General features: G+C 35.7%; 1 long non-coding RNA gene and 1 other non-coding gene across 2 annotated transcripts; both read right to left on the bottom strand.

The window, feature by feature from the left end:
- Positions 1-14,048: 14,048 nt before the first annotated feature.
- Positions 14,049-14,155, bottom strand: LOC114493540. Its single transcript, XR_003684177.1, has one exon. It is a non-coding gene; the product is annotated as a U6 spliceosomal RNA (small nuclear RNA).
- Positions 14,156-24,578: 10,423 nt separating this feature from the next.
- On the bottom strand, positions 24,579-47,558 carry LOC118499847. The gene is made up of 2 exons (XR_004902398.1): positions 47,393-47,558; positions 24,579-24,840 (listed from the first exon to the last, which is right to left on the bottom strand). It is a non-coding gene; the product is annotated as an uncharacterized LOC118499847 (long non-coding RNA).
- Between the last annotated feature and the right edge of the window lie 24,531 nt (positions 47,559-72,089).

The raw sequence follows: 72,089 nt of genomic DNA, 5'->3' as shown, positions 1-72,089 counted from the left end.
AAATAAGCCAGAGAAAGACAAACACCATATGATTTCACTCACATGCGGAATCTAATGAACAAACTGAACTAAGAAGCAAAATAGAGGCAGACTCATAGATGGACCCCAGGATGACAGCTAAGGGGCAGGAGATTATGGGATGGATGGATGGAGCAAAAAGGAGAAAGGACTCACGGACATGCACAATAGTGTGGTGGTTGTGTGGAGGGAATATAAGGGGGATAAATGATAATGGAAAATGCAATAAAAATAAATTTTGCCCTGGCTGGCATAGCTCAGTGGATTGAGCGCAGGCTGGGAACCAAAATGTCCCAGGTTCGATTCCCAGCCAGGGTACATTCCTGGGTTGCAGGCCATAACCCCCAGCAACCGCACATTGATGCTTCTCTCTCTCTCTCCCTCCCTCCCTCCCTTCCCTCCCCCCAAAATAAATAAATAAATTAATTTAAAAAAAACCAACTTCTTTAAAAAAATAAAAATTAAATTAAAAAATAAAATAAATAAATTTTGAGATAAAAATAAAGTACAAGATGAACTGAAATTTTTGGCAATTAATTATAAAAATAAAAGATTAGGCTAAGGGAAACAGTCAAACATGACTGTTAGGTATAAAAATAAAATGTCTTTAATAGGTTATAAAGATGGACTTCTGTTTCTGAATATGTCCAGGTTGCAGACTAGAAATTCCAAATTATTCTGACTATGAGATATTCACATTGATATAAAGAATGAAAAAGTAACCATTTAGATAAACAGGGCATCTAAACAGGGCACCTGCCTAGGTGGCATTTTCCTTTATGATGTCAGAAAGACACACTAACACCAGACAGTATCTGAGAAATGCCAGGGAGTTTGTTTACAGTAAACTAGGTGCTGGGTCTTCAAGTTCCTGGCAGAAGAAAACAGTCCCCACAGATGAACTCACTTCATGGAGATCTCACGATAAACACATGTAATGATGTTTACAACAACACAGCACAATACAGGAGGCACATCTCCTCCCTGAGCTGGGCTCTCAATCATGCATATGTCCACTTGGAGCAAACTGAAATGAGTCAGACAGACAGTAGCTCTAAAGGAGGTGAACTCACAGAGGCAGGGAGTGTAGAATGGTGGGAGCCAGGGGCTGGGGGACATGGGGACCTGGTGGTCAAGCTTTCAGTTAAAAGATGAACACATTCTGGGGACCCGATGATGCACAGCATGGGGACTGCAGTTAACAGTGCCGTGTCCTTGGAAGTTGCTGAAAGAGCAGATCTTTAACATTCTCACCAAAACAAAATGGTCATCATGTGAGGTAAAGGAAGTGTAATTATTCTTATCGTGGTAAACATTTTGCAATATGTACATGTATCATGCGATCACACTGTACCCTATAAACTCACAATGGTACACATCAATCATATCTCAAATTGGGGTGTGGGGGGGAAGCAAATTCCAAAAGTAGATTCTTGCCACTATAATGGGACTGCTCTGGGGAGTTGTCTCAGAGGCAAATGGCCTGCCCGGGCCTGTGCCTGGGAATCTGTGTCAGTGCTTCCACTGATGGGCTAAGTCCTGTCTACATTGATATTCAGAGAAGCCGATGCCGTACCCTCTCTTCTTCACTCAGAATTAGCATCAGTACCAAGCTCTGGGGGCCTCCAGTCACTAGCAGAATGTAGGGGAGGCTTTTCCTTTAAATATTCCTACATGACTTACTCCTCATTGGCCTAATCCTGTGACCTGGGTTCCACACCCTGTAATACAGCTTTCTTTTAAGTATCCTAGAGTTGGATACATAGAAGGGTATCTTCCTTTGCTATAAAGGAGAACTTTGATCAGAAATCACACTCTAAAGTTCCAGTAACCATGCTATCTTTTCAAGTAACGTTAAACAAAAACAAATTATCTGATGTTGATCAGTTATATATTGCAAACATTCTAGACAATGTATACAGTTATTACTTGGGAGTCATTAAGAGAGATTCTACTATAGTGACTCATTTTTTCTTATCATACTCATGATACCACATAATATTGTCTTGTTTTGAAATATTCCAGTCACAAAAGAGAGGTGTTGAAGTGTCCTGCTATAACAGTGTGTCAAAGTTTTCTTCACCTCTAACAGTGTTTGCCTCGTGCATGCCAGTGCTCTGTTTTTGGCTGCATGCCTGCTTGGAAATGCCCTGCCTTCTTGAAGAATTGACTCCTTCATGATGATATAAAGTCCTACTTTGTCCCTCATAAAACTTTTTGTTCTAAAGTCTACTTTTCTGAAATTGGTATACATGCTTCGGCCTTTTTACTAGTGTTAGTATTGATATCTTTCTTCATTCTTTAAGCTGCAAATTTTTTATATTTTGTTTCTTTTTTACCATCATAAAAGAATATTTTAGAATAGCTTTGTGTTGACTTAAAAAATAACAAATATTTATCTAAAAATTACTTGTAAACTTTAGAGAAATATAAAGAAAATAAAATCACCAACAAGTTCCATTGAAATAACCAGTAGATATTTTGTGGGGGTTTTGTTGTTTGAGAATGTTTTATTAATTAAATTTAACTCTTTTGGGGGTTTAATTGATATAATGATAGTTTTAGGTGTACAACATAATGGTTCAATATTTGTTTTACATTGTAAAATTATCACAATAAGTCTAGTAATATCTGGCAACTTACCTAGTTACACATTTTTTTCTTATGATGCCAAATTTCATATATGTAATACAGTATTGTGAACTGTACTTACCATGCTATGAATTCATGATTTTTTTTTATTTTTTAACTAAAAGTTTGGAACTTTTGACCCTCTTCAGTAATTTTGCCCAAATCTCTCCCTGCCACTTCTGGAAACCACCAATCTGTTCTACATGTTCAAGAACTTGGGAGACTTTTTTTTCTTTTTTTCTGAAATTCTACATATAAGTAACATTATAATGTTTGTCTTTTTGTCTGACTTATTTCGATTAGTATTATGTCCTCAAGGATGATCTATGTTGTCACAAATGGTAAAATTTCATTTTTTTTATAACTGAATAACATTTTATTTTATATATATACCACATTTTCTTTATCCATTCCTCTGTCCATGAACAATTACATTATTTCCTTATCTTGATTACTGTACATAAGGCTGCAATGATCGTGAAGTGCATATGTCTTTTAGAGTTAGTGTTTCATTTTCTTCCGATGAATACCCAGAAGTGAAGTTGCTGGGTCATATGGTACTTCCATATTTAATTTTTTATGGAACGCCTGTACTGTTTTCCATAGCGGCTTCAACAATTGACATTTCCACCAGCAGTGGGTGAGGGTTCTGTTTTCTCCAGGTCTTGCTAGTGCTGGTTATTTCTTGACTTTTTGATAATAGTCATGCTAACAAATGTGGTGTGGTGTCTCAGGGTATTTTTGATTTGCATTTCCTTGACAAGTGATGTTAAGCACGTTTTCCTGTACCTTTCATGTACCTATATTGTATTTGAAAAAAATGTGTCCCCAGGTTCTGTATCCATTTTTTAATCAGATTGATTTTTTCCTACTGAGTTGTATGAATTCTTTACATATTTTAGATATTAACTTTGTATCAGATATGATTTATACATATTTTTCCCAATCAATAGGTTGCCTTTTCATGTTCTTGATAATTTTTTAGTTGTGCAGAAACTTTTAATTCAATGTAGTTCTATTTGTTAAGTTTTGCTTTTGCTGCTTTTGGTATCAGGTAAAAAAATATATCTTCACCAAGACCTGTGTCAAGGAGCTTACCATCTATGTTTTCTTCAAGGGATTTTATGCTTCCTAGTCTTACATTTAAGTCTTTAATCCACTTTGACTTGACTTTTGTGTATGCTGCAAGATAGTGATTCAATTTTATTCTTTTCCATTTGGCTGTTCAATTTTCTGAACACCATTTATTCAAGGGACTGTTCTTTTCCTATTGTATATTCTTGGCTTCTTTGATATAAATTAATAGACCATATAGGTGTGGGTTTATTTCTGAGTTCTCCATTCTGTTCAATTGATCTGTGTGTGTTTTTCAATATATTTTATTATGCTATTAGAGTCATCCCATTTTTTTTCTCCCTTTTATTCCCCTCTGCCCTGTATGCCCCTCCCACCAGTATCCCCCCACTCTTAATTCATGTCCATGGGTCATATATATATAAGTTCTTTGGCTTCTCCATTTCTTACACTATTCTTAACTTCCTCCTGTCTATTTTGTACCTACCATTTATACTTCTTATTCCCTGTACCTTTTCCCCCATTATCCCCCCTCCCCCTCCCTGCTGATAATCCTCCATGTGATCTCCATTTCTGTGATTCTGTTCCTATTCTAGTTATTTGCTTGGTTTGTTTTTGTTTTTGTTTTTTGTTTTTAGGTTCAGTTGATAGTTGTGAGTTTGTTGTCATTTTACTGTTCATAGTTATGATCATCTTCTTTTTCTTAGATAGGTCCCTTTAACATTTCTTTATAATTAGGGCTTGATGATGATGAACTCCTTTAACCTAACTTTATCTTGGAAGCAGTTTATCTGCCTTTCCATTCTAAATGAAAGGTTTGCTGGATAGAGTAATCTTGGATGTAGGTACTTGCCTTTCATGACTTTTAATACTTCTTTCTAGCCCCTTCTTGCCTGCAAGAAGGTTTCTTTTGAGAAATCAGCTGATAGTCTTATGGGAATTCCTTTGTAGGTAACTTTCTCCTTGTCTTGATGCTTTTAAGATTCTCTCCTTATCTTTAATCTTGGGTAATGTAATTATGATGTGCCTTAGTTTGTGCTTTCTTGGGTCCAATTTTTTTGGGACTCTCTGAGCTTCCTGGACTTCCTGGAAGTCTATTTTCTTTGCCAGAATGGGGAAGTTCTCCTTCATTAGGTTTTCAAATAAGTTTTCCATTTCTTGCTCTTCTTCTTCTTCTGAAACCCCTATGATTTGGATGTTAAAACACTGAAAGTTGTCCCAGAGGTTCCTAAACCTCTCCTTATTTTTTTGAATTCTTGTTTCTTCATTCTGTTCTGGTTGAGTATTTACTTCTCCCTTCTGCTCCAAATCATTGATTTGAGTCCTAGTTTCCTTCCTTTCACTGTTGGTTCTCTGTATATTTTTTTTTATTTCACTTTTCATAGCCTTCACTTCTTCCTCTACTTTGCAACCATACTCAACCACTTCTGTGATTATCCTGAATACCAGTGTTTTAAGCTCTGCATCTGATAGGTTGGCTATCTCTTCATCACTTAGTTCTAATTATGGAGCTTTGATCTTGTTTTTTTTTTTTATTTGGGCCATATTTTTTTGCCCCAATATACCTGTTACATGCTAAGGGGAAGAGCCTCAGGTATTTGTCAGGCCAGGGCAACCCAGGTCACTGCATTGTGATGCTGTATGTTGGGGAGGGGCAGCTAATGCTGCTTGCTTAGCTATCAGCTGGCTTTCAGTCACTTCCCCCACTTCCCACAAAGAACTTGAGTCCTTATGGTTCTGATTCCAGGGTGTGTGAGCTTGTATACATTCTAAGACCCTGTGGGTTGATCTCTATATGTTTTTATGCCAGTACAATACTGTTTATCATAGCCTTGTAGTATAGTTTGAAATCAAGGAGTGTGATGCTTCCAGCTTTGTTTTTCTTTCTCAATATTTCTTTGGTTATTTGGGGTATTTTGTGATTCCTTACAATTTTAACATTATTTTTTTTGAAAAATAGTCATTATATTTCTGAAAAATGTCTATGGAATTTTGATAGGAACTACATCAACTCTGAGACTGTTTTGAGTTATATGAACATTTTCACAATATAACTTGTTTCATTCCAAGGACATAGAATATCTTTCCAATTTTGTGTGCTTTTCAATTAAATTTCTTAAGTTTTTCATTTCCAAGTCATTCAACTCCTTGATTAAATTCTTAAGTATTTAATTTTTTGATGCATATATTTAGTTTTTGTTGACAGAATAGAGTTGAGCCTTGTCTTGTTTCCACCTCAACTCTCTCTGCTTTTAATTGGTATGATTATCATTTTTTAAATGTGATCAACAAAATAAATGTAGATTTCATAACTTCATGCGTAGTAGGCATAGGTAACTCCCCACTTCTCTACTACTCTATGACTAAATCTCTCTCTTACATTTAAAGATGATCCCTAATGTAGGACTTTGAGTCTATTGAAGGTGACATTAAAGGAGATGAAAATATTACTGTTTGACTTTTCTGGGCTTTTTCCAAGTGTAATGAAAATCTAATGAAAGGACTAAAAGAATTCTCAAGACACATTAAATTTGTTTGATTTTTTCTTTAGCAAGATCCTAAAACAAAGGCATTTCTGTTTAATATATAGACCAAAATAAAGGTATTTTTGTCAAATTAAACACACATAAATCTCTTTGCTCTTCCAGCTGACAAGAAGTAGAAGAAACAAGGCCCTGGTAGCAATGAGCACACCCAGTGCCCAGATCTTGGCTTCTAATACCGATCTCTAATCAAAGGACCCTGGTGTCCTTAGAGAAATAGCTGACCCTAGGACTGGGAAAAGGAGTGCACAGGATGAGCATGGAATATCTTCTAATACCAGAAATAAAGGAAATGCTTATAAACAAAAAAACAGTGAGAGTATGCCAAAGGGACACAGGAGCCACCTGAAAAATCTCTCACTGTTCAATACTGAAATAATTAGAGCAACAGAAGTAACATATTATTAAGTTAGTAACATGTTATTACCCAAAGGGTAAGATAGATGTGCATGAGTCCATGCTGACATCAATTAATGAATATATAAATAGCACAAATAGACTATGCAGAATTCTAAATAATTAATGTAGATTAAGGAGGTGAAATATAATGTTCTATTCCTTAAGTGTGGGTGGTACTTACTGACTTCCTTTTAAAAACTAGAGTAGTGAAAGGTAGAAGAAGAAAAGAATAACTTTACAGTGCAGAACTCTGACAAACACCACCTCAGCCAGTTGATCAAGCTCAACACCAACAGTGGTAAGTCATGTTGACAGTATGTACCCTTGATATGTTGTGATAAAAATGTTACTTTATCTCTGTGGTTCTTCTTCCCAAAAGTCTTTAATCCAGTATAATCATGAAAGAGACATCAGAAAAACTCCATGAGTCTACTGGATACATGAGCAGCCCTTCTCAAAACTGACAGTGTCACCAAAAAACCAGAAAAGTGAGGAATCCAAAACCAGTCTGAGGGGGCATGGCAACTACGTAAACATGACATGGTGTCCTTGGGATCCTGGATTAAAAAAAAAAGAACATTAGGTAAAAACTTAGTTAATAGAAATAAACTATGGATATAAAGTAATAATGTATCAAAAGTCAATCCCTACTTGTTACATTATGGTATATTTGCCACATGTTTTCAATAACAGGAAACTGGATATGTGGAGTGCATGAGACCTTTCTGTAGTATTTTCAATTTTTTTGTAAATGTAAAACTTTTAATATTGCAACTTGATTTAAAAATATAGTCCATATATGTTCATGGCAGACAAGGACACAGGTCTGTATAAACAAACCTTAGACCACATAGCGTGAAGTATTCTGTACCATACAGTGAAAGCTTCAACTGGGCACACTGGGATCATTCATTACCCATCACCAGAGGGAAACATGCTTTGTCTCATGCTGACTCTTAGAGAAGAACAGAAAGAGGTCAGAGTGGAAGCTTTCCCTGGCTGAGAAAGGGGCTGGACAGTAAACTGAAGGCAGCAGTAATGGACCCTCCAAGGTATTTCTTATGCTGTACTTCAAATCTCGAAGAAATGTTGAATGGCTTCAAAGGATGCAAACCTAACACATGGGAACACAGCAGAAGAGGAATATCAGCACTACATTCAGAGCAGGAGGGGTCTGCAGAATGACCCCCTCCTGATGTCAGTAAAGTCTAGTCAATTTCTTTTATAATTACTCCCCCACTAATGTCAATATACTAATGGGATCACTACCATTACCCTTCTCTTTCATCTGTTCTCATGCCCTATGAAGTGTAGGGTAAGAGGTGTTTGTTTGCTATAAGAAACTCTTTGCAAATTAAAAGGATTCTGACTATGAGACAACATTACCAGAATGTAGGCTGCTGTGGTTGGCTTTTGTCAACTTGTAGTCAGTTGGAAGAGAAGAAATCTTGTCACCAAGGCGCTGAGAAACCTGCCATTTCAGATCACTGCTTTTGTGGCAGGATGATGAAAATAAAGGGTCAAGTTTTCCAAAGTCAAAGCCATTTGACATTCTCTTCTGTCAAGCTGCTGGATAGCATGCTATGTGCCACATTTCATAGACAAGAGACTCCAATCCAATGACAAATATGTGAACGTAGTGGACTCTGTGTCTTGGCTTTGCTGACTCCATCCATGCCCAGTGGAGGCCATGGTGTGAAGTGATGGACCACTTTAGGTGGTGTTTAAACTTGGGAGATTATGAACATATCTAGTTTCTAGATGTATCTTTTTAAGATGAGAAAATGTTTGTTTTAACTCACTGTATTCAAAAAATTTAATTTTATGCTTTAAGCCAGAATCTCACTTAAAACAAATTATTTCCATTTACACGTATCTTCAAAATCATACAAGAGAATTTAAGATTATATTTCAGCATTAGTATTGACTGGTTCTGCAAGTGAGTTTGCACGCTCCTTGCAAACTGGAATGCAGAAAGGAGCAGGGAGGATTGGCTGTCATTTCAGATTCCTTTCTGCATGAAAATGCTTATTAAAGCAGCAAGTCAGATCTTGCAAAGTCAGAGATGTGCCGTTCCTTTCCTTGGGAAAAATAATGTGCTTCCACTGCTACATAAGTACAAATCTGACAGCTGCCAGGAAAGGGCAGAAAAACCACATGCTGACAAGATTTTCACTCGCTGAGTGTTACGATGAAGATCTGAGCAGAGTGAGCATGTTACTGACGAGAGTTGATCAGCTGTAGAATCAAATACTGGTCAGACAGCATGATGTAGCTCAGTGCGTGACCCATATTTTAAATACTATGGTTGATCTTACGTGCTAATTGGGGATGATGGGAAGGTGAATGTGCCTTCTGAAAGAAGGAATGAACATATTTGCATTCACTTTTTCCTCTGCAGTAAAACACAAATTTTCCAGGGATACTAGACAGAAATTGTTTTGTTCATTTTCAATCTTGTTCTCCTATTTTGTGTGGATTTTAATACTATTATTATTACATATTAAGTATACTGTTTCTTGAATAGTGATAATTTACAGGACCTTTTTACCCTTTGGAAATATTCTCTCATATATCTCCAAGAAGGGTATTTTCAATGATTTTAAGATATATGATTTTATATTATAGAATTATAAGCAATACAACTGTTACTGAAACTTGTAACACTTATGAGAAATATCTCATATTTTCTACCATCCCTATGAATTATAATGGTGTGATATTCTATTTTCTCAAAAGGTATTTAGAAAATTCTAAATTACTAAAATCTTATTTTAGTAACTATCTTGCAAATATGAATTTATTACACATGAGGGGTAATTTTACACATTTTAAAATTCTCATTCCCCACCCATTGCCCTCTAGCAAACATCAGCTTGTTCTCTAATCAATGGTCTGTTTCTATTTTGTTTTACTTATTTGTTTTGTTTTTGTAGTTTTCACATACAAGTGAAGTCATATATTTTCCTTCTCTAACTTATTTCACTTAGAATAATACCCTCTAGGTCTATCCATGCTTTCACAAATGGCACAATTTCATTTCTTTGTATTTCTGTGTAACACTCCATTGCACACGTAGCACTTCTTTACTCTTCATCTGTTCACAAACACCTAGGTTGCTTCCTTATCTTGCTTATTACTAGTAATGATGCAATGAATGTAGGGTTGCATATATCTCTTGGAATTAGTGTTTTTGTTTTCTTTGAATAAATATCCAGAAGTAGAATTGCTGGATCATGTGGCAGTTGTATTTTTAATTTTTTGAGGACTAACCATAACATTTTCCATAGTGACTGCCCTGATTTACAATCCCACCTCAGTGTATGTAATAATGATAGTATTAAAATCTATACAAGGTAAACAAAAAAAAGATTGGAAATGAACAAAAAAATTGATTTAGTATCCTCACCAGAATTTCTTATTTGCTGATTTATTGAGGATAAATGTTCTGACAGGTATAGAGTGATTTTTCCTTGTGGTTTTGGTTTGGATTTTCTTTATGATAAGTAATGTTGAGCATTTTTTCACATATCTGTTGGCCATTTGCACCATTAGATGTTTGTATCATTACATGTTTATTCATATTCTCTCCCCACTTTGAGCTTCATTTCTTGTTCTTTTTCTACTTCCTTTAAGTATAAAGTGAGATTGCTTATTTTATATTTTCTTGTTTCTTTTTTTTGATGTAGGCCTGTGATGCTATAAATTTCCCTCTTAGGGACACTTTTGCTATATCACATAGATTTTGAATTATTGCATTTTCATTTTCTTTTGTTTCAAGGTATCTTTTTATTTATGCTTTGATCTTATTGATAACTCATTCATTGTTTAGTAACATGATATTTAGTTCCATGTCTTTTTGTGTTTCCCTATGTTTTTTTATGGTTGAGCTATAATTTCATAACATTATGGTCAGAGAAGATGCTTGATATGGTTTTAATGTTCCTAAATTTATTGAAATTTTTGTGTCCTGATGTGGTATATTTTAGAAAATGTTCAATGTACACTTGAAAAGAATGTATATCCTGCTGCTTTGGGGTGAAATGTTCTGAAGATATCCATTTGTTCTAGTGTGTCATTTATGGCTGCTGCTTCCTTGTTGATTTTCTGTCTGGAAAATCTATCCATTGAAGCCAACAGTGTGCTTAAAGTCCCCTAGCATGACTGTTACTGTTGTTTCCACCTTTATGTCTAATTTTTGCGTGATGTATTTAAGTGCTCCAATGTTGGATGCCTAAATGTTTACAAGGCTTATATCCTCTTGTCAGATTTATAACTTTATTGTTATGTAGTGTCCTTCTTTGTCTCTTATTACACCCTTTGTTTTATCATCTATTTTGTCAGATATAAGTATTACTACTATAGCTTTTTGAAAAAAATTTCCATTTGCATGAAATATCTGTTTTCATGCCTTCACTTTTAGTCTGTGTTTTTCTTTTTTTCTGAGGTGGGCCTTCCCTAGACATCATATATATTGGTCTTGTTTTATTATCCATTCAGATATGTCTTTTATTGGATTATTTAAGCCTTTTATATTTAAAGTGATTGGTGATAGGTATGTATTTATTACCATTTACTTTTTTAACTATGTTCCTCTGTTTTTCTTCTCTCTTTTCTTTTTTAAAATCAGATTCTTTAACATTTCTCTAACACTATTTCTGTGGTAACAAACTTCTTTATATTTCTCTTGTTTTGTAATCTCTTTATTTCTTTTTAAATTTTAAGTCATAGCCCTATTGAGTAAAGTAGTCCTTGCTTTTTCATCCTTCTGGCTTGAAATGTTTCTGCTGAGAAATCAGCTAACAGCCTTATGGGAGCTTCCTTATTTGTAACTATCTTTCTCTTGTTGTTTTTTAAGATTCTCTTTATCCTTAAACTTTGTTATTTTAATTATGATGTGTCTTGCTTGGTGTGAGCCTCTTTGGGATCAACTTGTTTGGTACCTCTTCACTTTCTGGGTGTATGTCATTTTCCTTCACTAGTTTAGGGGAGATTATTTTTGAAATAGATTCTCAATCTCTTCTTCATGTTCTTCTTTTTCTGGTACCCCTATGATCCAGATGTTGGTATGCTTCAAGTTGACCCAAGGATCCTTAAACTATCCTTATATTTTTCATTTTTTCTTTTTGATGCTCTACTACTGTATGTTCTACTACCTTGTCTTCAAAAAATCACTGATTTGATTTTCTGTTTCATACAATTTACTGTTTATTCCTTCTAGTGTATTCTTTATTTTAGATATTATATTCTTCATTTCTGACTAGTTCTTTTTAGTGGATTCTATGTCCTTTTTCATGTTGTTGTAGTTCTTACTAAGTTTCTTGTAATTCTAATTAAGTTTCTCGAGCATCTTTATAACTATTCTTTTGAACTCTATGTCTGATAAATTGTTTACCTCCATTTTATTTATCTGTTTTTCTTGAGATTTGTCCTATTCTTTCATTTGGGGCATTTTTCTTTGTCTCTCCATTTTGGTGACCTCTTTGTATATGTTTCTATGTATCAGGTCGATCTGCTCTGACTGCTGATCTTGGTAGAATGACCTTATGTAGTGGTTGTCTTGTGGGACATTGTGGTGTCAATTATTTGATCACCTGAGTTGGGTGCTCTAGAAATGTTCCTTGTGGTATATGTGGACCTTCCTGTTGTAATTGAATCTCTTTTTTAAATTTTATTTTAATCATTGTTCAAGTACAGTTTTCTCCCACTTACTCCCATTCCAGCCTACCCACCCAACCCTCCCCACTTTCTCCCCATTACCTCCACCCCTAGTTTCTGTCCATGTGTCCTCCAAATTTGTTCCTGTAAACCCTACCCATTCCCCCCTGAAATTCTCTCTTCTCTCCCCTCTGGTCACTGTCAGTCTGTCCCCTATTTCAGTGTCTTTGGTTATATTTTGCTTGTTTCTTTGTTTTGTTGTTTAGGCTCCTGTTAAAGGTGATATCATGTGGTATTTGTCTTTCACTGCCTGGCTTGTTTCGCTTAGCATAATGCTTTCCCCCTCCATCCATGTTGTTGCAAAGGGTAGGAACTCCTTCTTTCTTTCTGCTGTATAGAATTCCATTGTGTAAATGTACCATAGTTTTTTGATCCATTCATTTACTGATGGGCATCTAGGTTGCTTCCAGCACCTAGCTATTGTAAATTGTGCTGCTATGAACATTGGGATGCATAGGTTCTTTTGGATTGATGTTTCAGTGTTCTTAGGATATAGTCCCAGCAGTGGAATTGCAGGGTCAAAAGGCAGATCCATTTTTAGTTTTCTGAGGAAGTTCCATACTGCTTTCCATAGTGGTTGTAACCAGTCTGCAGTCCCACCAGCACTGCACTATGGTCCCCTTTTCTCCACAACCTCTCCAACACTTGTTGTTTGTTGCTTTGTTTATGGTGGCCATTCTGTCTGGTGTGAAGTGGTATCTCATTGTGGTTTTAATTTGCATCTCTCTGATAGCTAGCGATATTGAACATCGTTTCATGTGTCTTTGGATTTTCTGTATGTCCTCCTTGGAGAAGTGTCTGTTCAAGTCCTTTGCCCATTTTTTAATTGGGTTACTTGTCTTCTTAGAGTGGAGTCATGTTAAGTTCTTCATATATTTTGGAGATTAAACCCTTGTCTGAAGTATCATTGGCAAATATGTTTTCCCATACAGTTGGTTCTCTTTTTATTTTGATACTCTTTTCTTTAGCTGTGCAAAAGCTTTTTATTTTGATGAGGTCCCATTTGTTTATTCTTTCCTTTATGTCCCTTGCTCTAGGAGACATGTCAGTAAAAAAGTTTCTGTGTGAAATATCTGAGATTTTCCTGCCTATGTTCTCTTCTAGGACTTTAATGGTGTCACGGTTTATATTTAAGTCTTTTATCCACCTTGAATTTATTTTTGTATGAGGTGTAAGTTGGTGCTCAAGTTTCATTTTTTTGCACGTGGTTGTCCAGTTCTCCCAACACCATTTGTTGAAGAGGCTATTTTTATTCCATTTTATGTTGCTGCCTCCTTTGTCAAATATTAATTGACCGTAGAGACTTGGGTTTATTTCTGGGCTCTCTGTTCTCTTCCATTGGTCCATGTGCCTGTTTTTATGCCAGTACCAGGCTGTTTTGATTACAGTGGCCTTATAGTATAGTTTAGTGTCAGTTATTGTGATCCCTCCTACTTTACTCTCCTTTCTCAAAATTGCAGCAGCTATTTGGGGTCGCTTATTGTTCGATATAAATTGTTGAAGTGTTTGTTCTATGTCTGTGAAATAAGCCATTGGTACTTTAATAGGTATTGCATTGAATGTGTAAATTGCTTTTGGTAGTATGGACATTTTGATGATATTAATTCTTCCAATCCATGAACACGGTATATGTTTCTATTTGTTTGTGTCTTCCTTGATTTCTCTAAAAATATGGAATGCTTCACCAATTTGTGTATCATCCTTGCGCAGGGGCCATGCTAATCTTCTCTGTATCGTTCCAATTTTAGTATATGTGCTGCCGAAGTGAGCATATAATTGAATCTTGATTGCTATTGCCCATTTGTTTGTGGGGATCGACCCTCAGGCTGGCTGGCTGGATCAACCCCAACCAGTGTATGAGCTGCAGTATAGGTGCTGACAACACAAAGCTAAATTTGTCCCAGTAGGGTTTGATGCCTGCAGAGATCTCCCTTTGGATATGGTGTTTGTGAAACTAATTGGTTCCTGCTCTGATGTTTGAAGCTGGTTGCTGGGCATGTTGATTCTGGGGCCTCTTGAGAGGTCCTGGATTCTGGTCCGGGTCAATGTCAGATATTGCTTGTGACTCGCTCTGGATAATGTTTGGAGAAACAAAGTGATTCAGTTTATGTCTCCCTCTTCTGAGTCTGGTTGTGCATGGGAAGGATACAGCTGTACAACAAGGCTGGCTTTTACCAGCCCCAGCCCTGGGGGCAGATCAGCAAAAGTCCTAAGTATCCCTAAGATCCATCTTGGTCTGCTTCCACCTGCCAGCTAAATTTTAGATTCAATCACTGAAAGAGCATCTGGTGGTACTGTAGTTGCATACAATAGGTTCTTAGTTAGTCATCAAGTAGGGGAGAGAGGTGTTCATCAGATCTCTACAGGTTCAAACTTAGAGCCAGTGCTGTGTCTGAGGCCACTCAGCAAATATTCCAGAGTATACCAAGTCCACCTATCACCTGCTGAGTATTTGCACATGTTTGTGGTGGGACAGGATCTCAGGGAGTCATCAGGGTGAAACCAGAAGAGTTTTTATCAGGCCCAAACAGACCAAAATTTGGCCATCTGAAAGGAAGGCTCTGAACCAGCCCAGCATATGAGGGAGAATTTTCTCCATCCTAAAGCCACACAACTCAATCTATACCAGGCTCATCAGGGCAGATTGATGGGAGTCAGAAGAGGGAGAGATGTTAATCAGGCTTAGAGGAAATTTAGGGTGTGGCCCCCAACCTGTGCTATGTGGTCTATCCTGGATTCTGCCCAGACCTTGGCAGGGTGGAGCCACCAAGAGTTAAGAGGGTGAGGCCTCCAGGAACCCAGAGAGTAGAGCTATAGGACCTCCCAGGATGGGGGGTACCAGTCAGATTCATGGAAAAGTGGGGGGTATGGCCCCCAAGCCAAAAACACACATCAGTCACTGCCACCCCAAGTCTGCCCAGACCTCCACAACCCTGCCCAGGCAGTTGACACCTCAGAAGAGAAGCTCCACAGTGTAGGTGGATAGGGAGTCTAAAGGTGAATGCCCTATAGAGGGGAGTGCTCTGCTCTCCCCAAGAAAGATGGTGCTTGCAGTGAAGTAGAGTAACTCAGCACAGAGGTCCTGGTAGCTGTCCCCTCTTGTCTCTCCTCACTTGATTCTAGTCTTCTCTGACCCCCCTCCTTAAGAGCCCAGGGTAAGTGGCTGCAAAGATTTTGTGTGTTGGTTGAGTGTGTGCTGGGCTGGGGAGCCTGGCTTGGGGTGGAGACCCCACACTTCTCAGGGGAAACTTTTCATGAAATATCCCTCCAGAATCTCAGCCACCACCTGCAGGAGTGGGGCCAGGTCTTTTCATGTCTCTGCATTTCTTCCAGTCTTGATGTCACTTTTTCTGTAAATCCTTGGTTACTAGACCTCTCTTCAGCTACTTGTTTGTCATTTGGTTATTCAGATTGATTGCTCTATATTTTTGTTGTAATCCTGGTTTGGTTCTGAGAGGAGGTGAGCATAGCTTCTACTATTCCACCACCATCTTGAATTCCCCATTTGTTTGAATTCTTTATTAGGAAAATTACATATCTCTGTTTCCTTAAGGTTTGCTCCCTCATATGAGAAATATTTTTCTGTTACTCCATTTTGTTTGATATTCTATGCTTACTTAAATAAATTACATAAAATAGCTATCTCAGACTTGAAAAAGTGGCCTTATGTAGAAGCAGTCTCTGTGTAAGATGTGTATACTAGGTGATTCTGACAGGCTATTAAGGTAAGAGGTGAGCTGGTGCCTAAGGCATCCCCACCAAGACATATCTGCTGCAGTTGGGGAGGCCAGGTGTGTGAAGGAAGGTCCTCTTGATTTGTTTTGATCCCATTGTTTGTTACCTAAACTGGCTTGGGAGATGTGTCTGGGAACACCCTGAAGTGGCATTGCAGGTAGTCTAGGGCATCTGGGTAGAGTTCTCACCTACTCTGGGAGGTAAATAGGGACATGAACAATGGCACTCACCATCACCTCTGACCTCAGACAATTCCTGCAGTCCCAGAGAGCTCCAACAATTATTCAGTTTTCTCTGTACAATCTTTCTCATTGGCCGTACAGAAAGCAACCAGAGAGTTTTGGGATGCTGTTGGCCTAATAGGCACTATAGAACCTGGGATACTGACTTGACTGGCCAGAGTGGCTACTATCAAGGAGAACAAGGGCCTGTAGTGATGCCCTGTTGTTTGTGTTTGCTTCCTTTGTTGGAAGGCAAAGGCTTTGAGCAATGTAGCTGGGAACATGCAGGCAGTGACTTAAAGGTAAGGCAAAGCACCTAAATAGAGCTACTGCCCACCCTATTGAAGTGGAGAGGAACACAAACAATGGTACTGGGTAGCTCCTCTGGCCATTCAGTTCCTACAGCACCAGAGAGTAACAGCACAGCCTCTCTATTCTGTGTCTTATCTTATTTGTTGTTCAGAAATTGTTCACTCAGCCTTCATTTTTGTCACATGAATAATTGCTATCTATATATATGTATATTTGAATTTGCTCCATAGGAAGGGTGAGTTCAGCATCCCCTTATACTGCCACCATCTTGCCACACCCCCCCATAGTCTTCTTTTAAAGCCTATTTTGTCTGATATAAGGGCAGTTATCCCAGCTTTCCTTTGGTTTCCCTTAGCATGGAACATCTTTTTCTGTCCCTTCACTTATAGTCTATATGCACCCTCCTTAGACATAGGAGCTACTTCTTATTTATTCTTATACCCAGATCATTGCAAAATGGCTAGTAGTGCATTAAATTATGGTCAATTAGAGATTGTTTTAGAAAGCAATCTGAAAGGAACTGCTTATATTACTTATTTTGCATTATAAATAAGTGCATTTACTCTGCTTAATGAACAGCCCTTTTTGCAGATACGATTTTTTATGGATTTGACATTATTTCAACACTGTAGATCAATTCAATCCATAAAATTTTCAAAAGACTTCTCATTATTTAAATATTTATGTAATTTGGTGAACTTTTTACATAGTACATGGAGCAGGTCTGTCATATGTTTTAAAATATTGTCAAGGGGAGTTGAGGGTGTCAAGGGACACAGGGATGTACCTGGTGCACACTGCCACTGCCACACTGTTTTCAAAGGCCTTGACAAATTTAAAATGTCCTGACTTTAATGACATGCACAGAGAAATGTGCACACACATGTGACAACCCATGCTATTAGTCAAATAACTTTAAGCAAAATACCACATTGAAGATACAGATACCATAGATATAATAAAAGTAAATTAATAAGAAGTCAGTAAGAGTCAAAAATCTTATATAAAATAAACTGCATTTGATAAAACTAAACAAAATTGAATGACTTTAGATAATGTGATTTCCAAAATTATCATTAAGGGTCATTTTTAGACTTAAAAACTTCTATTTGTTTACAGATCATTCACATGGCCATCCCAAGAAGTCAACACCATCTTTGCAACATGAATGTTTAGTCTTATTCTAGTTACTTCCTTTCATATTTCATATCCTCCATTCATCCTGCAATATGCCCCATGGTTCTCCATCTCCATATATTTACTTAAATTTTTCTCTGCCTAAAAGTATTAATTGTGACTAGTTTCTCCCTTTCATTCAGATAGACATTCTTTCAAAAAGTCATTCCTCCTTTAAGATAATTTTAAATGCCACTTTCTCATTTAACACTTACCTTGAAAATTCTGTATGTGATTCCATTCTTCCTTGGATCACTGTTCATTTGATATCTCAATTACTTTTCACCATTCTACTTCTTCTCATAAAGCAAACATTTCTGAATGGGTACAAAACCCACATGTTCAAACTGTAAGAGATATAAGATGAAATACAGTGAAAGTTATTACCATTCATGATTCTGTACCAACATTTTTCTTTTCCAGATGAGACTGATATGTTCAATTATCTCCTATTCTTCCCATATGCATTTTATGCTTATCTAAGCAAAGTATTCTTTTTATTTATTTATTTTTTTACAAATGGTAACGTTATACATTTTAACTCTGCTGCTTTCACTTAACAAATAGATACTGGAAAACGTACAATACCAATAAGTGGTTGCTTCATATTTATGTTGCTTCAGTGTGTTTTCTATCATCTATCATTTTTTTACTAGTCTTCTGATGATCAGCATTTGGATAATTTCCACATTTTTCTAGGGCAATACTGCAACAGAAATTCTTCTACATATCTCAGTGAAATCTAAAACAAAGCCCTATAAGTAAAATGGTTGACTGAAACTGTACTTGCATTTGCTTTTTTAATATCTTTACAAAATGTATTTTATTTTATTCCATTTGAATAAAGCAACTTTATGATAAACTCAAAAGAAATAAGATAACATAAGTCTGCTTCATAATCTATTCCTGCAGGCACTCAATTTACCTCTCTAGAGACAACCAATAATATCAGATTATTGTATTCTTTCAGAGATAATGTCTGAATGTACAGGAGAGCTTATCATATTTTGGCATAATTGAGATTTCTTATACATTCATGGTGGTAAGAATGCTCTTGTCAAGAAGCTGATTAACAAAATAATACCAAGTCTTAGGTAACCAGTGAAATTCAGATTCAGACATAATCCAACCAAAGATCCCTGAGATTCAAATTATGGTCCTATTTATGTTTAGTGTAGTTCTCAGTTGTACCTGGAAGGAAACATACATATACGTACAAATTACTGCAATAGTTGGAATAGCTGTCCTCTATATTTTGCCCATGGCAGTCATTATCAGAATTTCCTGCACCCTCATTTTGGGTTTTTCTGTGTCTCTCTCCTGAATATAGTTTTCTTTGAATATTGTATATTTATTTCTTAATTTATGCTTTTGTTTTGGTGAAGCACATCCTCAGGTGGTTTTTGGCAAAATATGTATGGAAAATAAGATTTGGTTTTGAATTCATAGAGAAGTGATTTTATCTCATTTGACTAATAGTTTGCGGACAGAATTCTAAGTTAGAATTTTTTCTTCAATGTTATGAGATCATTTATTCAATGTTTTCTAACTTCTAGTGTGGCTACTAAGAAATATAAAGATATTCTAATTTTTATTCCTTTAGGTATGACTAGATTTTTTTCTGGAAGTTTCAACATTGTTGTTATAAAATCTAGCTGATGACATGTCACAGTGTAGATAGGTATTGTCTTATCCTTGAGGTGTTGTCAGAATGAGCCCTTTTGACTGGAAAATGATTCTTTTTTTTCTTGGTACTCTCCTTTGTCTTTAATTTTTTAAAGATTTTATTTATTTATTTTTAGACAGAGGGGAATGGAGGGAGGAAGAGTGGGAAAGAAACATCAATGTGTGGTTGTCTCTCACACACCCTCTACTGGGGCCCACAACCCAGGCATGTGCCCTGACTGGGAATTGAACCCAGCAACCCTTTGGTTCACAGGCCAGTGCTCAATCCACTGAGCCACACCAGCCAGGGCTCCCTTGTTTTAGATCGTTTAGTTTCTTCCTTCCCATTTATATTTCTGTTTTTCTTTGTGAAACACTTAGTATCATACAGATGTTGGATTTCTAGAGTTTTCCTTTGGTTCCCTCTACTTAAGTTTGTGCTACTTTCTAGATGAGTTCTATGTTTTACAAATTTTCTACTGAAGTTTATTGCAACTTCTATATATTTAATATCAAAAGATTTTGTCAGAATGTTTTTATGAAAAATGCCCTGTTTTTTCTTAGGTGATAATAAATTCTAACATTCTGAGAATCTAAATGACAGTGTGTTTGAATTTTTTCATTTCTTTGCAATCTCTTTACCTATTAGTTGTTTACTTGTTTTCTGATTTTTTAAAAAAACTTTATATTTCATGTCATAAATTTTTATTGGATATTAGGCCATGATTTTCTGCTTATTAATAAAACCAATGAACTATAATGCCATTTGGGAGTTCTGAGGAGGATATGGAATTTGAGCTTGACCATAAGGTGATCTGCTGGGTCCACAGTTGTTTCTTATGAAACACACCATGTCATATCTTTATCCATTTTTTCTTAGGTGGTTCAGGTTCTTCACAGAAGAAGCACCTAATCTCTTTGGGAAAGCTATGGATATATCTAAAAGTGCTTGGGGAGCCATGTTTGGAAAGACCACTGAGGCCAGCCTTCAGTGAGTGAGGTGGATCTATTTCTGTTTGCAGAATGATAGTTATGTCTTAACTAACCTATGACAGGTATTTTCAAATCCTGAAAGTATTTGTTACACTCTACACAGAATAAACCTACAGATGAATGAATTTTGGAGGAAGGACAGGGGCCCAGAAGCCTGGAGATGAGGAAAATAATGTAAATATCAAATTGCTTCTCAAGATTTTATGCCTGTGAATTAATCAGTGTCCTCCAGAGAAACATGACCAATAGGAGGTGAATATATAGAAATATGTGTGTATATACATAAAGTATTACAAAGAATTGCCTTAAGCCATTAGAGAAGATGAAAAATCCCAAGATCTGCAGTCACCAAACTGGAGACCCAGGCAGCTGATGGTTTAGTGCCACTCCAAAGGCTGACAGGCTCAAGACCCGAGAAGAGCTGATATTTCGGTTTGAGTTCCAAGGCAAAAAAAAGGCCATGTCTCAATTTAAAGGCAGTCAGTCATGAGGAATTCTCTTACTCGGGATGAGTCTTTCCATTCTATTCAGGCCTTCCACTGATTGGATGAAACTCACCCACATATAGAAGACCAAGTTTTCCTCAGTCTACTGAATCAAATGTTCACTTTATCTAGAAGCACCCTCACAGACACACTGGGATTCATGTTTGACCAAATGTCTGGGTACCATCCATACCCTCCAATCAGATTTGACATCCTCCATAGTCCACCTCTTTGATTTAGTCCCCTTTGATTCATCCCTAACTCCAACAACACTGGTGCTGCTAGTCTCTGAGCATATTGAGGAATCTGTTTTCAGGTATTTTTTTTTCTTTTTTCTCCAAGGGCTTATGGTGTCTCTTTGGGTCTGCTATACACGTTTTTACTTGCCCATAATCTTTCCAGATCTAATTTTGACTTACAATTCTCTATTCACCTGTTTTTTTAATCTTTATAGGTTTATGTATTTGTTTCACATTGTTTTAGATCTGATGATTTGGAAAGATGTCTTGGAAACAGGAAATCTGTTCCCACACTCAACTCAGAGTTGTCCTTTACTTAATAAAATGTGGTAACTTGCTTATTCAAAACACTAAGTATAGAGCTGTAATAGTACCTATGCTGAGTGCTACATAGATGCTTGATAAATGGGATTGTATGTATATGCATGTACATTCATTAACACAAATACATATGAATTATGTGTACTCACATCCATGTACAAATATTAATGCATTTAAATGTGTGTGCATATTTGAAATGGTATAATATTCCTTTGTGTTATTTGGCAGATATTCTTGCCATTATTCTGCTTGAAGACTGGTGACTAAAATGCTATAAAAGAAGAATGTCTAAGTAGTTATAAACTTTAAAAATCCTATTAAGAAATAATTTTTTAATCTTCACCTGAGGACACTTTTTTATTGTTTTTAGAGAAAAAGGGAGAAAGAGAGGGAGAGGGAGAAACATTGATTTGAGAAAGAAGCATTGATGGATTGCCTCTCACATGTGCTTGGATTGGGGATCACATATCCCCAGATTGAAGATGGCCTGTACCCAGGTTGGGGATTGAGCCCACAACTTAAGTATGTGCCCTGCCCGAGAATCGAACCTTGCAACCTTTTGGTTATAGGACGACACTCCAACCAACTGGGCCACTCCTGCCAGGGCCAGGATTCTTAAACTGTATTTTTTCAGTGAGGATTGCAAAATGTCAGGATGCTCTATAATCTTTCAATTTTTATGTGAATTTCTGTAGTTTTCCCAAACATGTCTAATGTAGTTTTTAATTTTACCTGAATAAAGTATAGTGTATTTTGGCATGGAAAAATATGGTTATAGCAGGTCCCCTGAAATTGATTTTGTAGTTATTTTGAAATATGACTGAGTATAGTAGTGGTGTTTGGTAAGCACTTTGCATTCTGTTCTTTCTAGAGCTATAGACTAATGAAATCTTGCTATGCCTTTCTATGATTATGCTTCCACAGTGAGCTTCAGCATTATAAGGCTAAAATTTTCCATAAGTACATATGGAATTTTCTGCACTTCTAGGGGTTAATTTTTTTAACTCTGGATGATTTCTTTTCCCAGAATCTAATTTAGATATTTTGCAATGTGCTCATTGTTTCCATCTGCCTTATGTTAACTGCTTGCTTTATTTTTTTACTTGCTTGTGTCATCTTGTGCAAAAGTATTTTGGGTTGTGACTCATTTTTTGGTATTAGTTGATTAAATCCTAGGCTCTTAAATGAATCCCTTGACTACTGTCAAAACATATTTGTGTCAAGTTCTCAATCCCTGTCATAATTTAAGAAGACTTAATTAGTTCACTCTGAATATTTTCCTTTTATAAGGAGAGCATCTCTTAGCATCTTGACCTTCCAGATCATTTATATGAAGACTAATATATTAGCACATTATTTTTTAATGACTATACAGTTGGGATCACTTCCATCTCCTACTTATACTTGAAAGCATGTTATTTCTGGTAACTTATTTTTTTCTAATATTTTTTTACATTAAGGTGATAAAAATTCAGTTTCTTGGTTTTATTATTGATATATCAGGATTTATTTTATAAATGTGGAATATGTAATGATTGATACATTTATAAGAATATAAACTATATGCAAGCTATGTGGCATAATAATATATAAAATCCTCAAATACACAAATTATGAAATAACATTAGCAACACCATTAAGTTACTTCTGCGCTTTCTCCAAAACTCATTGCCCTGACTGATCAGGTGGTAAAGCACTGTCCTGGGTTCTTTTTTATTTTGATTAGTGTTTCAATTTGGTTAGTAGTTTTCATATTTAGATTTTCTGTTTCTTCCTGATTCAGTCTTGGAAGATTATATGTTTCAAGTAATTTATCCATTTCTTCCAGGTTGTCCAGTTTGTTGGCATATAATTGGTCATACTATTTTCTATATTTTGTATTTTCTATTGTAGTTGTCACCTCTCCGCTTTGATTTCTGATCTTATTTATTTGGGCCCTCTTTTTTTCCCCTTGATCAGTCTTGCTAAAGGTTTAACAATTTTGTTTATTTTTTTAAAGAATACTTTCTTGGTTTCATTGGTCTTTTCTGTTGTTTTTTTAGGACTCTATCTCATCCATTTCCACTCTGATCTTTATTTTCATCCTTCTACTCACTTTGGGCTTTTAGCTTGTTTCTTTAGGTATATGGTTAGATTGTTAGAGATTTTCCTTGTTTCTTGAGGTAGGTCTATATCCTATGAATTTTCCTCTTAGAACTGTATTGTCCATGTCCCATAGATTTGGGGTCATTATGCTTTAATTTTTTTTTTTTTGCATTTTTGCATTTTTCCTTGATCTTATTAATCCATTCAGTGCTTTATAGCATGTTGCTTAGCTTCCATATGTTTGTGTTTTTTAGATTTCTTTTTCTAATTGTGAGCAGAGAAGATGTTTGGTATAATTTCAGTCTTAAATTTATTGGGACCAGTTTTGTGGTCTAACACGTGATCTATCCTGGCAAATGTTCCATGTGCACTTGAAAATATATATTCTTCTGCTTTTAGGTTAAATGTTCTAAACATATCAAACCTATCTGGTCTAATGTGTCACTTAAGGCCTTTGTTTTGATTTTCTGTCTGGACGATCTCACCATTGATGTCAGTAGGGTCTTGAAGTTCCGTACTATGACTGTATTACTGTTGATCTCCCCATTTATGTTTGTATGAATTAGCAATCACATGAAGTAATTTTAGTATCAGGCAGTGTGAGATTAATTAATTAAGTTAAATCTGATAGGAACATAAAGATATAAGGTAAAATGAGGAAAAATTAGCAATATTTTATTTTGCCATGAAAATAAACTCACTTGCCCTAAATATGTACTTCTATGTACTTCATTATTTGCTTTCCCCCTTTAAAGAAATCTAAAGTATAATGAGGCATGGTCATTTGAATGTTTATTTTAAGTGTTGTTATTTTAAAACATTAACATCAGACCCTCCCACAACTGAGGGCTTATATGTAGGTATTGACCAAGTCACATTCTATCACAGGATTAAGCAAGCTTTCTGCAAAGGGCCAAGTGAAAAAAGTCTAGGCATAGTAGCTCTGTGGTCATCTCTTGTCTGTCTCACTTCTCAACTCTGTTTTTCTGATGAAAAAGCAGTTGAGAATAATGCATAAGTGTATGACGCAGTGCTGTTCCAATACAGTTTGTACATCGATGCAAGTAGCAGCCCCAAAATGCTTTGCAGGCAATAGTTTTTCAAGTCTTGCTCTAGAGTCAGTTCTTCACATGGTTATATATCATATGCTTTAAAATCATCTGCATTCTTTAGGTCTGGATCCAGTTCTCATTGTGAATAAACATTATATATTGGAGGATGGTCCCTTTAAGAAAAAACTGCAAACATAAAATTATTTAATAGAATAGTTAAGATTAAAAATAAGATCATAGAGTGTACCCCAAACATCATGAAATGTGAAAAAAAACCCAAAACAATGTCTATAGTAATTGTCATGTCTCTAACATTTTTCCTCCAATTTTTGATTGCATACTTTTCCAACTCTTCATTTATAACAACATTTTCTACATTGTGAGTAGAAAGCGCCCTCTTCTAATGTGGTTGATTAAACTTAGTTTTTTATTATTAGTATTTTAAGAGTGTCTTTCAGATATAATAAATGTCATATTGTTAATGCCTTGATAATATTTTGGGACTGTTATTTCTAAAAAAAAAAAATGCCTCAAGCACCTGTTTTATGAGCCATAGGATTTGAACTAGATTTTGACTCTCTACATTTCAAACCTTGTGTCTCCTTTGTGACATGTCCTTGCCTGTGCCACCACAGGATAAACACCTACTACAGGTTATCCCTGGTCCTTCCCTTAGTGAGGAGATCAATATGGAGGAAACAGGAAGTGGGCATGACTCCTGTCCATCCCACATCAGGAAGCCTGTCTGTAACCAAATTCTGTATACACATGAATTACAGAGTCCTATCTCACTAAAATCAAACTATACTCATAAAAACTCAGGTTCTGTCAACTAAATCCTCAAAGATCCTGGTCCTTCCAAAGTCCCTACATAAAATAAATGTATTCTTATTTTCATGGCAATATGCTTACATAAATTCAATACAAATCTGTTTTTATTTTTTGTAACAGGACATAATTGGAAACATTGGTTATATTACAAGGCCTTGACTAGAATGTTATATTTTATTTTATTTTTATTATATTTTATTGATTATGCTATTACAGTTGTCCCATTTCCCCCTTCACTCCCTTCCACCCTGTACACCCTCTCCCACCCATATCCCCCCTTTAGTCATGTCCATGTGTCATACTTATAATTTCTTTAGCTTCTACATTTCCCATACTATTCTTACTCTCCCCCTATCTATTTTCAACCTACATTCTATGCTACTTATTCTCTGTACCTTTTCCCCCTCTCTCTTCCTCCCACTCCCCTGTTGCTAACCCTCCATGTGATCTCCATTTCTGTGGTTCTGTTCCTGTTCTAGTTGTTTGCTTAGTTTCTTTTGGTTTTGCTTTTGGTGTGGTTGTTAATAATTGTGTTTGCTGTCCTTTTACTATACATGTTTTTTCTTTATCTTCTTTTCTTAGATAAGTCCCTTTAACATTTCATAAAATAAGGGCTTGGTGGTGATGAACTCCTTTAACTTGACCTTATCTGAGAAGCACTTTATCTTCCCTTCCATTCTAAATGAGAGCTGTGCTGGATAGAGCAACCTGGGATGTAGGTCCTTGTCTTTCATGACTTGGAATACTTCTTTCCAGCCCCTTCTTGCCTGTAAGGTCTCTTGGGAGAAATCAGCTGACAGCCTGATGGGAACTCCTCTGTAGGTTACTGTCCCCTTATCTCTTGCTGCTTCTAGGATTCTCTCCTTCATTTTTACCTTGGCTAATGTAATTATGACGTGCCTTGGTGTGCTTCTTCTTGGGTCTAACTTCTTTGGGACTCTCTGAGCTTCCTGGATTTCCTGGAAGTCTATTTCCTTTGCCAGAGTGGGAAGTTCTCCTTTATTATTTGTTCAAATACGTGCTCAATTTGTTGCTTTTCCCCTTCCCCTTCTGGTACCCCTATAATTCGGATGTTGGAATGTTTAAAGATGTCCTGGAGGTTCCTAAGCTTCTCCTCATTTTTTTTTGAATTCTTATTTCTTCATTCTTTCCTGCTTGGTTGTTTTTTTCTTCCTTCTGGTCCACTCTATTGTTTTGAGTCCCAGTTTCCTTCCCTTCACTATTGGTTCTCCATGCATCTTCCTTCATCTCTTTTATGGTAACCTGCATTTTTTCATGTAATTTGTGCCCCAAATCAATCAATTCTGTGGGCTTCCTGATCACCAGTATTTTGAACTGTGCATCTGATAGATTGGCTATTTCATAGTCACTCAAAAGGACGAGTCCTGGGTAACTGATCTGTTCTTCTGTTGGAGACGAGTCTCTCTCTCTCTCTCCCCTTTTTTTTTTTTCAGTCTGGTCACTCTTGTTAAGGTGAGGGGTGGAGCCTTAGGTGTTCACCTGGGCTAGGCACCCCAGTCGCTGGATTGTGACGTTGTATGTGTGGGTGGGGTCAGGAGGGAACAATGGCGGTAGCTTCGTTCTCCTTGGATCTCAGTCCCTTCTCTGGGATCCTGGGTTGCGCACTCTGCCCTGGTCCACAATGCCGCCTCACTGAGTCTGCCAGCCGCTGCTTGTTTACTCAGGGTCCACCACTGCATCCCGGAAGGCTTATGCGCTCCCAGTTGCCTAATGCGCCCAGTTCTCCTGATCTCCGCGCTCCGGAACCCGTGCCTGCTCCTCCTCTCAGCCCCTCCTACAGGTCTGGATTAACGGGTCCACTTCAACTTCTTGGCTGTCCTACTTCCATTCAGATAAATTCTCTGTCAGTTCTGGGTGTTATTCTGGCTCTAAATTGTTGTTGTTGTTCTAATCTTGGTTGTGCGTGGAGGTACGGTATATCCACCTATGCCTCCATCTTGCTGGAAGTCTCAGAATGTTATATTGTAGAGAGATGTTCATAAATTCAGAAATAACCAGACAGCTTTAAGGCACTAAAGTTGACTTTATGGAGCCAACAAAGCCCCTTGGAAAAATCAGTTTTGTGCCTCGTTTACAGGCTTCCCAGAAACTTACCAGTAAGTAAGGAAGGTCACTTCTAGGTTCCTCAGGATATTTTGGGGACCTCAGGACAAGAGGAATTCACTCAAATATGTAGGTATTGCAGGCAAAGTCTTATGGCAAGTCCTTGGCTTGGCTCCCTAGCCTCAAGAGGCCCTGGTCCCTCTAAAGCCACCACATAAGAGAAGTGACTAGTCTTGAATGAGTTGGAACCTTTTACTTTTACATATTCACAAAATATTTGATCAGTGTGCACACTGCTGAGACATTTCCTAGAGCCTTGAAAGTGGCTAATGTAAAGTGGGTCAATGAAGTTTAAGCTTCATCAGCTTCATGGTAGAGTCATGTTCAGTTTCCTTAAAATTGGACCCCTCATCTCCTAGCCCTGACCTACTGAATGTAAGTTTCTGGGATATGGAAGTGAGGCTCTGTACTTCTAACTTGCTGACTCTTCCACACAGCCTGGAAGCTCTATGTAATGTCAGAACAAAACTTTGTTACTAACACTCTAACAGTGTGCTGGCCGCCTTCTTCTAGTATCCAGAGTCAATAAAAATATTTTCAAACCCAGGATGCATCTACTTCCAGATAATTGTTCAAGCATTGTAATTACAGAGGATTTCTCTTTTGTTTGAACCAATAAACTACTGGTATGTAGGGCAGGATGTCCAACCTATGGTCCATGGGCCACATGCTTCCCAGGATGGCTATGAATGTGGCCCAACACAGAATCATAACTTTACTTAAAACATTATGAGATTTTTTTTGTGACAACATATTGCAACATATTTAATGTGTGGCCCAAGACAACTCTTCTTCTTCCAGGTGGCCCAGAGATGCCAAAGGTTGGGCATCCCTGAACTATAGGGGGTACCAGCTTGCATTTTTTTTCAGTGGGTGTAATAACAGTTGCTAAAAGGTTATTTATAATGCTTGTAAGTTTATGTTGGCATTCAGTAATAACTTATTTTTATTTACAATTTAAAATTTCAAAAATAGATTTTACCTTCATCGAGTAATTATAAAATGCACACAGAGAATTTTTTAAAATTTTTACAGGGATAGATAGAGAAAAGCATCGTTGGTATGTGGGCATTTGCAATACATACTGTTTACTAAATAAGTTGTTTCAGCATAAAAACTGATGCAAGTGATTAATTGCCAAATCTAGACAGTCCCCAGATGTCTGACTTCCTAATTCTAGTCACCTTCTCCAAAATCTAAAAAAAAAAAAAAAAAATTCCATGTCTTTTTTCAAAGAGATAAGTGAAAAGCATTTATTCTAAGAGCTGAGTCATTTTCAATGATGTCTTAGAACAAGTATCAATGTATCTTTTCATCTAGTTATCCAAGACTTGTATCCTACTTCATATGATGCAGTCTATCTCCTAAGCACTTTACATACATTAATTTAATTGATTCGTGTTGCAATGCTATAAGATAACTATGATTGTTATGTTTTGCATATGTGGAAACTATGAATAAGGTGAGGTTAGGGAGTTCCTAAGTCCACCGAGCTAGAATATAGTGAAGTTCAGACCGATGTCCAGGATATGTGGTTCTGGATGTTCTGTTCTCCACCAAATAGACATTGATCTCATTCTTGTACACACAGATCTCAGCAGGGGAAGGATACAAATCCCACGATTTGAATTACACAGACAAGTAAGAATTTTTATTTGACCCATGGTTGCTTAAGTTCTCCAATAACTGTAATATCTGAAAATCTAATATGTTCGCAAAAGTGTTACTTTCCCCACCAATTCTTTCTAAATATGCTGTCAGTTTGGACTTTAAAAATCAACATAGGCTGGCACATCTTGGCTATGAAGAAATTTCTTATTCTTGTGGAACATTAGTTAACTTCATTGCTGAAATTTGTGGACATAAGAGCACAATTCATGAGCTGACAGGGAGATTAAATGACATGATGAATAAATGTTTGTGAATGTGGTCCTGTCTTAGGTAGATGGCTGGAATGTAACAGCTATTCTCACTCTTCATGCAGTGCCTTCCTGTCACTTACCACAGAATTATGTCTGTGATGTTTCAAATCATTACAGGGCTATTTTAAAACATCCCATTCCTTTCAAATTGTTTCCCAATTAGTAACTTGTGAGTGCTCCTTTAACTTTTAATCTTTTTTGACACTTTTTGACCTGGCTTTTGTTTGTGTTTTCTCACCATAAATCATCTCTATCTCTGGGAAGCCTCTCATCAGTCAAGGTCTCATTGCATTCGTACTCCCTCAAGGTTCCTCCAATTTCCTAGGATTAGAGCTAGAATCGCCTGAGAGCATGTAGATAGTTCAATAAACTGCTTAAAAAAACAACCCTGCCCTTCTCACACAATCCGCTCTGTGGCCTTCATTTCTGCTCGGTTGTTATCCCAATCAATACTGGTATCTCAGTAATTAAAGGCTCCCAGGTTTAGACTTTAGGCCTTCTTGCTGGGACCCCTTATCTGCAAAAACACTGCCTTGTAGGTTTGCCTCAGCTGTCCTTGACTTCTAAAGCTGCCATCAACAATTACATTGTGTTTTTTATTCCAAATCGACTGCTGTGTCAGGTGAACTATTGAAATGATCTTTGCTCATACAATCATTACTGTGGCCCACCCAAATAATTTTTGAAAGCGCCATTTGGTTTGTATTCCTTATCTTAGTACTAAGCTGAATTCCCTTCCACTCATCATAAATCTTTTCTGGATAAATAAGTACATCTCCATTGAATTATGTTTACCTATCTGTTAGCTTTCTGACAAAGTAGCTCTGGAAAATACCCTTCACAGCTGCAGAGGCTTCTGCTCTAACTTTACCTTTCTAATGATCAATATCTGCACTAGAAATGAGAAATGTAGTCAAGTATGGGCATGACTGCACATAGATGAATATGTGATATTATAGATATCCCGAAGACTTATAAAAATAAACTGCCTTACTTTACATCTGGTGGAAAAAGCCAATCCTGTAGTTGTACTTCGATAATGAAGAGATTTTTGATTTGTGAAGCCCTGCAAGGAGCTGAAAAATTCTTTAGACATATTTCCTCAGATCTCTCCACTCACTGAGGCTGGTTGCTTTGCTATAAATTATGCCATGTGGCAGATCTGACTGACCCTAACAGAAGTGCAGACTCTGTCTCTACATAACTGTTTACGAGTCCACAGGTAGGGTAAATGGGAGGGGTAAATTAAAGAGAAAATGGAGAGAAATAAAAGCAGCAAAGCAATGTAGTGAAAGGAAACATATGGTTTCAGTTGAGCTTATCATGTGAGTTCACAAAGGCCTCACATGGGCCTCAGTAACAGCACTGTCAACAATTGCACCCCATCACCTTCAACAACTGCTAACTACCACCCTCACCATCAACCACTGACTACTACCAGCCACTCACTGTAACCACCACCCACCCACTAACATCAATCATCCACGAACAACCACAGCCCATCACCAACAACAAAAATCAACAAAACCAACTACCACCACCTACCATAAAATATAACAGTGGAAAATAGTGCAGGGGCAACAGAAAGGTAGAATCAGACAATTGAGTAAGGTCCTAATTTTTTTATAAAGTTTTTTTGTTTGTTTTTTAAAGATTTTATGTATTTATTTTCAGAGAGGGAAGGGAGGGAGAAAGAGAGAGAGAGAAACATCAATATGCAGTTGCTGGGGGCCGTGGACTGCAACCCAGGCATGTGCCCTGACTGGGAATTGAACCTGCGATGCTTTGGTTTGCAGCCTGTGCCCAATCTACTGAGCTATGCCAGCCAGGTGAAGGTCCTAATTTTAACAACCTAAGGTCAATCCCCAGGCTGAGAAGGAGAATAAAAATTCATATTTGAAAGTCCATGCACAGGAATTCATGAGTGAAGATATAAAGATTATCACTATTTCTTGAAAACAAAATATTTGAAACACCATAGTGAAAAATGTATAACCATGGTGGAAAACTAAAAATAACAGAATTTGTCTGTTTTTGCTATTATGCAACCTCAAAAAATTAGTTAAAAGTATATGTAAAGTTACCATAGTTAATTTGTCCATATTCATAGGTAAAGACATGTTTGATGGATCATATGACCTTTACAAAGTCATTTAACAAAGAGTTTGTACATAGTCCCAGATGGCTCTGTGCTGATTCAAATGTTTTTACCACACAAACTGCAATGGCTTTATTTTTCAACAGACACTACCTGTAATTAACCAAGAGTTAAAACATTCTGCTTCAGGTGAATCTTTGTAAATATTCCACTTCCAGCTTTAACAATCTAAAAACTGCTCAGGTAATTGCACATAATAGTAAGGGGCAGGGGAAGTAAAGAATAAAGAAACCAATATATTATATAATTGTATTTCTTATCTTCCAGTGCTGAAGCTATCCATAGAAACTCTAGTTATCAGAAGACATCCAACATTGGCAAGGTTAGTCTGGATTTGTGGTTAGAGTAGTTGTGATTTTTAAAGTATTATTATGATGATGATAATCATTATGGAGTTGTAGCATGTACCTTTTAATTTGGTTGTCAAGGGAGACAGGGAGTGATAATTAAGGCTAAAAGATGGAGAATGGAAGTCTTATTAAAGGATATATTGAAGATGGGAATTTGATCTGAGAATTAGATTATGATGAGAGTTTTTAATGCAGCTGTGACACTCTTGAGTGACAGGGGAACTGAGCAGGCAATTACAACGACAGGCATCTCCCCTAATCTTTACAATCCCAAACTCACAGTCACATCCATTTAAATTAATTTTATGAAGCCTGCACATTTATAGCCTCACCAAATTGGAAATTTGTTTATTGTCCACAGGAAATAATTTTAGGCGAGCAAGTAGCAGTGAAAGCCATCATTCCTGTCTGTCTTGTCTTTTTAACTTGTAAAATTAATAATATGAGATTAATCTGAAGGCTGCTGCCTTTATGAAAGCTGACGGATCCTCAGTAGACAAGCATTATTGTGATTATCAGTGGGAAGGTTAGAGGGAGGCATGTAAAAGTCACAGCTGATCCATGAGTTCCTACATTAAGCAAAGGATTTGAAAAAAAAACAGCAACAAGGCTTGTGTTGCTCAGTGTTATAAGTGAGAAATCAGTCTTCCTTGCATTGCTATAACTGAAATTTTCAGGAATGGATTTTTAACAACTTTGGACATAGTTAACTTAAGATGTCTGTTCAGTAGAGATAGCAATAGCTCATTACCATGCATGCCGAAAACCTATTTTAAGAAGTACTTTACTGCACAAAGATTAATTTACCACATCATATTTTTCCTCCTAGTAATGCTAATATAAATAATTGTTGTGCCTTAAATTGGCATTATATTTTGATAGCATAGTTTTTAATATACAAAGAACTGTTCAGCGGAACTGTTCAGAAACATGGAAATGGAGACAAAAATAGGAGTCTTTGGAAACAGCTCTTAATTTAAATCCCATTTATTGTTCTGTTAGAGTGTGGTAGCTGAAGATGTTTCAACATAATAATGATAGAATCATGATTGCTTTGCAAATAAGTTTTAAAATATATCAGAAATTTGCTTGTGGTTTGGTATGGTAAAATCTGAAAAATCTCCCTAATTAAAAGCATTCTTTATTATTCCCATCTGTTAACATACTGTTATTTCCTCTTAGGCTTATCTGATAGGGCTCTTGTGTGTGTATTCACATGTATATGTGTATGAGCGTATACATGTGTATGTGTGTATACATGTGTATATGTGTACACATGTGTATGTTATGTGTGTGTGCATTTATATGTACATATGTGTGTATATATATGTGTGTGTATATATATTATTTGGGCAGAGTTCTGTGATAGTGATGAGTAGGTATACAATTTTCTTAAGTTCTGGTGGTAAAAGTGTGTTGTTGTCCTACTACAATTAAAACTCAATATACAGTATTTACAGATGATAGAATAAGAAATAAATGTGATATGTGATTAATTAAAAGTTTAAAATACTAAAAAGAGTAATAAACAGTACCTATGTTTTGGTGATGAATTGGTGAAAATGAGAAATTGCTGAATCCTCAGTACATAGGGATATTATTTATAATATATATCTAATGTTCAATATCATAAAACTATTATTTAGGAATAGGATGATTGAAACCAGAAATAATTAAACAATGTGAGTGTTTACCACTGGGGCACAAAAGAAAATATAAAGATGCTTCTAAGAGAGAGTTTGCATTTCTTATGGCTCTTTAGTAATGTGCAAATATTTCTGAGAGAATATTAAAATCTTAAATATGTTCTCTCTATATATGTATGTGAATGTATAGGTATGGTATTGTATGTCATAATCTTTCAAACACAAAGTGGATTTAATTTTTCTTCTGTGAAAGACTATTCTGAAAAAAACTTCACTATTTTTCTTTTACTCTGTCATTTTTAGTATGATGATGAATAACTCAGCCCATTCATTTCCTTCATATAAAACTCAGCTGGCAATATCTAATGTATCAGTGTGATGGGGTTCAAATTAATTGTGTAGATTTCATAATGAACGTGTGTTGCATTATTCTCAGTGCCTGAACTGTGATTAAAACCTCAGTTCTATGCAATGTTAGAGGAAGACACTGTCCTCCTACCATCACCGGTTAGGCACAATATACACTAGTGACACAGAATAGCTACAAATGAGGATCCAGCAGAATCCCTTCTCCTTTCAGGACTACTCTCTACCTTTACAGCAGGGGTGTCAAACTCACTTTCACCAGGGGCCACATCAGCCTCACAGTTGCCTTCAAAGGGCCGAGTGTAATTTCAACTCTTTAACAGTTAAAGAGTAGTTACATTTATACAGTCCTAAAATTATTTTGGTCCTTTGAAGGCAACCATGATGTGACTCCCAGTGAAAATGAGTTTGACACCCCTGCTTTACAGGTTTCTCCCTTAGTAGGCACCTGGCAACCTCTATCAGTGTCTGAATTGAAGTAGTGCCTTCATACAAACCCCCCACTCTGTTCAGAATATTCCACAATGTTGTACTAAGGCTTAACTAACCATGACATGTTATCCCTTGGTATACAGTTTAGCAAGTCAATTGAAGGGAAGACTCCTGGGACTGTTAGATCTGATGGGGATGATTTGATATTGGAAAGATCACTATTCATGCCATTTTATATTTGAGTATTTTTTTCACAAGCTACTACTCCATGTGCATTTACAGAGGGAGTGAGCATTAAACTGAGTTTTAGGAGACAAATATATTGTCTGAACTCTGCCAGGTTCCAGCCTATGACCCTGGCAAAGTGATTAACCAGAGTGTTTTCTTGTGTGTTACACACACTTACTGTTACTGTTGCTACAGCACACTCCTTTCTGTTGTTCATTCAACACGTAGATGTTAATACCCATTCTGTGCACAGAAAATGAGAAAATGACCAGCAAGATAGACATACTTTATGATATAAAATCTGGGGAAAAACTAAAAATAGAAAACAGGACTATGTCTAGAGAGGTCATTTTCCTGATGGGATTATTAGCATTATCCAGATTCTAATTTATCTCTCTCCAAAATCTAAAATGCAAAACTCCAAGGAAGACGTTTAGTAATGGAACTTAATTTGCAAACTCTGATGGAAGACAATATAAACAAAATCAGTCCAGAAAATATAAGATGCTTATATGAAAATGTTGAAAAAACAGTAAGAATAGTTTGAACATGAAAAGAAAACCAGTAGTGGAAGCAATGAATTGTTGGCCTAGGAATTAAAAATGAAGAAAGAACTAAACTGAGAAGAATAAGATACTCTAGAAAGAAGAAAAAAGGAAGAACTCTTAAACCAGCAATGTTGGGATGGATAAAGGGACTTCTCCATCACTGATAGCCACAAAGACTAGTTTTATATTTGGAATTGTGGTCCAACAATGAACTTTCATTACTACCTTGTGATAAAATTTGCCTTTCCAAATAGAATTCAATAGGGAGGAGGAGGCAGAAGATTGGAAGTTATTATTTTAGGATTCAAAATCAGAATTTTCTGCTGAAAGGACTCTATGATCATCAGCAGTTAAACTGGATTTCCTGAAATTGGTCAGCCCCAAGTTCAAGAGAGGGAAAAAAACCTACCTCTTAGAATGGTTCTGAAAATTGAACGAGCTAAGGCATGAGAAAGTGCCTTGTATATTTAAAACTAGTATTTACTGTTTTCCTTTAGTAAACTCCAACTGGCATAAATCATACTCTTATGATCAGATATCTATTTTTATTCAGTTGTACCTTAAAGCACTAGAGAAAGTTTGCAGTTGTATTCTCTTCATCTTCCTTATTGAGAAGGGAAATACATTTATCCATTCCCCAAGGAATGCATTTTTATTTTAAATATTAATAATTTATGTATAAATTTATCATCCACATATATTTTCTAAATTTAAAGAAATCATGCAACACTCTGTGCATTATGAGTTAAATTACGTTGAAATACTTAGGATATGTCAGCTGTGGTATGTTTATACAATGGAATACTACATAGCCATGAAAAGGAAGAAAATCTTACCTTTTCCAACAGCATGGATAGACCTATAGACTTTTATGCTAAGTAAAATAAGACAGTCAGATAAAGACAAATACCATAGGATTTCACTCATATGTGGAGTTCAATTAACAAAATAAACTGACAAAAAGATAGAAACACAGGCATAGATACAAGAAACAGACTTATGGCTATTAGAGGGGAGGGGGACCTGAATGAAAGGAGGTGAAGGGATTGGCCAAAGAACATATATACATGACCCATAGACACGGGCTAGGTGGAAGCAGGTACAGGGAAGGTGGTAATAGGGACATGTATATTAGTGTCAATAATAAAAAAATATGTTAAGATATGCCTCTGTCTCTAATTTTATATCTCACTAGGAAGAAAGACCTTTAAGCTTTTCTTTTGTGACCCAGTTATTAGTCCTAAAATTAAGGTACATTTGGGGAAACTTTCTCAGTGGTGTTCTTCTATACAAGAATAGTTCTTAAAGGTTACAACTTGTATTCACTAACAAATATAAACTCTACTGAGCATCAGCAGTGGGCCATGACTGTGTGTGTATTGGAACTGCAAGGCTGATGTGCATTACCTATCTTCAGGGTGCTCATAGTCCAGATGGAAAATATGAGTATGTACACCTTACCCCTAGAGGAGCTACAAAACTGTTTTTATAATTGTCCATGGAATGTATGTTACCTTCCCCCCCGTTTCTCTCTTTCTCTCAGCTGACAGGTAGGGGGTGACTCTGTGGACACTGTCTTTTGCTTTCCCATGTGCAATGGTCACAAGAAGTTTCAACATTGTCTCCTGAATATGAACAAAGACATGTGGATGCACACACTGTCACAGTGAAAAATATTTCAGGCATCAGTGAAGTCTGGGACTGTGATAACTTGGCCACTACAGAACAGGGGAAGGCACTTTACAAGGAAAGCCAGGAATCACTCCTTGAGGACAATTCTCCCATCTGTTTTCTTCAGAAGGAAAGCATGTTCTCGTATCTGGAACTTCAGGAACAGCTATGAGAGGAATGGGGCTTGGGGGATTCAATGATTCCCAGATGAACAGTCTTGGTGAGCTTGTAAAATGGAAATTCCATCATTCTTCTAATTCCATCATCCTTCTTAATTTATCAGATCTTTAAGTGTGTGATTTCTGTAAACATTGTATGTTATACCAGTGCATTTACACTTTACTTGCCTGAAGGTCATTTACTAGAAAATTTCTCAGAAAGTGCTCGTAGTGGTTGTTGTTCCTGGGTTCTAGACCTCTCTAATAGTTCGTTCATCTATAGCCTTTACACTTAAGGCTAGATTGACATGAGTATAAAACCCGTGGTCCATATTTTTTCCTGAATTCATTTCTCTATTATTCCTGGCATCTGGTATTGTTAGCCAAGTGTCTGATGTGAATTTGGTTGCATATACAGGGTCCAGCACAAATAACATCCCTTTTTTATCACAAAATCTTTCATTACAAAATCAAAAGCATGTAATTCTGCAACATAACAATATCACACTCAAGCACACCATATGGCATTTTAGGTGAAATGTTCAAAATAAAACTATAAATTATTACACCCATATTATTACCCTACCAACCACGCTCAATCAAGCCTTGCTTCTGCTGGATCATGCATGTTGTCTTATAAAGTTGCAATGTCTTATAATGCAATGTCTTATAACGTTGGCCACTCTGGGTGGATCTCCTCAGGTGTGTGGCGTTTCACCTGTATATAGTAATAAATTGTTTTTATTTTTGTCACTTCAGTAATTAATATAATTAATTTTGTTTCTTCAGATTTGGTTGCCTATTATACAGATATTGGATTGTGATTATGTTCTATATCATTTTTCTTGAATATTCTAATATTTTCCACCTTTCAATATATTTCCTTTAAGATATCATTGATATGCTTATTCTCTTGTGTGCTCCTTATAGGCTAGTCTCCTTTCTCCAATGATTTTTGTCTTTAGTTTGACTCTCTTCTCAAATATGTTCTGTAAGAACTAAGGTGATTTTCTATATCTTTTATCTACATTTTAAGGAATGTTTGTCATCAGGTTATTTTTTTCATTGAACATGGATGGTCACTTGTTTATTCTCTTATTTTTTAAATAAAAACTTTATATATTTGTTGTGTACAATATGGTGACTTTATATAATATAGTGAAATAATCATTATATCAAGCTCATTAACATATTTTCTCACATAGTTACCATTTTATGTGGGATTGCTGGGTCATATGGTAGCTCCATTTTTAATTCGAGAAACTTCCATCCTGTTTTCCACAGTGGATGATCCAAGTTATATGCCCACCAACAGTGCATTCTCTTTCTTCCACACCCCCAACATCCTACTTATTTTCTTGATAATAGCAATTCTAACTGGTCTGTGGTGATAATTTTTACTACTCTGAAGTTGATAAATAAAACTAAACTACATATGTTCTCTAAATTTTAAAACTTTGCTTTTATGTTGCTTTTATATTATATTAAGTCATTACATTAAGTCATCTACCCTCCCTTCCTTTTTCTTTCCTTCATTCTCCTTTTTTGTCTTATTGTTTTTCCATAAGAAAAGCATAGTGTCAATACCCACTTTTTAAATGGCCCATCATTTCTAAACTTTCTTCTAATGAATATTTTGCCTTTTGTCAATTTACACTTATATATATATGGATCTGGTTTGCAGCTATATTCCCTGTTTCATTCATCTATTGTTATCTCTCCTTCCGGTAAAAGTCATATCAGTTTCTTTCTAATTGATCCCATTGTAATTTAAATTATCTTGTATACTTGTATCTAGATCTCTCATTCATATCTCTTAGTGATTACTAATTTTTTTCAGTTGTGATATTTTCATAATTTTCAATTCATATAGCATTTATATGTGCTTTTGTCCTATTCTTGCTGGCAGCTTCTGTAAATATTATAAATAATCAGTCATACTGGATATTATTTTCTGTTTCTCATTCCACATGATACGCTACTTGTATTTAACTATTAAATATTATTTTGAGTGTTTGATAGATTCCAAACTTATTAAACTAATAGAAAGTTCCTTTCAATTTTGAGTTTACTAGTTATTTCTAAATAAATTGGAGTCAAGTTTTATCAAATATTCTCTGTAATTTGATTTAATCCTGTTGGTGAACTTTAACAGACATACAGAAAAGCATTCAAACACAGAAAATAGAAGAGGGATATTGACAAAACAGAAACATAGGTTATGTCCTACTTTGCCCCCTATCATGAGAAAAATTGCCAGCTATGAATGGACAAGACACAACTGAGAGAATCCTAGAACATGGCAGTGAGGCTGAAGCACCCCCGGACCAAGACAGAATGCACTAGAAGGGTAAGAGAAAGGGCTCCATGCTGACCACAATGCCCCTACCCAGCCCAGCCTCAGGCAGGGGGTTTTCCCTAAGCCCACAGTTCCCACCCTGCTACCTGACATCCTCTGCAGCTTTAGAGGCTGCTTAATTGGAGCATTTATGCTGATTTTGCCCCATGGGGATTATAGGGCAGTCTACATGGCTCAGTCACTGGGAGTTTGATTGTAATGGGAAATTGGGGATGGGCTTCAAATAACCAATACTTGAATCTTGACAGACCCAAGACCTACCTGCAGAAATCAAGTAGTAATCCCAAGTGGAGGAGGATTTGTTCATCTGTAGAACTAACTCAGTGCTGCAGTCTGACAAGGGGACTTTTCAGGGTGCCAGTCTGCCTGATTCAGGTCCTGAAACAAAGTTGACCCAGACAGATGAGCCGACTCATACTCCCACCCATTATGAAATGTGGCCCCCAGAACAGTCTGACTGGAAGGGATCCCTAGAACACCTATAAGTTGCTGTGCAACTCAGCAACCACCTAGAAAAGAGGTGGGTGGGCATAGCTGATGGCTTTCAGAGCAAAGCCAGTGACACTGACCAGGGAAACCAGGGCACAGGTCAGCTTGAGTTAAGGTACCAAAAAGACAAAACAAAACCAAACCAAAAAACACCTCAGTGGCCTTGGATCTGCTTCTCCCACTATTTCTGAAACTGAAAAAGTCACTGTTCCTGCTACCTGTCACCTCCCAGACCCAATAAGCAGAGGCAGGGATTGAGTCTTTATGGGTGGTGTTTCATTCAGATGGCCTGAGATCTGAGAAAACAGCAGGTTTGTATCCTAACAGATCGTCTTACATTTCTGATGCAGACCTCGGCTCATGGGGTTCACAACATTGTGGATGGGGGAGAGACATTCACACAGACTACCAAGTCCTGTGGAGGAAAAGGGCGGGCAGCTCCACTCTCAAGAGGAGTCAAAAGCCTTGGCCTCTGCCACGACAGGCCTTTATTTCTTTTTTCTGGTCACATTATGGGATGATCCTCATTTACTATGTACCCGTTCGCTTTAACAGAAAACAAAGGAGGCAATTCAGCTAATCACATCACAGAAGAAGGATATTTGCAAATGAAAAGGGAAAAGTAGTTGAACTGGTTGCACTCATCTTTGGAAGGTTTAGCACAGATTTTTAGGAAGTTACTTTGCAGTAAATGTTTGCTGCAAATCAGGGTGAGGGAGTTTTTAGCAAAAGCAAGACTCAAAGCAGCCTAGGCACATTGCAGGCCTGATTCCCCCCAGGGGAACCTATCTGTGGGCATGGGTCCTGTGCATCTCCGAGTGGGAGCTGGGCCCAAGCCATGCAGGATGGTCTCCTACACATTTCCTTTCAAACCAGCCTTTTTAAAAAAATTATTTTATTGTTGTTCAATTACAGTTGTCTGCATTTTCCCCCACCACTCCCCCCAACCCCAGCCAAATCCACCTCCCTCCCTTGCATCCACCCTCCCTCTTGGTTTTGTCCATGTGTCCTTTTATAGTAGTTCCTGAAAAACCTTCTCCCCACTGTCCCCTCCCACCTCCCCTCTGGTTACTGTCAGATTGTTCTTAATGTCAATGTCTCTGGTTATATTTTGTTTGCTTTTTTTCTTTTGTTGATTGTGTTCCAGTTAAAGGTGAGATCATATGGTATTTGTCCCTCACTGCCTCAAGCCAGACTTTTTATAACAGAGAACAAAGTGCAGTGAAGGGTTTTGAAATTAAGGGAAAATTAGATTTAAAAAACTGTAGCATTGTAGCCCAGGGTGGGTAGCTATCCCCAGGTGGTCCTCTGCCTCTCTCTGGAACACAATGGCTCAGATATCTCCACCTGTGCCCCAGGTGGTGGTCTTTAACTGTGCCCTAGGGATCCAGAGTGGGTACCTGCAGTTCCTGAAACAAAAGCTTTAACATATGCATTACCTACTAGGCTTATTAACTATTTGCTAATAGTTTAGCTTAAACTAAAATTTTCCAACTCTGGAGCCCCCATCACTCTCAGGCAGGGAAACTAATCTGTAGCCCTGTTTATTATTCAACAGTGCCTTTAGCCTGCCTAACTAGAGAACCTTACCAGAGCCTAGGGAAGTGGTAGTTTAAAAGAACACAACCTTTGCCTTTCCCTGCCTGCCCCACCTGACCAGGGTATTCAGTGAACATTATTGCCTGATTCAGGGTGTCTAAACCATGAGATATTAAGGCCCTGGGCCCTATCCTGCTGCTCCAAACAGGGCAGATAAGCTAATTTATAGCCCCACCTACTGCTGAGTATAGTCCCTGACTGTCTAGGAAGGCTGCCAGAGCACATAGGCAACTGTAGAACCAATAGGCAACTGCAGAGCCCATCCTCCAGCTTCACTTGGTCAAGGAACCAAGGCAGCAGTCCTATCCAGCTATTCTCAGCCAGTGGCACACACCCCAACTACCAACCTCAGAGATCAAATAGTTGCCTCACTTGCAAATGGACCCTAACAGCAGATCTCACCTTCCTGGGATATTAACAACATACTGAATGTTAAAATGGCTACACAAAAATTCACCAATTTTGATAAGATTTTTTAAAATGCACGCTGATACAACAGCTGTCACAATACAATCTAACAAAATTGTTTTGAATGAAGTTAAAGGCAACTAAGTGCTACCAAGCCACATTATGGAAAAAAACAGGCAAACTTTTTGGCCAATGCAATACTTTCACAAAAGAAGATGAAAAAGAGGTCAAGTGTACTGATACCACAAGATGTCAAAACACACATAAAAAGAAAGCAAGGTCAAAAACAAGGAATCACGGATCTACAAAACAATAAGAAAATAATGAGCAAAATAGCCATAGTAAGTCCCTACTTATCAATAATTACTATAAGTATAAATGGATTAAATACTCTAATCAAAATAATGCCTAAAAATGGATAAAATATTTCAACCTAATATATGGTTCTATCCTTAAAAATATTGCTCCTTGTGTACTTGTAAAAAATGTGCTTTTACTGTGTCAGGTTTTCAATTCCCATATTGATTCTGTGAATGGAAGTTCTACCCATTGTTAAGAATACAATGTTAAATTTTCTAGCTATTATTGTATTACCATTTATTCTTTTAGTTCTGTTAGATTTTACTTTATCTATTTAGGTGCCACGATGTTGGACATAAAAATATTTTAATATTTTAAAGATGGTCATTACATAATGAAAGAATCAAATCATCAAAAAGATATAACTGTTATGTTACTGAATTTATGCAAAGAAAGAAATACTGTACAAGCTCTTATGTATAATCTGAAACAAAAAGAAGAAAAACAAACCCAAGTTTATAGATACTGATAGATACAGAGAACAGACTGGTGATTGTCAAAGATGAGTGGGGAGGCTCTGAGGTATGGGTAAATTGGGTGTGAGGGATCAAAATGTACAAACACAAGTTATAAAATAAATCATGAGAATGTAATATCCAACTGGTGACTGTATATGTATTGCATATTTAAAAGTTGCTAAGAGAATAGATCTTAAATGTCCTCATAACACACATACAAAATTTGTAACTATGTATTTTGACAGAGGTTAAGTAGGCTTACTGTGGTAATCATTCATAATATATGAATATTAAATTATTATATACAGCTGAAACTAATATAATATATGCCAACTGCATATCAATAAACAAAAATTATAGTTTTCAGAACTAAATTTAATGAAAAAATCATTTAAGCAAAATATGCATTTTTATAACATATAAACTCATTTCTAACTGAGTGGTTAAGGGAAATTTTTGAAGTAACATTTATGGAGAACAATTTGACTACATCATAAATAAACTTGTTCAATAATTTTCAACAAAATGGCAAAAATATCATCTAAAAATTATTTTTTATTTTAATTTGGGTTTGGTGAAATTGATAGACATAATATCAATGGATGTAAAATAAATACCTTTTTATCAAAATGTCATTTAATTTTTTAGAAATACTATATACAAAAGAACAATGTAAATCTGAAATATTCTCAATAAAAGTTGAAAACTCACATAGACTATACCAAAATTGCATTGAATTAAAGTATACTTTTATATAGTACAGTAACTGAAGTCTACTGTCACTGTTTGCTAATTTATGGTTTCAACATATTTTCATGAAAATCTCAATGAAACTTTCAAACAGATAGACTAGTTCATATTAAAATTTAGGAAAGGATAAAACAAAAAAATTTAAAAACTTAGGTAGAAGGATAAATGTTCATGAATAGCAAAGGTGCTACTGGAGAAGAATGTAGATGTTGGCAAAAATATTTTCTATTATATTAAGATTTACTTTACAGTCAAAAGGACAGTATTTGGGAAAGAAAAACAAAAATTAAACTGACTAAAAACTCATGCCCATGAGATTTTAATCTATGATGGGCACTCTGAAGCTCACTTAATAAAGGATGGAAAATACTATAATTGGTTTTATGGTAGTGGTGGTTTTTCACATAACAAATTAAACTAGGTATCAATTTTAAAGCATTTCTAAAATCACTGTCAGGTAGATTGTAAAGTCATATGTGAAAAGGAAGTTTTAATATTGTATACGAATTATAAAAATAACCTTTTTTCATGTCCCTTGAATAGGAAATTTTCTGGAACAGCTCCCCAAATGTTCAAATCATGATACAAAAATTAATTGTAATATATGTTAATATTTCAAAGATTATTTGTTAACACACAGACATAAAAAAGTTAATGCATGAGTTAATAACTGGGAAATATCTTTTCACATTTTAAAACAAATAAAACTAACTAAATGATATAAAAATTCACATATCAGTATGGAAATGCCAAAAATAAAAGACAAAATGCTCAGGCATTTGAGAAGAGAAGACACACATGAAGGAGAAATAAATATATGATGAAATGATGCCTAAATTCTCATATATTGTATAAAAGCTCAAAATAAGATAACAGTAACATACTTTTTATAATTTTGAATGTGGCAAAAATACTAAATTTACTGGGGTGACAATGGTAATTATATAGGTTTCAAATGTACAATTTTATAATGCATCATCTATATATTGCATTCTGTGCTTACCACCCAAAGTTAATTCCCATATATTTAACTCCCTTTCCCTTTACTACTTCACATCTTCCTGCCCCACCTGTTTCCCTCTGTTAATCACCATACTGTTGGTAATGTGTCTATTAGTCTTTGTTTGCCTTGTTTGTTCATTTGTTGCTTTCGGTTTTGTTCCCCACGTACAAGTGACATCATAAGGTTCTTGACTTTTTCCATTTGACTTGAACTTTAAAAATTGTAAAAGTTATTGGTGTGAAAGTAAATATTTGACAATGCTCTGGAAAACAATTTGGAATCATTTTAGAAACTTTGAAATTATTTCACAAAGTAATCCCAATTGTATATCCATTAAAACACTCATAATACACTCACACCACCTCAAGTAATGCAACACCCCTCTCAGAGAGAAGGTCACACATGAACATAGTGACACATGATCAGAATTCTCATGGCAACACTGTTGGTAACAGAGACCATACACAATACCAACAGCTATCAACAGGAAAGTGGCTAAACAGAGCATGGTATATTCACATAATAGAATATTACATCCAGTGGAAGCAAATGAGGCACAGCTATATGTAAAAGTAGGTAACCCTGGAAGCATAGTGTGGAGTGAAAACATTTCCAGAAAACTGCAAGACATGCCACTTTCATGAAATCAAAGGTATAGAAACTAGAATATAATGTTTATGGAATGTATACTTTGATAAAACTAAAAAGGAAGAAAAGAAACACAATCTTGTAGAATATTTTTTCTCGAATCAGGCAGGGGAATGGGTTTTTAAAAAGCACACAGAAAAATTAATGATATTGCTAGTGTCTTACTTCATAATTTATGTGTTGAGTTCATAAGTATTCCAACATTATGCTTTATAACTTATAGTTTGTTTTCTCATAAATTCATTAATAATTATACATTATACATTTATAAAATAAATCATGATAAATTAATAACAAAACCAAGTAACCATTATTTTAGCATAGAATATAAAAATTAGAGAAAAATAAGTTACCCAAAGCAACTGTACATTCATTAAAACATAATGTTCTAATATATTAGTCCTGTTATTACTTATCTGAAAGGTCAAGATGGTAAGAAATGATCTCCTAATAAAAAGAAAGTCTTCAAAGTGAACTAATCAAGGCTTCTCAAATTATGACAGGGATTGAGACCTTGACACAAATATGTTTTGACAGTAGTCAAGGAATTCAGAATAAGAGTATAAGATTTAATCAACAAATTCTGAAAAAAGTCATAACCCAAAATGCTTTTGCACAAGATGAAACAAGCAAGTGAAAAAATGAAGCAAGCAGTCAAGATAAGGCAGATGAAAACAATGAGCATATTTCATTCAATGTATCTAAATTTGATTCTAGGAGAACATTATGCTAAGTGAAATAAAGTAGCCAGAGGAGAACAAATACCATATGATTTCACTTATATGTGGAACCTAATGAACAAAATGAACAAGCAAAACCGAGATAGACTCAGATAAAGATCAAGCTGACAGCTGACAGCATGGGGTGCTGTTTGGAGCTGGGTGGTTGAGGGGTGGAGGGATTGAGCAAAAAAAGAATAAAAATAGAAAAGAAACTAATGGACATGGACAATAATAGCATGGTGATTGCTGGGGGAGGTAGAGGATGGTATGGGTGGGATAAATGGTGAGGAAGGAGACTTGACTTGGGTGGTGAACACACAATACAGTGTATAGATCATGTGTTGTGGGATTGTGCAGCTGAAACCTGTATAATTTTGTTAACTAGTGTGACCCCAATAAGTTCAATAAAAAGGAAGAAAAAAATAATAAATTTGATTCTAGGAAAAGAAACAATGCACAGTTAATAAATTAAGATAACCCTTAAAAGGGCAGAAATTCCATATGTATTTATATAGAATTTTTAGTCTTATAATCCTGAAGCTCACTGTGGAAGTGTAACCACAGGAAGGTATAGCAAGATTTGATGATTCTATGGTGTTGTAAAGCAGAAACAGTGAAATTCTTACCAAAAAAACCCCACTACTATACTTAGCCATATTTCAAACAAACTGCAAAACCAGAAATTCAGATGACTTCCTACAACCATGTTAAAATACCTTATAAATTTTGATAGGTAAAATTAGATACTACATGAAGCATTTGGGGGAAAACTGTGATAATTCACACAAAACTGAAAGATTTTAGGGCAACCTGAGACATTCCAATTCTCATAAAAAATACAGTTTAAGTTTCCTTAACAGGATTTTTAAAGTTTATAGCTAGTCAAACATAGTTCTCTAAGGGAATGATGTCAAAAATACCTGCCAACTATCAACTAACATAAAAATAATAGTTACTCATTTATACACATGCACACACATTCAAATGCATTAATATTTGCACATGGATATGAGTACATATAATTCATATGTATGTTAATGAATGTATGTATGTACACATACAATTCCATTAATTAAGCATCTATGAAATACTCAGCACAGACACTATTGCACCTCAATATTTAGTGCTTTGAATAAGCCACTTACCATATTTTATTAAGTAAAGGACAATTTGGGTTAAGACATCAGGAAGAAATTTCCTGTTTCCAAGAGATCTCCCCAAATCCTCAGCACTACACCTATTTTAAATAAAAATATAAACCCACAAAAATAAAAGCAATGGTGAACAAATAGCTGTAAGTCAATCTTAAATCTGAAAAGATGATAGGCAAGTAGAAACTGGAATAGCAGAACCAGAGACCCTTGGTGAGAAAAGAAAACACATCAGACTTAAACAGAGTCCTCTACAGGTTCAGGGACTAGTAGCACCAGTACCATTCGAACTGGGGATGAAGAAGCGGGCTAAATCAAAGATGGAATATGAAGGTTAATTTTACCTGCCAACTTGACTGTTGGGGGATTGCCCAGACATTTGATCAAATGTGGTTCTTGTGTCTGAGGGTGCTTCTGGATAAAGTGAACATTTGATTTAGTAAACTGAGTAAAGCTTTTTGTCTTCTATAATGTGGGTAGGCTTCATCCAATCAGTGGAAGGCCTGTAAAGGACAGAAAGAAAGACTCTGAGTAAGAGAGAATTCCTCATGCCTGACTTCCTTTAAATTGAGACATGGCCTTTTTTTTTCTGTCTTTGGCTCTTTGGGGGTCTTGAGCCTGCCAGCCTTTGGACTGGAACTAAATCATCAGCTGCCTGAATCCCTAGCTTGGTGACTGCAGATCTTGAGATTCTTCAGAGTCGATAATGGAGTAAACAAATTCACTATAATAAATCATGTATATATGCACACATAGTACTATACACACACATAGTATTGGCTGTTTCTCTGGAGAACCCTGACTAATACAAGTGCATAGAATCTTGGAAAACAATTTGATCTTTACATTGTTTTCCTCATCTCCAAGCTTCTGGTTGACTGAACTTAATCTCATTTATTCAGCTATGTAGGTTTATTTTATGTGGATGGTATCAGAGACTTTCAGGATTGGAAAACATCAGTCAGTTAAGGACATAACTGCCATTCTGTAAACAACAGTGGATCTAACTTACTCACTGAAAGCTGGCCCCAGAGGTCTTTCAAAACTTGGCTCCCCAAATCCTATTTAATGTATCCCTAACTCTCAGAAAGAGATTAGATAACACCTGTAAGAAGAACCCAAGAAGAAAGATATAGAGATATGGTATTGGGTTTAATAAGGAGTGTTTTATCCTCAAGATCAAGTTATGGTCAAGGTCAAAATAAGCTAATCCTCAGAACTTACAAATGACAGTTTATTCCATTGTTTTCATTTCTAAATAGATAATTAAAGATAGCCTGATATCCAAGAAAAGCCTATGACATAAAATATAAGGTTTGGGTAAAAAAAATAATAAAATTAGTAAACAACTTAAAATATAAATATAAAGATACTGTATAAGAATAAAAAAATCTGGGCCTGGCTGCCATAGCTCAGTGGATTGAGTGAGGGCTGTGATGGTTCGATTCTCAGTCAGGGTTCATGCCTGGGTTGCAGGCCACAGCCCCCAGCAACCGCACATTGATGTTTCTCTTTCTCTCTTTCTCCCTCCCTTCCCTCTCTAAAAATAAATAAATAAAATCTTTAAAATAAAAAAAAATAAAAAAATCAAACTATCAATATTCACAGAATGGTCAGATATATTGCTATATACATGAGATGAAAACAGGGTGCTGCTCAAAGATATTCTAAAAAATGTTCTTGATAATTAAATATTAAAGTTAAAATAAACCTCAAAAGAGAAAAAATTAAAAGTATAAGAATTCTTTTAGAAAGTAGAACAGTTTTCAGGAACAACTATAAAGGACACATGGACAAAACCAAGGAAGGGTAGAATCAGGAGAGAGGAGGGAATGGCTGGGGTGGGGAGGGAGTAGTGTGGGGGGAATGCAGACAACTGTACTTGAACAACAATAAAAAATGTTAAAAAAATAAAAAACAAAACCCAGCAAGCACCAATGTAAAGAGGAATTTGAAAGACTAATATAAGAGTATAACATCAATATAACAAAAATTTTAAAAAGTAAGAAACATATAGGGGAGGGAATAAACTAAGCAATCCAAAACAAACTGAGAGCCCCAAGAGTGAACAATAATTTCCTACTCAACAGGGCTCACTAGAGCAACACCTCAAAGATAAGGTTGTACACTCCCTACTCCATGACACATCACTGGCAAAATGTAAGAACACAAAAGTAAAACTGCCACCCAAAATCTAGTCTTATTTTAAGGAACAAAACTAGAATATCTTTAGATTTCTTGATAGCCACACTAGAAGTTAGAAAACATTGAATAAATGGTTTTGTAACACTGAAACAAAATTCTACCCCCAAAACTATCAAATGAGACAGATTAAAGTAACTACTACTATTCATGAATTTCAAAACAAATCTTAAAGTAGCTATAGGAATAGATTATGAAGTAGATAATGTTACCATGCTTATTTTCATTTATCATAAACATTCTTTATTCAAATGAAATAAAATAAAATAAATTAAAGACATTAACAAGCAAATGCAAATACAACTTGAACCAGTAATTATACTTTAAAAATGTTGGTCATCAGGAAACTAGTAAAGAAATGATAGATGATATTGATTAGATAGAAAAGATCCTGAAGCTACACAAAGTGTGAGGAAACCAAGTAGTGACATAAAACATTTTCCGAATGAATTCAATTTTAAGTGAAAACCACAATGTTTAAGAATCTATATGCTACCATTTGTTTAAAGAGAAAAAAGTTGTTTTGCTTAGATATGCATAAAAAGCATGGGGGAAAGAATAAGAGAAAATTGCAGATTTTGGTTTCATTTGGAGAAGAGAAATGTTGGTAAGGAGACATGAACAGTAATGATTTTCACTGTATCTCTTACACCTTTTATGTTTTCAACATGTGGGTTTTTCACCCATTCAAAAATGCCTGCTTTAAGAGGTCAAGTAGAGTAAGTGAGGAATAATTAGGAAATCAAATGAAGATCTAAGAAGAATAGATCGTATATTGTATGCAGAATGTTCAAGATAAGTGTTTAAAGGGGATGTGTTCTTTAAATTTTTTTAAATGTATTGATTTTATGGGAGGTAGGGGGAGAAAGAGAGAGAGAGACAGACACACACAGAGAGACGTTGATTTGTCGTTCCACTTACATATGCATTCACTGGTTGCTTCCTGTGTGCGCCTTGACTGAAGATTGAACCAGCGCCCTTGGCATATTGGGATAATTCTCTAACCAATTGAATCACCTGGCCAGGGCTAAAGGAAATGTGGTTTTTAAGATGATCTTGAAAGAAGCATGTTTTTCTGAAAGAATATCTATATGAATAAAATGGAGAAACAGGGCACAATTAACACTTTCAGGCAGAGAAAACAACTTAATGCATGGAGATGGAGAACCATGACCCATAATAACAGTGGGTATTTAAGGATGATTGAAGATAGGAAACATGTAAGGAAATAACCAGCATAGGGCTAAACATAAATGTCACAAAAGTGGTGTCAGGTTCTTGGGATGGCCATGAGAATGTACTGTACATAAGTGAATGTTTCTGAAACTAAATGTGACCCTTAATGATAATTTCAGAAATTGCATTATTTACAGTTATTCAACATTTTGTTGAGGATTTTCAAATGCTGTTTAATTTACATGTGATTTCACAGTACTATTACTGTGTCTTACTGATTAACTTACTCCTATTTTATCTGTGTCTTCATCATAGTATTTTTCTTAAAGTTGGTTGACTAACAGCATGGATTGTCACATGTGTGTGCACATTTCTCTGTGTGTGCATGCCATAAATATGATTTACATTAAATTTATCAAAGCTTTGAAAAAGAGTGTGGCAGTGACAGTGTGCACCAAATATACCCCTGTGACCTTGCACATTTTCCACTGCCCCTTAACAGTACTTTAAAACACAGGACAAGATCTTGCCCCTGGACTGTGACCAAAGTTAATTTAAATACATAAATATTTTTATTTATGAAAAATCTTTCAAAAAAGTTAAGGATTGAGTTTATATCTCTAGTGTTGAATAATGCTAAATCCATTTTTTAAAAAAAGTCATATCTGCCAAAAGAACCAACCAAACAAAAAACACCTCTGCATTAAGCAGTGTAAATGTATTTATCATATAAAGTAAGCCAGGTATGCATTCCCTTCCAGATTGACTTCTAAGACAATTTTTAACTGACTACAATTTAATGCATTGATTAGTAGTTATTTTCCAAATTTTGTGCATAAGAAAAATAGAAGTTGCTTCTATGTTTAAGGAGGGCATACATGGACCGAAAGTGAAGGGATAGAAAAATATGTTCCATGCAAATAGAAACCAAAAGAAAGTTGAGATAACCATATTTTTATCAGGCAAAATAGAAGGTGGTTTTAAAAGAGATTTTGAGGAGGTCCAAGATGCTGGCAGCATAGGAGGATGTGGAACTCACCCCTTCCCAGAAACAAACTCAAATATATACATGTATAGATAGCAATAACTCCTACCACGTAACTGAAGGCTGAATGAGCAGCTTCTGAATATCAAGCAAGAGAAGGGACTGAATAGAGAAGGCTGGGAAGGCACAGGAGCCCTCCAGGAGCTGCAGAAGCTGCCTGAGCTAGAAGGGTTGGTGAGTTCCACTATTTACTTCCCCTCCAATTCAGTTGGGTGGGCAGTAACTCTCTTCAGATGCTTTGGCCTACCTGCAAATCACTGCCTGAATGCTTCCAACTACATTGCACAAAGCCTTTTGCCTTTTAACAAAGGGAGCAAGCTGGAATAACAGGGCATCACCACTTTTCCTTTTCCTCCCTGTCAGTGCCCCTTTAGCTTGGCTAGCCAGTGCCTCATATATCTGTTAGGTCAATGGTGTCCCCAGACTGCCCAGCATATAAAGCCTCCACAAAGTTCACTTCTATACGGGACCGCTTTTGTACAACCAATGAGAGAGATTGTATTGAGAGGACTGGAGAGTCACGGGAGGTTTCTGGGACAGCAGAAATTCTCTGAGGTCAAAGGTGCTGGTGAATGCCATTGTTATGCCCTTTTCATTTCCCTAGAGTGGGAAGGGACTCTCCCAGGATGTTCTGGCTTGCCTGCAAAGTCACTGCAGTGTATTCTCAGACATGGTTTCCAAGCCATTTAGGCATCAAACAATGGGAGTAAACAGGATCAGCAGGGCAGTGTACAACACATGCACTAGGCCTACCCACCTCGAGCTGATCTGGCTTGGTGGGGATCCCTTCGGCATCAGCTCGGCTCTTACCCTACCACCCTGCCAAAACTACCTGGTACACACAGTCTACCAAGTGACTGCTTCCACATGAGGCCACTTTTTCAAAACTTGGAGAAACAGGGAAAAGAATCACACATGCCAACCCAGAAAGCACAGAGTTCAAAACAGAGTGAACCCAAAGAGACCCACATCAAGACATATTGTAATTAAAAAGGCAAAATTTAAAGAGACAATTAAAGGAAACAAGTGGAACATTATGAGTCACATACAAAGGAAACCCCATGAAGCTATCAGCTGATGTTTCAGCAGCAACTTTTACAGACAAGAAGGGTAGGGTAGTACATCTTTAAATTGCTGGGGAAAAAAAGGAAAGGAGCATACAACCTAGAATAATTTACACATAATGTTTAGCACTCATAACTAAAGGAGAGATAAAGAATTTCCTGGACAAGAGAGAACTAAAGGATTCATCACCATTAAATCAGTTTCACAAGAAATGTTAAAGGGTATTCTTTGGGCAGAAAAGGAAAGCCTATATTTAGAAATATTAAAATATAAGAAAAATCTCACAAGTAGGGACAAAAATTTAATAATTATAGCAAATCAAACATTGAAAACTATTATAAAGATCATAAGAAAAAAGTACTAAATCAAACATTGAAAACTATTACAAAGGTCAAAAGAAAAAAACTATTGCAAAGATCAAAAAAATTTCAATTCAAACTACATTAATTAGTTTGGAGATACACAACACAAAAAGTTCTAAAACATATCATGGATAACAAAGGATTCAGGGGAAGTAAATTTATAGCTCTTACAGAATGTATTCAAACTTAAATTCCTATCAGCTTAAAATAGACTGCTACAAATACAGAATAATATGTATAAACCTCATGCTAAACCACAAACCGAAAACTACAAAGATATACAGAAGACAAATAGAAAGAAACCCATACAAAACAATAAAGTAAAACAGCAAACCATAAAGAAAGAATCGAAAGAAGAAAAAAGAAACAGATCTATAAGAACAATAAAAAAATTAACAAATTGCAACAAGTGCATATTTATCAATAATTACTTTAAATGTGAATGTTGTAAATGCTCTAAGAAATAGATATTGGATGGCCGAATGGATTAAAAAACATGACTGATCTATATGCTGCTTATAAGAAACCTATTTCAAATGGAAAGACACATACAGACTGAAAGTGAAGTGATGGAAAAAGATATTCTATGCAAATTAAAATAAAGATTGGGTAGCAATACTCATATCAGACAAAATACACTTTTAAAAATGTAAAATAAAATGAAGAAAGACATTACTTAATTGTAAAGGGGTCAGTCCATAAAGAGGATATAACAACTGCAAATATCTACACGCCCAACACAGGAGCACCTAAATATTTAGAGCAGGTGTTCACAGGCATAAAAAGAAAAATCCACAGTAATGCAATTCATAGTAGGAGGTTTTTATATCCTACTTACATCAATGGATAGATCATCCAGACTGAAAATTAATAGGGAAATAATGGCCTTGAATATCATATTTGACCAAACAAATTAATAAACATCTTAAGAACATTTCATCCCAAAACTTAAGAGTACACAATATTTTGAAGCACACATGGAACATTCTCCAAGATAGATCACATATTAGGCCATGAAAGAAGTCTCTTTAAATTTAAGAAGATTAAAATTATATCAAACACCTAATCAAACTGGTGTGAAACTAAACATCAACTACAGAAAGAAAGCTGGAAAAAACCTTCACAAATATGTGAAGACTAAATATCATGCTACTAAATGGACAATGTTTCAAATAGGAAATAAAACAGGAGATCGAAATCTATCTTGAAAGAAATACAAATAAAAACACAAATTTAAATATTTATGGGATGCAGCCAAAGCAGTTCTAAGAGTATGTTCATACTTGTGCAAGCCAATTTACAATAAGTAAACAAGAATAATCTGAAACAAACAATCTCATTTTACACCTAAAGAAATTTAAAAAATATATATGTATAAGAGCAGTTAAAACCAAAAGTAAATAGAAGGAAGGAAACAGTTAAGATTTCAGTGCAAATATAAAATAAAAATTTTAAAAAATGAAAAGATCAAGAAAACTAAGTGCTGGTTATTGGAAAAGATAAATTAAATTGACCAAATTTGGCCACTCATCAAGAGAAAAAGAGCCCCCTCCCAAAATAAAATAATAAAGAATAGTTACAAGTTACACCACAGAAGTACAAAGAATCAAAAAGAATACTAAGAACAATTATATGCCAACAGATAAGACAATCTAGAAGAAATGGATAGACTTTTAGAAGTATATAATCTTTCGAGACTGACCCAGGAACAATACAAAGTCTAAACAGAAAGGATACTAGTAATAAAGTTGAAGCAATAATCACAAAACTCTCAACAACACAAAAAAATTCTGGAACATATGACTCACAGGTGAACTTTACAAAATATTCCAAGAATATTCCAAAGAATATTCTTTGTAAACTAGTTCAAAGAAATCAAAGAGGAAGGGATACTTATAAACTTACTTTATGAAGCCAGCATTACACTGATACCCAAATAAAAAAAGACATTCTATAGGTTATATGAAATGTGTACATATATGATGTGTATATATACATATGTATTCAATATTATTTTATACATATTCAATATCTTTAATGTACATAGATGTAAAAATTATCAATACACTATTTTCAAACTGAATTAAACTATTCCTTAAAAGGATTATCCACCATGAACAAGTGGAATTCAAACCAGGGAAACAAGGATGGGTCAATATCTGTAAATCTATTACTGTGAAACATCATATTAACACAATGAAAGATAAAAACCAAATGATCATCTGAGCAGATTCAGAAATACTTTTAAAAAATACAATATCCTTTTATAATATAAATTTTCACCAAAGTGGGCACAGAAGGAATGCATCTCAATATAATAAAGGTTACATATGACAAATCAACAGCTAATATCTTACTCAATGGTGAAAAGCTAAAAGATTTTCCTCTAAGATCATGAAAAATACAAGGATGTGCACTACCATTTCTATTCAACATAGTATTGGAATTCCTAGCCACAGCATTCAGACAAGAAAAAGAAATAAAAGGCATCCAAATCCTAAAAGAAGAACTAATACTCTTATTATTTGCAGATTACATGATGCTATAGAAAGAAAACCCTAAGACTCCACCAAAAAACACTATTAGATCTAGTAAAGGAATTTAGTAAAGTTTCAGGATGCAGAATCAGTATACAGAAATCCATTGCATTTCTATAAACTAATAACAAATGATTAGTAGGACAAATTAACAAAAGAATCATGTTTGCAATTGCATCAAAAAGCATAACATACCTAGAAATGAACTTAACCAAAGAGGGGAAAGACCTGTACTCTGAAAACAATAAGACTTTAAAGAAAGAAATTGAAAAGATATGCATGGAGGATATACTTTGCTTATGAATTCAAAGGATTAATATTGAGAAATGTCCTTTGCTACCTAAAACAATATACAGATTCAATGCAATCCCCATTAAAATACCAAGGACATTTTTCTCAGAATTACAACTAATCCAAAAACTTATGACTACTAAAGATCCAAAGTAGCCAAATAAATCTTGAGAAAGAACTAAGTGGGAGGTGTCACATTCTCTGATGTCAATATATACTACAAAGCTAAAGTAATCGAAACAGTGTGGTAGTAACATAAAAATAGTATATAGATGAATGGAATAGAATACAGAGCCCAGAAATAAGTCATCAATTATATGGTCAAGTAATTTATGATAAAAAAGGCCAGATTATACAATGAGGTTAAGATAACCTCTTCAATAAGTGGTGTTAGGCTATCTGCACAGATATATGCAAAAATGAAACTGGACAACTTTTTAAAAACATTACACAACTTGAAATGGATTAAAGACTTTAAATGTAAGGCCTAACTCCATAAAACTCCTAGAAATAACATTAGCATTTAATTTTTTGACACTGCTTTTTGCAATAACTTTGGGATATGTCTCCTAGGGCAAGGGAAATCATAGAAAAAATCAAAAGGAATTATATCAAACTAAGAAGTTTTTGCACAGCAAAAAAAAAAAGCAACAAAACTAAAAGACAGCCTACTAAATTAGAGAAGATATTTGCTAATGATACCACCTATAAGGAGTTAATATCCAAAATATACAAGAAATTCATGTAACTTAATACCCCCCAAATTTTTTTAAAAATCCAGTTGAATAATGGTCAGAGAACCCAAAGAGTCATTTCTTTTAAAAGGAGGTGCAAATTTCCCACAGATATATGAAAAGATACTCAAAATCACTTATCATGAGGGACATGCAAATTATAAACCACAAGGAGGTATCACACTAATCAGAATGCCTATCATCAAAAAATTAGCAAATAAATGCTGAGGATGCTAGAAAGGGAACTTCAAACACTGAGGAGGGATTATAAATTAGTGCAGTCACTATGAGAAAAATATATGGATATTCCTTATAAAATTAAAAATAGTGATGCCACATGAACCAGCAGTACTACTTCTGGGTATTTATGCAATGAAAACAAAAACACTAATTCAAAAAGATATGTGCACCCTTATGTTCACTGCATCATTACTAGTTGTAGCCAATATATAGAAACAACCTAGGTGTCCATGAACAGATGAAGGGCAAAGAAGATGTGGTACATATATACAATAGAATATTACTCAGCAGTAGAAATGAATAAAATCTAGCCATTTGTGACAACATAAATGGACAGAGGATATTATGCTACATGAAACAAGACAGAGAAAGACAAATATAGTATGATTTCTCTTATATGTGGAATCTATAAAAACAAAACAAAATAGGAACAGATCCATAGATATAGAGAACAAGCTTATGGTTGCCAGAGGGCAATGGGTAGTTAATGGAAATTTTAAAAAGTGTAAAATTATAGCTAATGTGTAATAAATTAATACTTGCAAAATAGTTGCTAAAATAAACTTTCAGTAATTTACAATTTTCTTAATAAGTTTAGTTTGAATGAGTAGAATATCATACCATAATGATTAATAGAGAAAGTATAAGACAATGCTCATAAGTTTATGTAATGGTTCTATAAATATGGAAGTATATTTCTTAAAATCATTGAAAATCCCCTTTTTGAGATATAATAGACAAAAACTCAAAGGGAAAAGAGTTCTGTAAATAATCAATATTTTAAAAACAATATCATTAATATGTACTTAAAATATTATTAAAATCTCCACATTGTAGGAAAACAAGATTGATGATGAAACAAAAATTCAAATATAAGAATGGTGGAACATTTATGTTTTATCCAAGAAGTAAAAGTGCATAGAAATATGTTTGTTTTTTAAGAATGCACATTCATCCCCTCCAGATCATCCCTAATTAGTACATAGGATTCATGGGTATTTGAAATGTCATTTTTGCACTGAGTTACATCATGTTATTCGCATAGCATTTAATTCTTTTGCTGATCAACTCTCTTTGGTAATATGTTCACTCTCCTCTGGTCTTAACACTCAGCGAGTGAAAATCTTGTCAGCATGTGGTTTTTCTGCCCTTTCCTGGCAGCTGTCAGATTTGTACTTATGTAGTGGCAGCACATTATTTTTTCCAAGGAAAGGAACGGCACATCTCTGACTTTGCAAGATCTGACCCGTTGCTTTAATTAGCATTTTCATACAGAAAGGAATCTGAAATGACAGCCAATCCTCCCTGCTCCTTTCTGCATTCCAGTTTGCAAGGAGCATGCAAACTCACTTGCAGAACCAGTCAATACTAATGCTGAAATATGATTTTAAATTCTCTTGTATGATTTTATAGATATGTGTAAATGGAAATAATTCATTTTAAGTGAAATTCTTACTTAAAGCATAAAATTAATTTTTTGAATACAGTGAGTTAAATATTTTCTCACCTTAAAAAGATACTAGAGGCCCTGGCTGGTGTAGCTCAGTGGATTGAGGGCAGGCTGGGAACCAAAGTGTCCCAGGTTCAATTCCCAGCCAGGGTACATTCCTGGGTTGCAGGCCATAACCCCCAGCAACCGCACATTGATGTTTCTCTCTCTCTCTTTCTCTCCCCCTCCCTCCCTTCCCTCTCTAAAAATAAATAAATAAAATCTTAAAAAAAGAAAGTGAAAAGAGATGGTTGAAATTAATAAAAAAAAAGATACTAGATATGTTCATAATCTCCCAAGTTTAAACACCACCTAAAGTGGTCCATCACTTCACACCATGGCCTCCACTGGGCATGGAGTCAGCAAAGCCAAGACACAGAATCCACTACATTCACACATTTGTCATTGGATTGGAGTCCCGTGTCTATAAAATGTGGCACATAGCATGCTATCCAGCAGCTTGATAGAAGAGAATGTCAAATGGCTTTGGCTTTGGAAAACTTGACCCTTTATTTTCATCATCCTGCCACAAAAGCAGTGATCTGAAATGGCAGGTTTCTCAGCGCCTTGGTGACAAGATTTCTTCTCTTCCAACTGACTACAAGTTGACAAAAGCAAACCACAGCAGCCTATATTCTGGCAATGTTGTCTCATAGTCAGAATCCTTTTAATTTGCAAAGAGTTTCTTATAGCAAACAAATACCTCTTACCCTACACTTCATAGGGCATGAGAACAGATGAAAGAGAAGGGTAATGGTAGTGATCCCATTAGGATGTCGACATTAGTGGGGGAGCAATTATAAAAGAAATTGACTAGACTTTACTGACATCAGGAGGGGGTCATTCTGCAGACCCCTCCTGCTCTGAGGTTTGTGTTAATATTCATCTTCTGCTGTGTTCCCATGTGTTACGTTTGCATCCCTTGAAGGCATTTAGCATTTTTCTGAGATTCAAAGCACAATGTAAATATCTTGAGGGGTTGATTGCTGCTGTCTAGTTTACTGTTCAGACCTGTACTCTGACAGGGAAAGCTTCCACCTTGACATTTTTATGTTTTTCTCTGAGGATTGGTGTAAGACAAAGGCCTGTTTGGCCTGGAAATGTGTGATGAATGATCTGAGTGTCTAGTAGAGTTTCTAGTGTGGTATAGATTAACCCATGGGACGTGGCCTCAGTTTAGTTCATATAGAAGTGTGCACTTGTCTATCATAAATTTCTATGGCCCATATTTTATTTTAATGAATAAATGAATGAATTTAATTATCACACAAGGATATGGTTATTGATTTGACAGAGAGAGGAATGGAAGAGAGAGAGAGAGGGAGGGAGAGAAGGAGAGAGAAATATGGGTGTGAAAAAAAACCAATGATCTGCTGCCTCCCATATGCAGCCTGACCAGGGACTGAACTCACAACCTAGGTATGTGCCCTGACCAGGAATTGAACCCACAACCTTTTGGTGTATGCTACAACTTTCTCACCAACTTAAACACCCGGCTAGGGCTATCACCAATATTGTTATTTAAATTTTACATGAAAATAAATTGAGTTTTACAGAAAAACGTGATATTACAGAAAGTTCCCATGTAGTCCACAAATCAAGTTTCTGTTATTGAAAATATGAGCAATGTACCATAATAATGAGAGTAGGGAATGAGTGTTGATACATTATTATTCTTTCTAATATGTCATTTATTCTTATTTACTAAGTGTTTACTTAATTTCCTTTCTTTTTGATCCAGGACCCCTAAGATACTACATTGCATTTATGTAATTGTCATGTCTTTTTAGGATGCTCTTGGGTGTGACAGTTTCTCACTTTCCTGTTTTTGGTGACTCTGACAGTTTTGAAGCAGTCTGGTCAGGTAGTTTATACACTGTCGCTCATGTGGAGTTTTCTGATGTCTTTCTCATGATTAGACAGGGCTAAAGACTTTTGGGAGGAAGGCTACAGAGATGAAGTGCCATTTTTATCACAACATATCAATGTATGTACTGTCAACATGACCTATTATTCTTGGTGTTGACCTTGACCTCCTGGCTGAGGTAGTGTTTGTCAGAGTTCTGCAGTTTCATTTTTTTCTTTTTCTTTTTCTACCTTTCAATACTTTATTTTTTAAAAGAAAGTCAATAAAAGCAGCACACACTTAAGAAATAAAATATATTTCACCTCCTTCAAGGTGGAACAGCTAGATGACTTATTTAGAATTGCACAAACTGGTTTATTTCTGCCATTTATATATTCATTAATTTACGTCAGAAGGGCTCATGGACATTTATGTTGATCTTTGTGTTATAATATAATGCTACTCTATTTTGTTTCTCAAATTATTTCATTATTGAACAATGAGAGATTTCTCAGTTGGCCTCTCTGTCCCTTTGGCATACTCTTGTTGCTCTTTATCTTTGAACACTTTATTTCTGGTATTAGAAGATGTTCCATGCTCATCCTGTACACTCCCTTTCCCAGTCCTAGGGTCAGCCATTTCTCTAAGGACACCTGGATCCTTTGATCAGAGAGCTGTATTAGAAACCAAGATCTGGGCACTGGGTGTGCTCATTGCTACCAGGGCCTTGTTTCTCCCACTTATTGTCAGCTGGCAAAGCAAGGAGATCTATGTGTGTATTCTAACCTATGTGTATATTCTAACCTATGTGTATACAAATATCTGTAAGTATTTTATATGTGTCTATATGAAGTAAATTAGAAGTTCCTACTGATGTCTCCAACTCTAATCAGTGCCACATGGATCTTTCAGGTGTTTTCCCCTTTTTTTATTTGTAACTTCCAACTGACAGCAGAAACTTCATACTCACCACTACCATCCACTTAATTACTCATTTACAGTATATCTGAAGTATTTCAGAGTTAACCCCCACACTCCAGGAGCAACTTTATCAACTAGAGCACAGAGCTTATGTATGGTCACCTTGGCTTTCATCTTGTAGACTCCACTCATTTCCAAAGTTACTTAAGTTGCCACCTTTTTCCCCACCCCTTTCAGGGAGAGTTGTTTCATAACATTGAAACACATTTACAGGTGCTTCTGTCTTAGTCTGCATGCTATCCTGGGATCTTCAACCTCCTGAAGTATTTGTTTTTAGTTGCACAACTAAAGGACTCTTTGTGCTCTACATTTCTACAGGATTTGGCAAATGCACAGTGTCATGCAACCACTATGACAGTAACATATAAAATAGTTTCACAGTCCATAATTTTAAAAAAATCTATTTTCCATGTTGTTGTTAGAAATCAAATTTGCTTAGAGTGCACCCTTTGGCATAAAGAAAGAAATCACCAATAATTCTGAAATTCAGTTTGGTCCAGAAACTTTAATTTGACCAAATGCTTTCTTTAGATCTTTAAGTTGACTCTCATTAGACCTAAGAAAGGCTCCAAATGGTCATGCAGTAATTCTTTGGTTTTCTTCTCTGTTACTGTTACAGACTCTAAGTGGCTCCATTAGTGATCTACATTAGGGATCACTATGGAACATTAGGGAGAGATTTTGTCATAGGGTGTAGAGGAGTGGGTGCTACATAAGGCAAGTATATAAGAAGCTATGACACCTACCTTTGTTTTTTTTTTTGCAGTATGATCTAATCGCACCTGTTGAAAGATAGAGATTGTTGAAGTGGACAACAAGACAAGGCTCAACTATATTTCTTTAACAAGAAACCAAATATATGCGCCAATAAGGTTAAAACACTGAAGAATTTAACCAAGGATGTAAAACCTACACTCTGAAAACTACAAGATTTTAAATTGAAGAAAATACAAAAAATGGAAATATATTCTGTGCTAATGGATTAAATAATTAATATTATAAACATGTCCATAATATCCAAAGCAATTTACAGATTCAATGCAATTGCTATCAAAATTCTAGAGGCATTTTTCACAGAAATAGGACAAATTCCTAAAATGTACATGGCACTACAGAAGACCCCAAATAACCAAAGCAATTTTGAGAAAGAAGAAAGCTGGAGGAATCACTCCCTCTGATTTCAAACTATACTTCAAGGTTTTAACAACAGTATGGTACTGGCATAAAAACAAACATAAATCAATGGAACAGATTCAAGAGCCCAGAAATAAATGCACATTTATATGGCCAATTAATTTATAACAAAAATTGAAGAGTATACAATGGAGAAAAGGACAGTCCTTTCAATAAAGGGTGTTTAGAAAATTGGACAGCCAAATGCAAGAGAATGAAATGAGACCACTATCTTATACCATGTACAAAATTTAATTCAAAGTGGTTTAAAAACTTAAATGTAAGATCTGAAACCATAACATTTACAGAAAAACATGTAACTGGTAAGCTGGTTGACACAGGTCTTGATTTTTTTAAAATGACACCAAAAGCAAAAAAGCAAAAATCAACAAATGGAACAAGATTGAATTTAAAACTTTTTGCACAGCAAAGGAAATCATCAAGAAAATGAAAGACAACCTACTGAATGGGAGAAAGCATTGATATCTACAAATCATATCTGATAAAGGGTTAATATCCAAAATATATAAATGACTTAAGAAGACATATTTTCAAATACAACATACAAATGGCCAAAGGTCATGAAAAGATGTACAGCATCACTAACCATCAGGGAAAAGCAAATCCACACCACAATGAAATATAACTTCAAAGTCGTTAGAATGGCTGTTATCCAAAAGACAAGATGTGAGGATATGGGGAAAATGGAACCCTTGTTTCTCTGTTGGTGGGAATGTTCATTAATAAAAGAACTATGAAAAGAGTATGGGGTTACTTTAAAATCTTTAAATAGAACTACCATATAATGTGGCAATTTTACTTCTCAGTATTTACCTCAAGAAAGTAAAAAACATGAACTCAAAGGGATAAATGACTTCCATGTTTATTACAGCACTATGTCCAGTGGCCAAGACATAGAAATAACCTCAGTGTCCATCAATGGACGAATTGATGAAAATGTGGCTATTATTCAGCCATAAATAAATAAAAAATGTCCTGGTTGGTTTGGCTCAGTGGATTGAGTACCGGCCTGCAAACCAAAGGGTGGCAGATTCGATTCTCAGTTAAGGCACATGCCTGGGTTGTGGGCCATGTTCCCAGTACAGAGCACCTGAGAAGCAACCACACATTGATGTTTTTCTCCCTCTCTTACTTGCTCCCTTCCCCTCTCTAAAAAATAAATAAATAAAATATTTTATAAATAAATAAATAAATAAAATTTTGCCATTTGCCACAATGAGTGGATCTTCATGGTATTATGTTATGTGAAATAGGTCAGACTAACAGGCACTTACTGCATGATCTTACTTATCTATGGAGTTAAAAATAAAAGTAAGCAAATACATACTTAGAACAGATTGGTTATTAGTAGAGGTGGGGATTGGGCAAAATGCATGAAGGTGGTCAAAAAGTACAAACTTCCAGTTACACAATAAATAATTCTTGAATGTACAATATGGTGACTATTGTACATTCTGTACAATACTGTATTTAATAATACTTTAAGAGTTAATAATACTGTATTATGTATATGATATTTACTAAGAGGGATCTTAAGAGTTCTTACAATAAGAAAAAATATAACTGTAAGGTGACAGATTACTAGTCTAATTGTGGTGATCATTTCACAATGTACAAATACCAAATCATTATGTTGCACAAATGAAATTAATGTTATGTAAGTTATGCCTTAATAAAATGTTTAAAGTCTTTAATAAAAACCTTTTCAAATAAAAAATAATAAAATATAAACAAGTAGTTATCTTGGTGGGGATTGCTGGAAATTTTCATTTTATTTTTTATACTTCTGAGTTTTACAAAATAATTTTAGGGTAAGAATTTGTTACATGTAAATCAGCAAAAACCTATTTTAAAATATCCTTTTATAATGGTTGAAACCAAAAAAAGAAACCAAATATAAAGACTTGGCAGTTTAAAACTAAAGGAATGGGGAGAGATATTAATGCTAAAACTAGTAAAAAAGTGGAATCATCCATATCAATTTCAAAAAATAGACTTTAGAACTACAAAGATTATCAGGGACTTCATAGCATAATAAAGGAGTCAACTCTTCGAGAAGAGACACCATTTCCAAGCAGGCATGCAGCCAACCACAGAGTACTGACACACTCCAAGCAAACACTGTGAGAATCGAAAGAAAAACTGACATACTGTTACAGTTGGAGACTTCAGCACCACTCTTTAGTGACCAAAACAAAAGAATATTTCATGGCATCATGAGTAAGATAAGAACAAAAGAGAGAGCCACTATAATAGAGTCTACTTTGGTGACTCACAATTATTAACAATATACTTTGGAATGGTATTAATATATAACTAATCAATATCAGAAAAGTTATTTTTAATATTATTCAAAAAGCATAGTTACTGGGACTTTGGAGTATATATTCTTTAAATGGATTTATTGGGGTGACATTGGTTCATAAAACTATACAGATTTCAAGTGTAGAACTAAATGAAACATCTGCACACTACGTCATGTGCTTATCTTGAAAAGTAAAGTCTCTTTTGTCTCCATTTGTTCTCCCTTTTTCCACTTCCACCTACTCTACCCCCTTTCCCTCTGGCAATCACTCTACTATTCTCTGTCTATATGTTATATACATTTTTTTGCTTAATCCCTTTACCATTTTTTATCTAGCCCCCAGAGCCTTCTCCCCTCTGACAACTGTCAGTCTGTTTCATGTATCAAATGCTTCTATTTCCTTTTTGTTTGTTAAACTATTTTGTTTATTAGATTCCACCTATAAGTAAATCATTTGTCTTTCTCTGACTAGTTTATATCATTTATCATAATGCTCTCCATGTCTGTTATGCTGTCAAAAAAGGTAAGATTTCATTCTTTTTTATAGCCAAGCAGTATTCTACCATATAAATGTACCACAGATTTTTATTCACTCATCTGCTGATGAGCACTTGGGCTGTTTCCAGATCTTGGCTATTGTAAGTAATATGGTAATGAAAATAAGAGTGCATATATTCTTTGAATTCAAGTTTCAGGCTTCTTTGTATATATTCCCAGAAGTGGGATTGCTGGGTCAAAAGGCAGTTCAATTTGTAAATTTTTGAGGTATTTTTATGCTTTTCTCCACAGTGGATACATGAGTCTGTGTTTCCACCAATAATGCATGAAGGTTCTCTTTTCTCCACATCCTCGCCAGGACTTGTTATTTGTTGATTTATTAATAGCCATTCTGACAGGTGTGAGGTGATGATATTTCAATGTGGTTTTAATATGGGTCACTCTGATGATTAGTGTGGTGTAGAGCATTTTTTAATATATCTATTGGCCATATGTATGTCCTCTTTAGAGAGGTATCCATTCAGATGCTTTACCCATTTTTTGATTGGGTTCTTTGTCTTCATGGTGTAGATTTGTATATGTTCTTCATATAGTTTGAAAATTAACCCCTTAAAAGAAGTATCATTGGAAAATACGCTCTCCCATCCAGTGGGTTGTTTTTCACTTTGGTTGGTGGTTTCCTCTGGTGTGTAAAAACTTGTTTTTTAGATGTAGTCCCATTTATTTTTTCTTATTTTCCTTGCCTGAGGAGATATATTGGCAAAAATATTGCTATGAGAAATGTCTGAGATTTAATTGCCAATGTTTTCTTCTAGGGTTTTTATGGTTTTGTGACTTACATTTAAGTCTTTAATCCATTTTGAGTTTATTCTTGTGTAAGGTATAAGTTGGTGGTCTAGTTTTAATTTTGTGCCTATATCTGTTCAATTTTCCCAACACTGTTTATTGAATAGACTATCTTGCCTCCTTTGTCAAGTATCAATTGATCATAAAGGCATGGGTTTATTTTCTATATTTTGTTCCATTGATCTACATACCTGTTCTTGTGCCAATACCATGATGCTTTGATTATTATGGCCTTGTAGTACAGTTTGAAATCAGGTAGCATGATACATCCAGCTTCATTCTTTTTTCTTTCAAGATTCCTGTGGCTATTTAGGGTCTTTTTGTGGTTCTATATAAATTTTTGGAATATTTGTTCTAGGTCTCTGAGATATGCCATTGGTATTTTAATAAGATTTGCATTGACTCTCAAGATTGCTTTGGGTAGTTTTGACAGTTTAATGATCTTAATTCTTCCTATCCATGAACACACTATATGCTACCACTTATTTGTATCTTCCTCAATTTCTTTCTTTAGTATCATAGAATTTTTAGAGTATAGGTCTTTTACCTCCTTGGTTAAATTTATTCCTAGGTAATTTTTGTTGTTGTTATAATAGTAAATGTGATTTTTTCTTAAATTTTCTCTCAAATTCCACAATTTATGAATATTAGTTTTGTATACTGTTGCAGTGCTGAATTTGTTTATTAGTCTAGTAGTTGTTTGGTGGATTGTTTAGGGTTTTCTGTATGCAATGGCATGCCATCTCTGAATAATGACAGTTTTAATTCTTCCTTTCAAAACTGGATACCTTTTATTCTTTCTTATTGTCTGCTTGCTATTAGAATGGAAAATTTCCAAGCTCATTTTATGAGGCCAGAATTATCTTAATTCCAAAACCAGATAAAGGCATGAAAAAGAAAGAAAACTACAGCACAATATCCTTGATGAATATTGATGCTGAAATCCTCAACGAAATAAGAGCAAACATGATCCAGCAATACACTAAAAAGATCATACAACATGATCAAGTGGGATTTGTTCCAGAGATGCAAAGTTGGTGCAATATTTAAAAACCATTAAATGTGATACACCACATAAACAAAATGAAGGATATAAAAACCACATGATCATATCAATAGATGCAGAAAGAGCATTTGATAAATCCAGCACCCATTTATAATAAAGACTCTCGGCAAAGTGGAAACAGAACATACCTCAAAGTAATAAAAGCCATATAGGACAATCCAATAGCCAACAACATACTCAAAGGACAAAAACTAGAAGTGTTTCCCTTTAAATCAGAAACAAGACAGGGATATCTACTTTTGCCACTATTATGCAACATATTACTGTGAGTCCTACCCACAGCTCATACAAGAAGAAGAAATAGTTATTCTAATTGGTCCTGGCTGGTGTAGTTCAGTGGATTAACCAAAGGCCTGCAAACCAAAGTATTACAAGTTAGATTCCCAGTCAGGGCACATGCTTGAGTTGCAGGCCAGGTCACCAGTAGGCAGCGTGAGAGAAGCAAACACACATTGATGTTTCACTTCCTCTCTTTCTCCCTCCCTTCCCCTCTTTCTAAAAATAATTTAAAAAATCTTAAAAAAGTTATTCTAATTGGAAAGGAGAAAGTAAACCTTTCATTATTTGCAGATGACATGATACTTTATATAAAGAACCCTAAAGTTCCACCAAAACAGCCTTGCTAGAGATAAGTGAATTCAGTAATGTAGCAAGATACAAAATAAATATTCAGAAATAAGATGCATTTTTAACACCAATAATAAACATCCAAAAGGGAAACTAAAAAAACATCATTCACAATAGCTTCAGAAAGAATAAAATACTTAGGAGTAAATTTAACCAAAAATGTAAAAGATCTGTACTCAAAAAATTATAAGACACTGAAGAAAGAAATTGAAGAAGATACAGATAAGTGGAATATATACCCTGTTAATAGATAGGAAGAATTAACATCATTACAATGTGAATACTATCCAAAACAATCTATGGATTCAATGCAATTCCTATCAAGATACCAATGGCATATTTCACAGAATTAGAATAGATATTCCAAAATTATATATGGAACCATGAAGAACCCATATATGTTTTGGTATAGCTTCAGCAATAATGAGAAAGAAGAACAAAGTTTAAGGAATCATGCTACCTGATACCAAACTACACTACAAGGCCCTAATATTCAAAACAACAACATGGTAGTGGAATGAAAACCTACATATAGATAAATGGAACAGAATAGAGAGCTCAGAAATAAATTCACACCCTTATAGTCAATATTTGATAAAGGAGGCAAAACCACACTGTGGTAAAGATACTGTATTAAAAAATAATGTTGGGAATATTGAAGATATGTGAAAAAAATGAAACTATACCAATTTCTTACACCATATACAAGAATAAACTCAAAATATTTAAAGACTTAAATGTCATACTCAAAACCATAAAAATCCTAGAAGAAAAAAAATGGCCAGTAAAACCTCAGCTATTTCTTGTAGTGATATTTTTTCTGATATATCTCCTCAAAGGAAACAAAAGAAAAAATATAGAAATTGGATTACATCTAAGAAAAAAGTTTTTTGCACAGCAAGGGAAACAATCAACAAAATGAAAAGACAACCCACTGAATGAGAGAACATATTTGTCAATGACACATCTGATAAGGGGTTAATATCCAAAATACATAAAGAGCATGTAGCTTAACACCAAAAAAAGCAAACAGTCCAATTAATAAATGGAGAAAGGACCTGATACTTCTCCAAACAGGACGTACAAATGGTCAATGTACATGTGAAAAGATGCCCAATGTTACTAATCATCAGAGAAATGCAAATTAAAGCCACTATGAGATATCACCTCACACTTGTCCCATGGCTATCATCAATAAATTAACAGACAAGTGTTGGTGAGGGTGAAAACAAAAGGGAACTCTCAAGCACTACTGGTGAGAATGTAGATTGCTTCAGCCACTAGAAAATGGTATGGATTTACCTCAAAAATTAAAAATGGAACTGCTTACAACCCAGTGATTCCACTTCTGGCACTATATCCAAAGAAATCCAAAATGCCAATTTGAAAAAATAAATGCACCCCTATGTTCATTGCAGTGTATTTACAGTAGCCAAGATCTAGAAGCGTTTCAAGTGCCCAGCAGCAGAGAAATGGATAAAAATGCTGTGGTACATTTACATAATGGACTACTACTCAGCTGTAAGAAAGAAGAAAATTGTACTATTAGCTAGAGCATGGATGGACCTGGAAAGCATTTTGCTACATGAAATAAACCAGTTAGAAAAAGATAAGTACCATATGATTTCACTAATGTGTGGTATCTAACAAACAAAATGAACAAGCCAAATAGAGGCATACTCATAGGTATAGAATAGACCAACAGATGTCAGCGGGGAGGTTTGTAGCTGAGGGAATCAAAAAAAAAGAAAAAGAGGAAACCTCATGGATATGATTACCAATACAGTATTGCCAGGGCAGTGGGGAGGTGGGCAGGTGGTGGTGAAGGAGCATATAGGGGAGATAATTTGTGATGGAAGGAGACTTGACTTGGGCTGGTGAACACACAATACAGTGTACAGATGATGTATTATGGAACTGTGTACCTGAAACCTATATAATTTTGTTAACCAGTCACTCCCATAAATTTAATGTAAATGAAAATAAATCACATGATCATATTAATAGATGCAGAAAAAGCATTTGATAAAAATTCAGCATCCAGTTATCATAAAAGAACTCAGGAAAGTGGGAACAGATGGATCTTACCTCAATGTAATAAAGGCCGTGTATGACAATCACAGAGCCAACATCACACTCAAGGACAAAAACTAAAAGCATTTCCCTTAAGATCAGGAACAAGAGAGGGATGTCCACTTTCACCACTCTTATTCAACATAGTATTGGAAGTACTGGCCACCATAGAGTTATTTTTTGACTAAAGTTCTCCTTTATAGCAAGTGAACACACCCCTCTATGTACCCAACTCTAGGATACTTAAAAGAAAGCTGTATTACAGGGTGTGGAACCCAGGTCACAGGATCAGGCCAATGAGGAGTAAGTCATGTAGGAACATTTAAAGGAAAAGCCTCCCCTACATTCTGCTAGTGACTGGAGGCCCCCAGAGCTTGTTACTGATGCTAATTCTGAGTGAAGAAGAGAGGGTGTGGCACCGGCTTCTCTGAATATCAATGTAGACAGGACTTAGCCCTTAAGTCTTCCACTGACACAGATTCCCAGGCACAGGCCAGGGCAGGCCACTTAACTCTGAGTATTTTCTCAGTTATACTGTTTCTGGACAGGGTTCATTTTATTTTCAAACTGATACTGTATGTTATTGCCCAGCAATTTTTTGATAGTAAAAAAAAAAGAAGAAGAAGAAGAAGTTAACTGCACTGTTCTAATTTGTATATTAATTAATTTCCAAACAAAACTATCTCAGTTGCTTGCCCCAGCTATAAGTTTTGTTCTGAGACAAATTATCTGTGTTCAACACAGCTTTTTATTTTTTTTTCTTTTTAATCCTCACCCAAGAATGTATTTATATATTTTAGAGACAGAGGAGGGGAGAGAAAGAGAGAGAAACATCTATTTGAGAGGAATATGAATCAGTTGTCTTCCATACCTGCCCAGATGGAGGACCCAACCTGCAACCTACATATGTTCCCAGACTGGGAATCAAACCCACAACATTTTGGTGTGTGGAACAACACTCCAGCCAACTGAGCCACCTGGCCATGGCTCAACACAACTTTGTACATGAACATAAGACACATACAGAAGCACCTGGGGGATACTGGTTGGCACAAGGGATGCCAGCACACAGAAGGCTCCCATCTCCTCACAGCCTCAAAGTATCCCCATGAACAACGTACTACTTTCAAGATACAAAGAGAGTTAAGTTCATAGTGGGCAAACCTGGGGGACCACTACTCCACCAAGTCATCAAAGTCAGTGTCATCACACTGGGGACCACTCAGCATCAACTGTTCCCTGATGTGAAGACCCACTACCACCCTAGTGCTTCTGCCAAAGACAGAAGCCAAATCTAATTATAGAACACCAGACAAACCCAAATGGAGGAACATCTTGCAAAGCACCAGGCTGTGCTCTTCAAATGTGTATAGCATGAAAAGAGGTCAGAGAGAAGTCAGTGCATAATTCTAGACAAACTCTGAGCCAGGAGGCCATTTCTATACAAAGTATGTTAGTGAGAACAGAGGTGAAAACTATTATGAACTGTGAAGCACACAGGGTATTAAATCAGTGTTCACATTTTATGTTGATAATGTTTTTGTTATGAAAGAGAATATATTTGATTATTAGAGGTCTCTGAGACACAAACAGAGTCACAGGAAGAAGTCTCAGACACACGCCAGTCACAGAGAGGAACTCTAAGACACAGAGAGTCACAAGGGTAGTCTCAGAGAGACACAGTGTCAGTGAGAGTCTCCAAGAGAAAGAGTTAAAGAATTTCAAACACATAAATCACCTAGAGTCTCAGAGAGACACAAAAATCACAGAAAAGGGACTCAGAGATACCCAGATACACACAGAGAGTCAGAGGTATAGAGTAAAATAGCATGTCTCAGAGACACAGTCAGAGAAAGACGACACACAGAGAGGGAGAAAGATGGAAAGTGAGACAATCTAGGAGGGAGAGAGACTCAGAAAAAGAGAGACTGGGAGAGACAGAGAGAGGGAAAGGCTGTGGAGGGAAAGAGACACAGCAGGAAAGACAGGAGACTCAGTGAGACAATAGGGAGAGGGGGTGGGACAAGCACACAGAGATGGAGTCAGAGGAACTGAAAGGAAATATAAGAACTGCTAATTTGGGGTAAAGTATATGCTCTAGCTTCTATTGTTCTTATACATTTACAGTAAGTTTGGAAATCTAAATGTAAACAAAAGACACTAGGAAAAACTATGAAAGAAAAAAAATCCAAGCTCTCAAGTGTTGTGTCTGAGTCCACCCTTCAAAAGGCCCCCTTCACTAAACTGCTCCAAAGCTCAGAGCGGTATGCTGGGTCTTTTGCTGAGGGACCAGGGAGAGGCTACGGGGTCTGGGGAGTGAGGGGGCTGGTTTTGAGACTCAGCTCTGTATCTGAATCACCTGGGGGCTTTTAGGAATACAGATTTCCAGGACCCTCACTAAGGGTTGATTTAATGCCTGTGCTTGGTAATTGGCATCAATGTACGTATTTAAGGCTCCCTGGGG

This window comes from Phyllostomus discolor, chromosome 1 (assembly GCF_004126475.2).
Source record: "Phyllostomus discolor isolate MPI-MPIP mPhyDis1 chromosome 1, mPhyDis1.pri.v3, whole genome shotgun sequence".
Lineage (NCBI taxonomy): Eukaryota > Metazoa > Chordata > Mammalia > Chiroptera > Phyllostomidae > Phyllostomus > Phyllostomus discolor.
Note: the sequence above shows the minus strand (reverse complement) of the source record. Positions and strands in the feature narration are given on the sequence as shown.